Source organism: Ranitomeya variabilis, chromosome 6 (assembly GCF_051348905.1).
Source record: "Ranitomeya variabilis isolate aRanVar5 chromosome 6, aRanVar5.hap1, whole genome shotgun sequence".
Taxonomy (NCBI): Eukaryota; Metazoa; Chordata; class Amphibia; order Anura; family Dendrobatidae; genus Ranitomeya; species Ranitomeya variabilis.
The window spans coordinates 513,322,186-513,394,274 of record NC_135237.1 but is presented as its reverse complement, the minus strand read 5'-3'; positions in this window follow the sequence as shown (position 1 = coordinate 513,394,274).

The window sequence follows — 72,089 nt, the reverse complement described above, 5'->3', positions numbered from 1 at the left end:
GCCTATAGGGGTGCTGCCTTATTACAGGGTCTGACTATGGGGGACACATACAGCAGCAGCGGCTCAGTATTGGGGTATCAGGTGCAGTAATAGAGTCACATATGGCAGCAGAGGCTCAGTATTGGGGTATCAGGTGTAGTAATAGGGACACATACAGCAGCAGCGGCTCAGTATTGGGGTATCAGGTGCAGTGATAGGGACACATACGGCAGCAGCGGCTCAGTATTGGGGTATCAGGTGTAGTAATAGGGACACATACAGCAGCAGCGGTTCAGTATTGGGGTATCAGGTGCAGTGATAGGGACACATACGGCAGCAGCGGTTCAGTATTGGGGTATCAGGTGTAGTAATAAGGACACATACAGCAGCAGCGGTTCAGTATTGGGGTATCAGGTGCAGTAATAGGGTCACATATGACAGCAGCGGCTCAGCATTGGGGTATCAGTAGGATGAGGAGTTTGTGCAGGTTGGGAATAGATGGTGATGGAAAAGACGGGAAAAGTGACGATTCCATCAGAAAGAACGTCAGCGGTAAGACACTATCTGTAACTGTGCTGCGATCTCTCATATGTTCTGTAGGGCTGGTATCTATCACTGACCATATGGCCGTAATATCCATATTGGTCTTTATATAGAGATTATCTTCAGTAACAGCACGGTCATCTGCTGAGGCTCTCCTCCAGTAAAAGGCTGTGTGCACACGTAGCAGATTTTTCGTGTTTTTTTAGCGGTTTTTCGCTATAAAAACGCTATAAAACCGCAAAAAAAAGCTCACATTAAGCATCCTATTTAATAGAATGCAATCCGCATTTTTTGTGCACATGCTGCATTTTTTTCCTGAGCGGAATCGCATTCCAGAAAAAAACGCAGCATGTTCATTAAATTTGCGGAATCGTGGGGATTCCGCACACCTAGGAATGCTGTGATCTGCTTACTTCCCGCATGGGGCTATGCCCATCATGGGGGAAGTAAGCAGATCATGTGCGGTTGGTACCCAGGGTGGAGGAGAGGAGACTCTCCTCCACGGACTGGGCACCATATAATTGTTAAAAAAAAAAGAATTAAAATAAAAAATCGTGATATACTCACCTTCGATGGCCCCCCGGAGTCCTCCCGCCTCTCAGCGGTGCACGCGGCTGCTTCCGTTCCTATAGATGCTTTGTGTGAAGGACCTGCGATGACGTCGCGGTCACATGACCGCGATGACATCGCGGTCACGTGACCGCGACTTCATCGAAGATCCTACACACAGCATCTATAGGAACGGAAGCCGCTGAGAAGATCGGCTGTCTGCGGAAGGTGAGAATAACCATTTTTTTTATTTTTTTTTATTATTTTTAACATTCTATCTTTTACTATTGATGCTGCATAGGCTGCATCAATAGTAAAAAGTTGGTCACACTTGTCAAACACTATGTTTTGACAAGTGTGACCAACCTGTCAATCAGTTTTCCAAGCGATGCTACAGATCGCTTGGAAAACGCTAGCATTCTGCAAGCTAATTATGCTTGCAAAAGGCTAGTTTTTAGCGGGAATATACATGCCAATTCCGCATGCGATATACCCGCGGCAGGAGTTGCAGAATTGCTGCGGAAATTTCCGCGGAAATTCTGCAACGTGTGCACTTAGCGTTAGGGTGCGTCACCGAGTTGTAATCAAGGTTACCTGGCTAGGGGTCCACTCAGAAGTTTCGCCCCCCCCCCGAACCAAAACCCTAGCTACGCCTCTGCACAGAGGTTAGACCATGAGAATGTGCCTCAACTTATTTTTCCAACAAGCCTCTTCATAGCAGCTCCCACAAACTCTTTTGGAAAGACACCTTGCCCAAGACAATGGCCATTGCTGGTAGGCTGCAGAGGTGGCTGGTTACTAGGCATTGTGTAATAAACAATAATATTAAAAATCCCTCCAGTGTTGAGCATGGAAAGTATTTCTAATGCTAAGTTGCAAAGTTTATTAAAAAAGGGGCCTGCAGAGACACCCATGCACCAAGCCAAAATTATTGAGACGTTTTCCTGGTGCCTAACCTTATAACACCACTGCAATGAGAGAATTAGTTGTAGCTGCCTGAACATCCATGGCGTCAAGGAAAAAATTAATTATGACATCTTGTCCAGGTACTCAGTCCTAGTGGCACCACTGCTAGCTGGGAATCAAACATTAATTCCTCCTCTACTTAAAACTACTAAAAAAGTGGTTATTAACTTTTTCATTACTCTATACCATCGGGATGTCAAATAGTAACCCTCCATTTTCCTGGATCACCATGACTGTTAGCATTAAATCCCAAGTACCCTACATCCACAGGGCTCATTACATAGACAACTTCATTACGGAGATCTGATTTAGTCTGACGTATTTTATCCTTGTTTGGGTTGTTTAACATATCAGCCCTGTCCAAGTGAGCTTACCTGGCTGGTGTCAGCACCAGGGAAATCTGATGCAAAATTCTACCGGGAATGTGGGGAGCTATAAGAATCTGGACACTTGTAAAACAGAGGCTGCAGTGGGCAGGGATTCCACTGCAAGTCCACATACCACTAACTAAGGTTATAGGTATGTTTCAGACTAGGCCAGGTGTTGTGAATTTGGATTCTGGGCTCCCCCGGTGGCTACTGGTGGAATTGAACTTGTGACATCATCTTCCCTGTTCACCTGTTCTGATTAGATCTGGGTGTCGCTATATAACCTGGCTTCTCTGTTAAGATGCTTGCCGGTCAACAATGTTATCAGAAGCCTCTCTGTGCTTGTTCCTGCTCCCAGACATCTACTAGATAAGTTGGACATTCGTCCATGTTTTGTTTTTGTATTTTGGTTCCAGTTCACAGCTGCAGTTTCGTTACTGTGTCTGGAAAGCTCTTGTTGATCAGGAATTGCCACTCTGGTATTATGAGTTAATGCCAGAGTCCTAAAGTAATTTCTGGATGTGTTTTGTTAGGGTTTTCTACTGACCATGAAAGTATGCTTTCTGTCTTCTGCTATCTAGAAAGCGGACCTCAAATTTGCTAAAACTATTTTCCTGCTGCGTTTGTTGTTTCATCTCATATCACCGCCAATATATGTGGGGGGCCTCTGTCTCCTTTTTGGGCATTTCTCTAGAGGTGAGTCAGGTCTTATATTTCCCTCTGCTAGCATTATTTAGTTCTCCGGCCGGCGCTGGGCATATAGGGATAAAAAGTAGGACATGCTACCTGGCTACTTCTAGATGATGCGGTAGGTTTAGTTCATGGTCAGTATAGTTACATCTTCCAAGAGCTTGTTCCTATTGAGGCTTATGCTAGTTCTCTGGCCATGGAGATCATGACAGTTTGACCGGCCCACTAAAGGGTTAAAATCCTTGGCTGAGAAAGGAGAGAAATAAGAAGTCTGCTGAAAATTTTTTTTTTTTTTTTTTTTCTCTAGTAGTTAGTGTGCTCTTAATTGGATCACTTGCCAGTCTGTCTATGCTGCAGTCTTTCTTTTTTTTCTCTCTCCTTCTAATCTTTGAATGGCTCTATGTTCACCTGTCTATAATGGATCTACAGAGTGTAACTGCAGGTTTGAATAATCTCGCCACGAAAGTACAAAGTTTGCAAGATTTTGTTGTTCATGCTCCGGTATCAGAGCCGAGAATTCCTTTGCCGGAATTCTTCTCAGGGAATAGATCTAGCTTTCAGAATTTTAGAAATAATTGTAAGTTATTTTTGTCCCTGAAATCTCGTTCTGCTGGAGACCCTGCACAGCAGGTTGGGATTGTGATTTCCTTGCTCCGCGGCGACCCTCAGGATTGGGCTTTTGCATTGGCACCAGGGGATCCTGCGTTGCGCAATGTGGATGCGTTTTTTCTGGCCTTGGGCTTGCTGTATGAGGAACCTCATTTGGAACTTCAGGCAGAAAAAACTTTGATGTCCCTATCGCAGGGGCAAGATGAAGCTGAAATTTACTGCCAAAAATTCCGTAAATGGTCTGTGCTTACTCAGTGGAATGAGTGTGCCTTGGCGGCTACTTTCAGAGAGGGTCTTTCTGATGCCATTAAGGATGTTATGGTGGGGTTCCCTGTGCCTGCAAGTCTGAATGAGTCCATGACAATGGCCATTCAGATCGATAGGCGTCTGCGGGAGCGCAAACCAGTGCACCATCTGGCGGTGTCCACTGAGAAGACGCCAGAAAACATGCAGTGTGATAGAATTCTGTCCAGAAGCGAGCGGCAGAATTTTAGACGGAAAAATGGGTTGTGTTTCTATTGTGGGGATTCTACTCATGTTATATCAGCATGCTTTAAGCGTACTAAAAAGCTTGATAAATCCGTTCCCATTGGCACTTTACAGTCTAAATTTATTTTGTCTGTGACCCTGATTTGCTCTTTGTCATCTATTACTACGGACGCCTATATCGACTCTGGCGCCGCTTTGAGTCTTATGGATTGGTCCTTTGCCAATCGTTGTGGGTATGATTTAGAGCCTTTGGAGACTCTTATTCCTCTGAAGGGGATTGACTCCACCCCATTGGCTAATAATAAACCACAATACTGGACACAAGTGACTATGTGTATTAATCCGGATCACCAGGAGACTATTCGTTTTCTGGTGCTGTATAATCTACATGATGATTTGGTGCTGGGATTGCCATGGCTGCAGTCTCACAACCCAGTCCTTGACTGGAGAGCTATGTCTGTGTTGAGCTGGGGATGTAAGGGGGTTCATGGGGATGTACCTTTGGTGTCCATTTCATCATCTATTCCCTCTGAAATCCCTGAGTTCCTGTCTGATTATCGTGACGTCTTTGAAGAACCCAAGCTGGGTTCACTACCTCCGCACCGTGAGTGCGATTGTGCTATAGATTTAATTCCGGGTAGTAAATACCCAAAGGGTCGTTTATTTAATCTGTCTGTGCCTGAACATACTGCTATGCGAGAATATATAAAGGAGTCCTTGGAAAAGGGACATATTCGTCCATCGTCATCTCCCTTAGGAGCCGGTTTTTTCTTTGTGTCAAAAAAAGACGGCTCTTTGAGACCATGTATTGATTATCGGCTTTTGAATAAAATCACTGTTAAATATCAATACCCATTGCCGTTGCTGACTGATTTGTTTGCTCGCATAAAGGGGGCCAAGTGGTTCTCTAAGATTGATCTCCGTGGGGCGTATAATTTGGTGCGGATCAGGCAGGGGGATGAGTGGAAAACCGCATTTAATACGCCCGAGGGCCACTTTGAGTATTTGGTGATGCCTTTTGGTCTTTCTAATGCCCCTTCAGTCTTCCAGTCCTTTATGCATGATATTTTCCGCGATTTTTTGGATAAATTTATGATAGTGTATCTGGATGATATTCTGATTTTTTCGGATGATTGGGACTCTCATGTCCGGCAAGTTAAGAGGGTTTTTCAGGTTTTGCGGTCTAATTCTCTGTGTGTCAAGGGTTCTAAGTGCGTTTTTGGGGTTCAGAGAATTTCCTTTTTGGGATATATTTTTTCTCCCTCTTCCATTGAGATGGATCCTGTCAAGGTTCAAGCTATTTGTGATTGGACGCAGCCCTCTTCTCTTAAAAGTCTTCAGAAATTTTTGGGCTTTGCCAACTTTTATCGTCGATTTATTTCTGGTTTTTCGGATGTCGTTAAGCCATTGACCGATTTGACTAGACAGGGTGCTGATGTTGCTAATTGGTCCCCTGATGCTGTGGAGGCCTTTCAGGAGCTTAAGCGCCGTTTTTCTTCTGCCCCTGTGTTGCGTCAGCCTGATGTGACTCTTCCTTTTCAGGTTGAGGTCGACGCTTCTGAGATCGGGGCTGGGGCAGTGTTGTCGCAGAAAAGTTCTGACTGCGCCGTGATGAGGCCTTGTGCCTTCTTTTCCCGTAAATTTTCGCCCGCTGAGCGGAATTATGATGTTGGGAATCGGGAGCTTTTGGCCATGAAGTGGGCGTTTGAGGAGTGGCGCCATTGGCTCGAGGGGGCCAGACATCAGGTGGTGGTATTGACTGACCACAAAAATTTGATCTATCTTGAGACCGCCAGGCGCCTGAATCCTAGACAGGCGCGCTGGTCATTATTTTTCTCTCGGTTTAATTTTGTGGTATCGTACCTACCGGGTTCTAAGAATGTTAAGGCGGATGCCCTTTCTAGGAGTTTTGAGCCTGATTCACCCGGCAACTCTGACCCCACAGGTATTCTTAAGGAGGGAGTTATCTTGTCAGCCGTTTCTCCAGACCTGCGGCGGGCCTTGCAGGAGTTTCAGGCGGATAGACCGGATCGTTGTCCGCCTGATAGGTTGTTTGTTCCTGATGATTGGACCAGTAGAGTCATCTCTGAGGTACATTCTTCTGCATTGGCAGGTCATCCTGGAATTTTTGGTACCAGGGATTTGGTGGCAAGATCCTTCTGGTGGCCTTCCCTGTCACGAGATGTGCGAGGCTTTGTGCAGTCTTGTGACGTTTGTGCTCGGGCCAAGCCTTGTTGTTCTCGGGCTAGTGGATTATTGTTGCCCTTGCCTATTCCTAAGAGGCCTTGGACACACATCTCGATGGATTTTATTTCAGATCTGCCTGTTTCTCAGAAGATGTCTGTCATCTGGGTGGTGTGTGACCGTTTTTCTAAGATGGTCCATTTGGTTCCCCTGCCCAAATTGCCTTCTTCTTCCGAGTTGGTGCCCCTGTTTTTTCAAAATGTTGTTCGTTTGCATGGTATTCCTGAGAATATCGTTTCTGACAGAGGAACCCAATTTGTGTCTAGATTTTGGCGGGCATTCTGTGCTAGGATGGGCATAGATTTGTCTTTTTCGTCTGCTTTTCACCCTCAGACTAATGGCCAGACCGAGCGGACTAATCAGACCCTGGAGACATATCTGAGGTGTTTTGTGTCTGCTGACCAGGATGATTGGGTTGCTTTTTTGCCATTGGCGGAGTTCGCCCTCAATAATCGGGCCAGCTCTGCCACTTTGGTGTCCCCGTTTTTCTGTAATTCGGGGTTCCACCCTCGATTTTCCTCCGGTCAGATGGAATCCTCGGATTGTCCTGGAGTGGATGCGGTGGTGGAGAGATTGCATCATATCTGGGGGCAGGTGATGGACAATTTAAAGTTGTCCCAGGAGAAGACTCAGCTTTTTGCCAACCGTCACCGTCGTGTTGGTCCTCGGCTTTGTGTTGGAGATTTGGTGTGGTTGTCTTCTCGTTTTGTCCCTATGAGGGTCTCATCTCCTAAGTTTAAGCCTCGGTTCATCGGTCCGTATAAAATATTGGAGATTCTTAACCCTGTTTCCTTCCGTTTGGACCTCCCTGCATCCTTTTCTATTCATAACGTTTTTCATCGGTCGTTATTGCGCAGGTATGAGGCACCGGTTGTGCCTTCCGTTGAGCCTCCTGCTCCGGTGTTGGTTGAGGGTGAGTTGGAGTACGTTGTGGAAAAAATCCTAGACTCCCGTGTTTCCAGACGGAGACTCCAGTATCTGGTCAAGTGGAAGGGATACGGCCAGGAGGATAATTCTTGGGTCACTGCATCTGATGTTCATGCCTCTGATCTGGTTCGTGCCTTTCATAGGGCCCATCCTGATCGCCCTGGTGGTTCTGGTGAGGGTTCGGTGCCCCCTCCTTGAGGGGGGGGTACTGTTGTGAATTTGGATTCTGGGCTCCCCCGGTGGCTACTGGTGGAATTGAACTTGTGACATCATCTTCCCTGTTCACCTGTTCTGATTAGATCTGGGTGTCGCTATATAACCTGGCTTCTCTGTTAAGATGCTTGCCGGTCAACAATGTTATCAGAAGCCTCTCTGTGCTTGTTCCTGCTCCCAGACATCTACTAGATAAGTTGGACATTCGTCCATGTTTTGTTTTTGTATTTTGGTTCCAGTTCACAGCTGCAGTTTCGTTACTGTGTCTGGAAAGCTCTTGTTGATCAGGAATTGCCACTCTGGTATTATGAGTTAATGCCAGAGTCCTAAAGTAATTTCTGGATGTGTTTTGTTAGGGTTTTCTACTGACCATGAAAGTATGCTTTCTGTCTTCTGCTATCTAGAAAGCGGACCTCAAATTTGCTAAAACTATTTTCCTGCTGCGTTTGTTGTTTCATCTCATATCACCGCCAATATATGTGGGGGGCCTCTGTCTCCTTTTTGGGCATTTCTCTAGAGGTGAGTCAGGTCTTATATTTCCCTCTGCTAGCATTATTTAGTTCTCCGGCCGGCGCTGGGCATATAGGGATAAAAAGTAGGACATGCTACCTGGCTACTTCTAGATGATGCGGTAGGTTTAGTTCATGGTCAGTATAGTTACATCTTCCAAGAGCTTGTTCCTATTGAGGCTTATGCTAGTTCTCTGGCCATGGAGATCATGACAGCCAGGTTAACGTTGTGGATATTTTCTATCTGTATTTTTCAAAAGCGCTTGATACTGTGCAACATGAAAGGCTAGCAGCATACATAAAATGAACACAATAGGACTAGGGAAAATATGTGTAATTGTTTTAAGAGCTGGCTCTGTGATAGGAAACCGAAGGTGGTTATTACTGGAACACACTGATTTGGTAACAGTTAACAGTGAGGTTCCCCAGGGGTCAGTATTGGGCCCTCTTCTATTTAACATATTTACTAATGACTTTGTACACGGAAAAAAAAAGTACAATATTAATATTTGCAGAGAATACTAAACTCTGCAAGGTAATCAACACAGAGGAGGATAATTTAATATTGCAGAGGGGTTATTCAGATTAGAAAAACTAATGCTAAGGAGTGATCTTATTACATTTTCTAAATATTTAAAGTACACAGATTTTTCATCTAGGCTGGCAATGGAAACAATGGGGCATCCTCTACATCTAGAGGAAAGAAGGTTTAATTATCATCACTGATGGTGATTCCTTAAAGGGAACCTGTCAAAACCCCCCCCGGTGTTTTTAACTAAAAGAGCCACCTTGTGCAGCACTAATGCTGCATTCTGTGAAGGTGGCTCTTTTTTGGTGGGTCCCTTCCAACGCTGCAATATTACATTTTATAATTTGCCCGCCATATCTTTAGTCTGTCCGGGGGGCACATCTTTTCCCCCCGGACACAAACGCCTCCCAGCCATCACTCAGCCTCTCCGTGCGCCTCCTCTGACTTCATTAACGTCCCCGGCACCTGCGCTGTGCTTTCCTTTTTTGGAAAAAGAGCCACCTTCACTGAATGCAGCATTAGTGCTGCACAAGATGGCTCTTAGTTAAAAATGCTGGTGGAGGGGGGGTTAAGGTTCCCTTTAATGAAAGAGAAGTGAGACTGGAGCTCTCTGCCACTTGACTGGTTGATTCACTTAAAAAGTACAGGATGGTCTAGATACTTTTCTTGAGAAATTATGTGATGTGACGTCGATTCAGTGAACTAGTGTAATTGTTGTATGAGAACTCAGGAAGTAATTTTTCACCTAATTTAGGGCAATTTGCATCTGTCTCTTGTGGATTTTGCATTCTTCCACCGTCATCAACGTGTCGGGCTATAGGTTGAATTCAATGGACTTGTGTCTTCTTTTAACTTTAAAGCTATTAAACTTTAAAAATATAAGCTAGAAACAAAATAGATTTATGCAACTTTTCAAAATCTCCTCGTTATTCTGCATATCCATTATTATTGTATGCACAATGCACATGTCGTAAAATAAATATAATAAAATATTAAAATGCGTTAAAATAAACACTTTTAGAAGCTTGCATTAGCCATTCGGCTTACCATTTGGAAGTGCAGATATCATATCATGTGCATGCAGATTTGCAGAGAACATTATTATATTACAGTCTTTGGAACTTATGTTTTATATGCACATTTCAGTTAGATTGATGAAATCCACAATTTTGTACACTAAATTTTAGAAATGGAAGATAAAATGTGGTGAGATACATGTGATTGTACTTGATTAAAGTGAATGTAATTATGGATTTTATAATACAAGCTTTCTACCAGCTCGTTCCTATAAAGATTACCATGGTAAAGCAGCAGAAAGGCCACGCACGAACAACAATTGTCATTTTAATGTGCTGCAGAGCCTGACATGAGACGACACGGATACAGTGATAATTAAATCCTCTGTCTGAACAAAGATAGAATATAAAGAGATCTGTGCAGGCTGCTGTCTGGGGTTCAGGTATCGTACTTTAATCTTTTTCTCTTTCTGAAGTGTCCATTGGAGCTTCGGTCTTCAAAGTATAGTTCTTCTTTACAGCTTCCAGGACTTGTTGGGAGGTGTTGATTCATGAAAGCTGGAGAGTCACAGTGGAAACTACTATACATTAAGTAACACAAGTTTTAAAGTTTTCCCAATATGCTGTACGGCCACCAACTTTAATACCTCCTTTGCAGCCTTCCATTATACTGTATGTGCATAAGTCCCAAATCTCCTCTGCATAGCACATAAAATACCTTTTATTATACCCCCATAGGGTGCGGTGTGGTGAAGTCCAACCCGATGGGCGTCTCTCTCATCTTGCTTTGGCTCCTCCTCTCTTCTCGCGATCACCGTCCTCCTGTCCTAGTTTATACCGATGAGGCGTTGTACGTCATCCTCACGGTGTTACGGATCTGCAACACAGGACTAAGGTAGAAGGGGGAGAACTGACTCTGCACTATGACTAGGCTGAAACCCTACGATGGAGTGGGCGACCCATTTCTTGCGAATAGACCCACCGACGATCCTAGGTAAATCTCAAGCGAAGGCCCATAGATAAGGGGAAGGGGTTCCCTAAAAGAACTAAGGACTGGGTACAAAAACGGGTCACCTCCTAATAGAAAACACAGAGAAGGCTACAGGTACCAATAGATAACAGAAACTAAGGCTAGCAGAACCAGAGGTACCGGCACCGCACAAATAACACACACAGAACACAAAGCAAAGCACCAAGCTAGAGCTCAAGCTGGTTAACACTGTTGTCCAGCAAGGACTGGGAGGCAGATGTTGGTTAATAATGAATGATACAATCACCTGACCCAAGACAAACCCAGCACCAAAGGGAAAACAGCCAGAACTCCACAAGAAAATGGCGGATAGTCACAAACTAAACAGATTCTAACGCACGGTCTCTTCAAATCGCTCTCCTGCGTAGGCGCACTTCTCTCTGGCCTGCTGAGAGCAGAGCAAAGTACTGTAATGCGCATGATCCAATAGAGGTTAAAGAGCGCCAATGACCCAAAAGTACAGTCAGCACATACTCATTATAGTACTTTGCTCTGACCTCAGCAGGCCAGAGAGAGATATGCCTGCACAGGAGCGTGATGGGGGACACTGTGTGGACGACGTAGGACACGTCATCTGCATAAAACATGACAGGAAGATGGATCATGTGACAAGAGAGGAGGCCCTGAAGTAAGACCAGCTCCACCCATGAGACTGTGCCATATGGTTGTATAATAATATGTTCTATGTAGTGGGGGTTGGGGGCCTACATACAGCATATTTGATTACTGCAAACAAGCACAAAACTGGGAAAAAGGTAGATAGTAAAGGTCCAAGAATCATACAAAACTGTGAAGAAAAAAACTCTTAAAAGTGGAGCGCCCCCACTGCCGCAGGGCCGAGGGGTACCCGGTACCGGACCTCAGAGTCTCTGTTCTGGGGGGTTGTCACGGTGGCTAGGCCCAGTCCGTGGCCCTGCCTGTCAGGGAGACGGCCGGTGAACGAGTGGTGAATGGTGGTGTGGTTGTGAAGGGCCGGTCACAGTAAATAACGAGGACACCAGGTTGCAGTCTCTTTACCTCTTTACTGAAGATCTCTGGGTCCTCAGTCCGGAATCCGGATAACCAGGCTGCGCAAGTCCGGCCGGTCCAATGGCACCTCCAGAGTTCTCTTTGCAGGTGGAAATCTGTGCCTTCCTACTAGCGCTATGTGTTGTGGTCCTTCCCTGCTGTGCTTACGGAAAGTCCCCACAACTGTTGTGTCTGTTTCTCATGTTCCCTCACAACTCGATTAGATGATGTTCTGCTAATCCTCCGTCCCTCCCGGTGTTATGGTTGGGACGCACCCGTATGCTCGGAGCTCTTCCGGGACCCTAGAGTCGCCCCTCTCCACAAGTTGCCCCCTATGTCTTCTTAGGTGATTTAAGTGAGACAGCCTGCCTATGACTGACTGTCCTGCCGTTGGTTTGAAGTATTGCTTGGAGCTAGATATATAAATACTTCCTCGGCGTTCCGGCCGCCGGTTGTGCGCCTCAGTAGGATGTTGCCTCGGTCTTACAGCACTACTCCTACTGGTATTCTCCTTGTTGCTTTGATCTCGTTTCTCACTCAGCACAATCTATCTCGCTTCTGATCCTTTCTTAGGGCACCGCCGCTATGCTGAGCAGGCACGGTCCCGTGACGTTCTTCCTTGTTGCCAGGCCTCTGTCAGGGTCCCAAACCTGACAGAGACCCTACCGAATCTTCCCCCACAACACCCGCTGCCACAAGGTGTTGTCTGGTTCCAACCCGGTCAGCTTTCTGAACTAACTTCCTGCCTGACCCCCAGTTTACCCGCAATGGTGAGGAGTGGCCTAATAAATAGCACCCTTAGCTCCCCCTGGAGGCCCGACTGTGAAATGTATTGGTGTATGTGATACCTGGTCAGATGAACTCCTTCAGTGCCATCAGACGTACCATAGCTCCCCTTAGCGGCAGAGCTTCAGTACTGCAACGACCAGGACTCTGGGGCGCTGCAAAAGCAATACATTTTATTAAATGTTTTTAAAAACCAAACACTCAAATACATAAAAACAGTGCCAAAGGCAGGGCCACAGGAAGGGAAGAAGGTATAGAGAATGATCTCTTTCCCTTGCTGTATCCTATATAAAGTGGCTTACGAAAGTATTCACCTCCCTTGGCTTTTTACCTATTTTGTTACATTACAACATGTGTTTAAATATTTTTGTAATCCGATTTGAGTGTAATGAATCAGCATTAAATAGTCTAAGTTGGTGAAGTGAAGTGAGAAAAATAAAAGCATAAATTAAATTTATGGGATCAAATAACTAAAAATTGGCAAGCGTATATGTATTCAGCCCATTTTCTATGAAGCCCCTAAAAATTACCTTGATAAGTCACATGCTTAGTGAAAGGGAGTCCACCTGTGTGCAATCTAAGCGTCTCATGGTTGGTCAGTATATACACGGTACCTTTTCTGAAAGGCCACAGTGGCTGCACCATTAAGCAAGAGACACCACCACTATCCAAACACCATGAAGACCAAGGAGATCTCCAAAGAAGTCAGGGACAAAGTTGTCGAGAACTATAAATCAGCGTTGGGTTATAAAAAAATATCCCAATCTCTTATAATCTTCATCAAATCCATTATCATTACGGATGAGAGAACCTGAACCGGAAAGTTCGGGGTTCATACCGGACGCCAAGTGTCCGGTACCGAACATCGAACATGGATATTTTACTGTATGTCTGGTTTCCTGTTCAGGTTCGCCAGTCTAATAAAGCTTGTTGAAAGGCTGCAGCACAGCAAATCAACAAGCATTTGATTGGCATGGTTGTGATTGGTCGGTGCAGCACATGACCTGGCCTGTATAAAGGCTGGATCATGAGTGCTGCCGCCATTATGCTTTTGTTAGCGTAAGGATAGGATTTATCTGGAGTGAGGGACAAATTTGGACTGCACACTCTGCAAACACAATGATGTGTGTACTCTTCAATCCCTATATGTGCTATTTCTGTGGTATCAGCCGCTGCGTGTACTCTGCAAACCCGTCTGTGAGATTACTGTGAGTACTCTGCATCCCCCACCTTTGGGAGTACTGTCCTTTAAGCTGCTGTGTGTACTCCACCCCCCAGCTGTGGGAGTACTGTCCTGAAGTCACTGTGTATACTCTGCAAACCCGTCTCTGAGAGTACTGTCCTGAAGTCACTGTGTGTACTCTGCAAACCCGTCTGTGAGAGTACTGTGCTAGAAACCGGTGTGTACTCTGCACCACCTGCCTGTGGGAGTACTGTCCTTTAAGGTGCTCTGTGTACTCTCCACCTCTGCCTGTGGAAATACCATCCTTTAAGCCGCTGTGTGTCCTCTGCAAAGTTGTCTGTGAGAGTACTGTGCTAAAAAGCCTCTGTGTGTACTCTGTACCCTCCACCTATGGGAGTACTGTGCTTTTAAGCTACCATGTGTACTCTGCCTCCTCCGCCTGTGGGAATACTGCTAATTTAAGCCCTGTGTGTTTTCTAGTAGTCTGAGAAATAAATAATTGGCATCAGTCGTCTCATTGCTATTAGTAGGCTCCACAATATAATTTTTCAGGCCTGGTTTGTTTTTTTGTACTACTTTTGCAAATTAATATATCGCATCAGCCTTCTCGTTGCCATTACTAGGCTCCATAAGTAATTTTTCAGGCCTGATATATTTTTTATACTACTTTTGCAAATCAATATATCGCATCAGCCTTCTCGTTGCCATTTCTAGGCCCCAAAAATAATTTTTCAGGATCGGAGTGTGTTTTCTATTAGTCTGTGAAAAAAAACAATTGTTAGTAGTCTGAAAAATAAATAATTTGCATTAGCCTACTCACTGCCATTAATCGTCCAAATAAATCATTTTTCGAGACAGCTGTGTGTTTTCTACTAGTCTGTGAAATAAATAATTGCCATCTCGTGGCCATTTCTAGGCCAAGTAAATACATTTTCTTGCCCAGTGTGTGTTTTTTAATAGTCTGCAAAATAAACAATTTTCAGCTGGCTTGTTGACATTTCTAGGCCAAACCAATAATTTTAATGAACTGCTGTGTCTTTATGAGTAGTGTGTATAAAAAATAAGTGTACTCTGCTGCAGTTTTTGTCGAGTAGTGTGTCTAAAAAATCTGTGTACTCTGCATTGGTTTTTTTTGCAAATAGTGTGTCTAAAAAAATCTACTCAGCAGCCATCTTTCTTTCCCATTTGTGGGCCTAAAAAATAATTTTATTCTATCGCTGTGTCTATACGAATAGTGTTTCAAAAGAGTGACTCTGCATTGCAGCAGTGTTTTTGTGACTAGTGTGTCTAAAAAAATGTTTCTACTTTACCACTGTATCTGTACAAGTTGTACTCTGGGGGTACTGTGTCAAAAAGACTCTGTGCACTCTGCAGCTGTGTGTGTGAGAGTTGTGTGCCTAAAAAATAATTATACTCTGCCGCTGTGTCTGTACAAGTTGGGTACCTAAAAAATAGTTATACTCTGCACCAGTCTCTGTGGGAGTACTGTGTGCAAAAACATATTTTTCTATTGTACAACCATGTCTGTGGGAATACTGTGCCAGAAAAACCTGTGCGTGTACTCTGCACGTGTCTCTGTGTGAGTACTCTGAAAAAATCCTCTGTGTGGGTACTCTGCAAAACACCCTCTTTTTTATATTTGGGTAGGCCACAAAACATTGTGACTGGAAAATAGAACAAACAAACTGCAGTGCAGTCTAACAATGGCATGGTGCGGCTGGTATACTTCTATATTCACCCAAAAGTATGGACTATGGGATGCACACCTGGTTTATTTTAGAGTGAGCTTGCCCACATTGGCTGTGGACATGCCACTGTCTGTGATCACACCTCCTGCTGTTTCGACAGTACACTTTCCATAGGGCAGGCCGTGCTGGGTAAAGGCGTAAATGGCAAGCTCAGACCATGTGTCCAATTTGGAGACCCAGAAGTTACAATATTTTTTTGACTATAAGATGCAAAATTTTGGGGGAAAGTGTGGGATGCGTCTTATAGTCCAGATGTACCTTAAATATATGTCCCCTGTGGTTGTGGATGGGAGAGGAGAGGCAGCGGAGGAGGAGGCGCAGGTCACAGGAGGCCGGAGCCACTGCTACAGCTAACACTGTGCCTGCTGTTAAAGAAAATGAATATTCACTGCTCCCCATGCCCTTCCACCTTTATGCACTAAACCCACCACCGAGACGTGGAAAGGACTATGGGTGTGGTGAGCAGTGAATATTAATTTTCATTAATAGTGGGCACAGTGTTAGCCGCAGCTACCAGCAGTGTGCCAGCTATTAAAAAGAATGAATATGCACTGCTCACCAAGCCCATGGGAGAATAAAAACTGATGCATGAAACCTTCCTTAAGGTATGTGCAGATGGCAACTTTTCAGGTGGATTCTGCCCAAACTTCACATAAAAATGCGCCGTAAAAGTGCCCCTTGAACTGAACATAACAGACAGCAATGTCAAAACAATATTGCGCACATGTTCTGTCTTATGTCACTTCTTCAGGTAGCTTCTACTGGGAAATTGCCCGCACTCTATACTTCAAAGTATAGAGTAAAGTTGGCCATACACATTAGATGACCGTCGGCTGAAATATGCTTCGGCCATTTGTTTATCCAACAGCCATCTCAGATGACTCTCCCATACACATGAGCGTTAGTTTGTCTGACAGACATCCCATCCACATGAGCACTAGTTCAGCCGACAGACATCTCATACCCAGGAGTGCACAGTCGGCCAAGAGATTCGCCAACTGAAACTTTAGCTGGCAGCTTATCTCCAAGAGAATGTGATCGGCAGTCCACAAACATGTCCGATAAACATCCTTCCCGATGATCAGTCAGCTGCCACCCCCATACAGTCTCCAGAACCCAGGATCAGTTGACATTAGTCTAATATGTATGGGGTCCTTAAAAGACGATACAATACAGATATCTCAAATGATAGAGAAACCTCTTACACATCAAGATGTGAGAAATGACTTATACCAATAACACTAAAAGAAACACAATGCTGAAAATTCTGCCTTCGCTTCTCTTCCTGATTCACTTTCGTACGTCTGGGTTTAACTTTTAGTTTAGATCCATATGCTTTTTAGGTTATAGTTACAAAAATATTTCCAACCGTTCTGTTCATCTGATTGCAGATATCTCCACACTTAATTCTAAAACAAGTTATCCGATGAATACAGCCATCCGCTTGTAAATATATTCCCATCTTAGACATTTAGGGCACATACAAAGAATTACTTCTATTGGAGGCTAGCTCCTTACAGAGGGCACCGGAAGGAGACTATATGGCAGCACACAAAGGCCATGTGGCTCTTCACTGTATGATGTTTTTCAATCAATTTCCAGACTTTGATGATTAAACACAGGAAGTGTCATCAGGAAAAAAATACATTATATGCTGCCAACTGTCTGCTTCCTAATAAAATGACAACCAAACTGACATGTTAGCCAATGTGGCTCCAGTCCAACAAATCTTTAGTTAGATATTAATTTGTCAACTCTAAATCCAGGACACACAGTAACAAAGACTATCTCAATGGATGTTGGTCATTAATTCAGCTTTAATTTCTGCAGAACATTCAAGAGAAAGGAACAAAAACCCTTCAATCTTTAAAAAAAAACAGTTTTATTATGACAAGACTAAACTGACAGAAAATAGGAGCAAGGAGTGTTTCATGGGAACACTGGACTGTATCTCTATTAGGAGGCATATGGATAATTGTTTTTCTACATCTTGAAAAAAAACACTTATAAGACCCAATTCATAATTTCCATTTGTTTAAGTCACTTTTCTTTTTTGTATCTAGTAGTATTAGGGTAATAGAGCCATTGATCCTTTGGCTTGGAAAGTGCTTTGATCACACCTAGAGCACTTAAACCACATTTGTATGCAAATTAAAAGTCATTTTTAAAGCAGTGAGTAACAGATTACATAAATATACAGCTCATATTGACATTATCTGTCGAATAGTTATACTACCATATGGTCTGGGAGGGTGGATTTTGCTGATTCCTTGTAAATATATATTATTAAGGTACAGTGGTGTAATAAGGGGGTCTCCTATATCTCGGAGGCCTGGTTTATATCACATTCTCCTCCCTGCTCCGCCTCTGTTGGATACTGTTGAATAACACCCCTCCCTTTACCCCCCACCCCCCGCATAAAACAAAAAAAAAATGGTACTCATCGACTTGAATGAGGCAAACCAAGTCTAAAATATGACATTTTGCACTCTGTTTGACCCTTTTCCCAGTAGTGTCTGCCTTTTAAGCTGGACAGAAAAGCGTAGTCTACAAATTATTGTGTCCAACTAAAAAGAAGGACACGGCTGGAAAGAAGGCTAAACAAAATCAAAAGTTTTTTTTTCAAGTTTTTATTTATTACAATATAAATATAGGAAAAAGGAGAAAAAAAAAAAGGGAAAACAACGTGAAAAAGGTGTATAAGTCATTTTAACAGTATGGTAAAGGGAATCCAACCTTCTTAATAAGATGTAGACAAATGAAGTACGCAGGCCACCCTCTGGAGGAGGATCTAAAGATGTTCAGATTTTAACCTCTAATTTCCTCATTCAAATCAAAGACTATTTGGGGGGAAATGTCAAAATACCTTTTTTTTTGGCCATCTGTATAGAAACCCTGTGCGGTGAGAGTACAGCATGATTTCCCTAATAAAGAGCTGCAGGAAACCCAAGATCAGCGTATTATTGTTGAAGTTGCGATAGGAGACCAAGAAAGTATAGATGCGGCTTTTGTCAACGCATTTCGAAGTATTCATACTTCTTCCACAATGATCATTGTGGGTTGTTCTGATAAAGACGCATGAATAATTTGAAATGCGTTGACAAATAAAAACCGCATCTATACTTTCTTGGCCTATCGCATGTTGAACCATATGCAGGTCAAATTTACATCCACTTTCCCTCTAAGTTTGCATTTTTATCACTTCTGGAGGATTTGCAGCATTCTATTTCAGCAAGTTAACACAGGGGTTGTGACTCTCACAAGCCCACCAGGTGAGCACATCCCATTCTTACTTATTCTTTTTAAACTGGTTAAGAGCCTATTGTGCTCACTGTTATTCCAGCCTTTACTTCACTTATTGTTGAAGTTACAATAGAAGTAGGGGTTGTCCAAACCTATTTAATGATCCAGCAAGAATATGTATGATTGCCCATTTATATAATACTCTCCCCCTAGCAGTGGCTGTAAGCGGGCAAGCTAATGTATGTTGTCTATGAAGAGGATTTGGAATTCTGTAAAAGAAAAATAAAACTATAATATTAAACCCAAGCTAAGGGATCTAAGTAAAATATTACAAGTAGCTGGAGACCATAAAGAGTGCATTAATACACAACCTACTTGATTTGTGTGTTCACGGATGTCCTTGTCTTGGGCTGTCTGATGAGCCTAATTGAGAATCAGCATGAAGAGCACTGTAACCGTAGGGCGTGAACATTTCATATCTTACTCTGAGTTTGAGAAACATTGGCATCACCATCTGTTTGGACTTATATACTGGTATGGACTGTTCTATTTGTTCTGCGCTGTTGGGCATTAACACTTTCATCCTGGCGACTAGGGAAAGCTAATGTCACGACACAGCTGTTGGGTGACCTGGGACCAGGGACTCCTTCCCTGTCCCTAACACTAGTGGGTGCCCTTGCTTGCCCTATTCCCTGGGATACTTCTGAAGGTGAAGATGCCAGGGCCTCCACCTTAGCCTAATCTCCTGAGTTAGCCCTCCGTCTGTTCTCTTCCCCCATCCAGGGAAGACGGACGCTATTGTGCACCGTAGTACATCAACCCGACAAACAAGGCAACACAAACAAGGGTTAACAGAAAACTCCAGGCATAGAATATATTCACTCACATATAGCAGAGGAAAGTACCAGATCATGGAGGTAGAGAAATAAACTAAACTAGAGAAAGATAGGGAATTACCACACATACAAACCAAGCAACAGTCACTAATAACTCCTCCAACTCTACTTCTCATATGAACACCTCTCCCTCCATTAGCCATGCAGAAAATGCTAGCTCTGACAAGGATTTGTATCAGAACCCAGATTATAAAGGGGACAGGAGTGGCTAACCGAGAACAGCTGTGAGTAGTGTTGAGCATTCCGATACCGCAAGTATCGGGTATCGGCTGATACTTGCGGGTATCGGAATTCCGATACCGAGATCCGATACTTTTGTGATATCGGGAATCGGTATCGGGATTAATATCAATGTGTAAAAGAAAGAATTAAAATAAAAAATAGGGATATACTCACCTCTCCGACGCAGCCTGCACCTTACCGAGGGAACCGGCAGCCTTCTTTGCTTAAAATGCGCGTGTTTACTGCCTTCCGTGATGTCACGGCTTCTGATTGGTCGCGTGCCGCCCATGTGACCGCGACGCGACCAATCACAACAAGCCGTGACGTAATTTTCAGGTCCTGAATGCCTAATTCTAGGCATTCAGGATTTGAAAATTACATCACGGCTTGTGATTGGTCGCGTGCCGCCCATGTGACCGCGACGCGACCAATCACAAGCCATGACGTAATTTTCAGGTCCTGAATGCCTAATTCTAGGCATTCAGGACCTGAAAATTACATCACGGCTTGTTGTGATGGTCGCGTCGCGGTCACATGGGCAGCACGCGACCAATCAGAAGCCGTGATGTCACGGAAGGCAGTAAACGCGCGCATTTTAAGCAAAGAAGGCTGCCGGTTCCCTCGGTAAGGTGCAGGCTGCGTCGGAGAGGTGAGTATATCCCTATTTTTTATTTTAATTCTTTATTTTACACATTAATATGGATCCCAGGGCCTGAAGGAGAGTTTCCTCTCCTTCAGACCCTGGGAACCATCAGGGATACCGTCCGATACTTGAGTCCCATTGACTTGTATTGGTATCGGTATCGGATTAGATCCGATACTTTGCCGGTATCGGCCGATACTTTCCGATACCGATACTTTCAAGTATCGGACGGTATCGCTCAACACTAGCTGTGAGCACAGAGATTTCCAACATGGCCGATTAACCCCATTCTGCCAGAAGGAAAAAACACCATTAAAATGAGGGAAAAGTGCTTCTTTACAGTGCCGGAGTAGGAGCAATCAGATGCTGCTGTCTTCTGGCTCTACACAGTCGAGGTAATGTAAGGTACTAGCAGGATCGCGGGATGCAGTGACAAGCAGGAGGCAGAGCAAGAGTTATGGTTTAATTTGTTTTGTTGATCCACATCTTTGGAGTCATAGTTCATCGAGTGTCAACCATCTAACCCAAAAGATGGTGTCTTTCAAACATGGCATACACAAAATTTGCCAAAAATAATTTACTCCATTATCAGTAACCTAACCTGCCATAATGTTACTAAGATCATTACTTCTATGGAGCATACAGTTGTGGTCAAAAGTATTGACACCCCTGCAATTCTGTCAGATAATACTCTTTCTTCCTGAAAATGATTGCAAAAGCAAATTCTTTGGTATTATTATTTTCATTTAATTTGTCCTAAATGAAAAAACACAAAAAGAATTGTCCTAAAGCGAAATTGGATATAATTCCACACCAAACATAAAAAAGGGGGTGGACGAAAGTATTGGCACTTTTTGAAAAATTATGTGATGCTTCTCTAATTTGTGTAATTAAGGCTACGTTCACATTTGCGTTGTGCGCCGCAGCGTCGGCGCCGCAGCGCACAACGCAAACAAAAACGCGGCAAAACGCACGCTAAAACGCTGCGTTTTGCGCCGCATGCGTCCTTTTTGGCCGAAAGTTGGACGCAAAAAAAATGCAACTTGAAGCGTTTCTTGCGTCCAACGCTTGCGGCCATGCGGCGGCCATGCGGCGCAAAACGCAGCACAACGCATGTCCATGCGCCCCCATGTTAAATATAGGGGCGCATGACGCATGCGGCGACGCTGTGGCGCCCGACGCTGCGGCGCTGACCGCGAATGTGAACTTAGCCTAACAGCACCTGTAACTTAACTGTGGCACCTAACAGGTGTTGGCAATAACTAAATCACACTTGCAGCCAGTTGACATGGATTAAAGTTGCCTCAACCTCTGTCCTGTGTCCTTGTGTGTACTACATTGAGTGTAATAATGATAGGTGATAACTCAGGAGACTCTTTGCGTGGAACAAGACAACTACAGTTTTATAAGTGGTAAAGTCTATATTATCACACGGTGATTCAAACAGGTGCAGAGAGAATCAATCTCAGAACATCAGAACCTCCCATTCCCGTCTCCAAGACTTTACACGTGCTGCGCCGATTCTTTGGAATGCACTACCCAGGTTAATGCGATTAATCCCCAATCTCCACAGTTTTAAGCGTGCCCTAAAAACGCATTTGTTCAGAGTGACCTACCGCCTCAACGCATTAACCTAACTATCCCTGTGTGGCCTAATAAAAAAATAGATAAATAAATAAATAAAAATAAACATAATCAGGTTCCTCGCATCATGTTCTCATACACTTTATGTAGTTAATAGCCCTCTGTGTCTGTACTGCTACACACTTAGGCAGTTATCTGGTTCATGCAGCTTTACATGAACACCCGAGCCTTACACTATGGCTGGTCCGAACAACTAAAGCAATTGTTCCATCCACCTCTCGTGTCTCCCCTTTTCCTCATAGTTTGTAAGCTTGCGAGCAGGGCCCTTATTCCTACTGGTATCTGTTTTGATCTGTGTTTATTGTTATGCTGTAATGTCTATTGTCTGTACACGTCCCCTCTATAAGTTGTAAAGCGCTGCGGAATATGTTGGCGCTATATAAATAAAAATTATTATTATTATTATTATTATAGAGAGAAACTCAAGTCCACAACACTTGGAGTAAATATTAAATGCAGCTTAGCGCAGTCTATAGGAAACTTCAGAGGAAAACGCAATCACGCAGAAACTCTATGAAGCACAATTATTCTTGAGGATACTTGACACGAATAAGTCCTTGCTTAGTCCAAAACACAGATAGATATGCTTATACGGCAGTTCAAATAATATCTTAGCTCAACCAGGGAGGCCTGGGTAATAGTCTCAGGTTATTGCAGAGCAGCAACAGCTTACATGTCCAGCAAATGCAGATGGAAGTAAACACGAGCAGCAGATGAAGGAGGATTACTGGAACTGGTGTATGCAGCAGGAACTCAGAGCAGAGTAGCAGGATAACCCACAGGTTCACAGGAGCAGGTATATAGCCAGGGAGTCACCAGAGGTCAGGAGCTGGATGCAAGGCAGAGTACTCTAGCACAGACCGAAGGCTGGGGTGGAGTTTTATAGCAGGAAGACACAGTGCACATGAGACCAAAGACGCCATCTTGGAAAAGGGCAGTAGTGCACAAAAGGTAATAAAAAATGTTCAAAGTCCTGACATTGAGCATGGAGAAAAGAAAGAAGACCAAAGAACTGTCTGAGGACTTTAGAAACCAAATTGTGAGGAAGCATTAGCAATCTCAAGGCAACAAGTCCATCTCCAAAGACCTGAATGTTCCTGTGTCTACCGTGCGCAGTGTCATCAAGAAGTTTAAAGCCCATGGCACTGTGGCTAACCTCCCTAGATGTGGAAGGAAAAGAAAAATTGACAAGAGATTTCAACGGAAGATTGTGCGGATGTTGGATAAAGAACCTCGACTAACATCCAAACAAGTTCAAGCTGCCCTGCAGTCCAAGGGTACAATAGTGTCAACCCGTACTATCTGTCGGCGTCTGAATGAAAAGGGACTGTATGGTTGGAGACCCAGGAAGACCCCACTTCTTACCCCGAGACATAAAAAAAGCCAGACTGGAGTTTTCCAAAACTTACCTGAAAAAGCCTAAAACATTTTGGAAGACTGTTCTCTGGTCAGATGAGACAAAAGTAGAGCTTTTTGGGCAAAGGCATCAACATAGAGTTTACAGGAGAAAAAAGAGGCATTCAAAGAAAAGAACATGGTCCTACAGTCAAACATGGCGGAGGTTCACTGATGTTTTGGGATTGCTTTGCTGCCTCTGGCACTGGACTGCTTGATCGTGTGCATGGCATTATGAAGTCTGAAGACTACCAACAAATTTTGCAGCATAATGTAGGGCCCAGTGTGAGAAAGCTGGGTCTCCCTCAGAGGTCATGGGTCTTCCAGCAGGACAATGACCCAAAACACACTTCAAAAAGCACTAGAAAATGGTTTGAGAGAAAGCAGTGGAGACTTCTAAGGTGGCCAGCAATGAGTCCAGACCTGAATCCAATATAACACCTGTGGAGAGATCTAAAAATGGCAGTTTGGAGAAGGCACCCTTCAAATATCAGGGACCTGGAGCAGTTTGCCAAAGAAGAATGGTCTAAAATTCCAGCAGAGCATTGTAAGAAACTCATTGATGGTTACCGGAAGCGGTTGGTCGCAGTTATTTTGGCTAAAGGTTGTGCAACCAAGTATTAGGCTGAGGGTGCCAATACTTTTGTCTGGCCCATTTTTGGAGTTTTGTGTGAAATGATCAATGTTTTGCTTTTTGCTTCATTCTCTTTTGTGTTTTTTCATTTTAGACAAATTAAATGAAGATAATAATACCAAAGAATTTGTGTTTGCAATCATTTTCAGGAAGAAACAAAGTATTATCTGACAGAATTGCAGGGGAGGTCAATACTTTTGGCCACAACTGTATGTCCATCTGCAAGCTGTCTTCTCTGCTCAGGTAATACCAGCTGTTGACTAAATGATAAAGAACAAGGGAGAAAAACTTGGCACATTAGGTCCGCGAGGATTGAGCAGATCTGGCTTACAGGACAGGGAACAAGAATAGCTGCAAGCAATGGATGTTTGCGATCACAAAGACAACATTATGTATCATACAAGAGTAATGCTTAATAATTCATCTCTACAGGCATAAAAGAAATAAAGACGTTCAATCATATGACTGTTAGTGGTTACCCCCGTAGGGTACCTGAGCTAATGCATTCATTTTTCATTGTGGTCAATATGCAGATGGAGTATTTTAATTTTAGAACAATGATAATTATCAGCCTCACACTATTATACACACCTTTGGCTGCAAACGTCTCTGTATACAGTGCATTGTGCACAATATTGTATTTAATGATTAACGAATGAAACGATATGTCCAGTAAATCACAAGGAAAATAAAAATGTTGTGATACAGGTGATACACTCCGCTGAGCCCTGTATCTAATCCCATCATATGTGACACACAACTCTGAGTCCTGTATCTAATCCCATTTTATGTGATAAACTCAGTGAATCTAAGCCCAGCATGTGATACAGTCCGCGCATCTAATCCCAACATGTGATACAGTCTGAGTACATTTATGGTGAGCAGCACCAACTAACTGAATCGGAGCTGCATAAAAATATGGCTCCGCACTGTGACCCACTCTCTTTTCCATCATTGCTTCCAACTATATCGGCATGCAGAATCCTGATACAACGTAAAGTGTGATGCTGGATAGGGGCCCCAAACGGCATCAGGGGCCAAATATACTCACCCCGTGGGCCAGATATTTGACATGTGAGCTCTATGCTCAAAACTTCAGTAAGTAAATTATTTCATTACTATTGAGTTGTTTCCAAGGGTTCAAGTTGAAGTGAATAGACTGAGATCAGGACTACCAGGACAGTCGGCAGAGTTGCCAAATTGACTTTTTATTTTTTTTCTCAGTTTATCAAAAAATCACAGACCGACAACATTTTTAACGGACACATTGAAAAACCAGAATAAATCATCATGGTTATTAGTGATATTAGTCTACAGCCCATAATTGTGATATGAGACATCAGTTGCAGTCACTGTAAATGATAGCATGATAATAATAATAATAGTCAAAATAATCTGTATAAGTTTCTTCAGCCGCAAAAAAAAACCAAGGACTCCTAGTCCTTACATATTTTTATAGACAGGGCAAAAAAGTGCTGTATTCTGTATTTTCTATGGACTGTCCTGGAATTTCTGGACTGTTGGCAACATTGACAGTCAGGTATTTTACAAACCAAACTGATAAGGGAAATATGGAGGTTTGAAAAAAAGAATCACAAAAATCTTTGCAAAGTGAATTTGTTTCAACTTTTTCTTATTCTTAATATGTACAACTATGTATAGTATTTACTTAAAGAAACACTCCTCCTCCTCCTCCCATCAAAGTTTCTATCCTCTTAAAATATTGCAGTCATCTTATTATATAGCACTGTGTACTTACAATTTCTTATTTTCCCTTTCTACCCAGCTAATTCTTCTCTTTTATCTACTGTATGTGGAAACAGGAAGTCTCTGTTTCCTGCATAAATCATCCCCCTCCACATAGAGCTTAGAAGGATTCATAGTCAGTTTTTAATCACATGATGTCACATACTTAATGGAAATGAGAATAATTCACTTGGTAGAAAGACAAAATGAGCAATTGTAAGTACACAGCGCTATATAATATGATGACTGCAATATATTAAAAGGATAAAATCTTTAATGGGAGGAGGAGGAGGAGTGCTTCTTTAAACTGGTTTTCCAAGACTAAAATATTGAAGACCTTTGTTTAACTAGGTACCGTGACCACGTAAAGAACACTGTATAGGGCTGGAAAACTACGACTTTGTATATTATGTGGTGTCCGGTCTTGGCTCCTGTAACTATTGAAGTGAAAGATGTGACCTGCGGTACCCAAGAACATCTACTGCACAGTCCACAAAGATGTCGTGTTCCCGCTCCATGCGCTGTGTACTTCTGATGGTCGTAGTACCTGGTACCAGTGGATAGATTGGGATGCTGGGAACTGTTGGCAGCTCCTATGGATGGATCATCACTATTTTAGCTGTGGACAAACCGTTTAACTAACTACTTTAATATATTATTTTTCCTATTTTTATACTTTAATATATTATTTTTCCTTTATCAGGGGTCTTCTGGATGATGGCTTAATGATGGGTTCCATTTGGCCAAAATCCATTTTGCCAAAATAACAATCACTGATCCGGTTGTAACAATTTGTATACAGTAGTAGAAAAGCTAAGTCCAGTCAATAGACATCTAAAGAAACAAGGGTAAGAGAAGATACATATGTCACAACACTCAATATAACTGTTGATATGGATGGACTTTGACATGATAGAGCTCCAGATCTGTCAAGAAGACCAGTCCAAGACTCTGGAGGATTCGTAGAGTGCTGTCTTATCTGAAACCTACTGGCTTACGGTGACAGGTAGACAATGACTTGAACGGTGAGGTCACTGTGGCAATGCAAAACGTAAAAGCTAACAAGGTCCTTGGATAATATGGTGCACTAGGGAAGGTAGAACTTTTTAAAGGGATTGTACAGATTAGTAATAAGATAGCTGTTTTCTTAAAAAATTAGTGTACACAAGCTTGTGTGGTCCTGAAATTAAGCCTCATTAATTTCAAAAGAGTTGAGAATCAGTACACAACTTTCACATTAGCGTCATTCGACGCACGTCGCAATGCATTGTTATGTAGAAAAAATGCATCCGGCAAAGTTGCTCGCAGGATGCGTTTTTTCTCCATAGACTTTCATTAGCGACGCATTGCGACGGAGTGCCACACGTCGCAACCCTCGTGCGACGGTTGCGTCGTGTTTTGGCGGACCGTCGTCACGAAAAAACGTTACATGTAAAGTTTTTTGTGTGTCGTGTCCGCCATTTTCGACCACGCATGCTCGGCCGAAACTCTGCCCCCTCCTCCCCGGACATTACAATGGTGCAGTGGAAGCGTCGTAAGACTGCATCCGCTGCTCACGTTGGGCATTACTTTCACAACACGCGTCGGCACATCGGGCTGACGAATAGCGACGGCCCCGTGCCGACGCTAGTGTGAAAGAAGCCTTACACAACTTCTCCTGAACGTGGCTATACTCCATAGAAGGCTACGGTCACACTATCAGTATGTGTTCAGTATTTTACATCAGTATTTGTAAGCCAAAACCAGGAGTGGAACAAACGGGGGAAAGCTATAATAGAAACACGTCACCAAGTCTGTATTTTTGACCCACTCCTGGTTTTGGCTAACAAATACTGATGTGAAATACTGACCAAATACTGATAGTGTGACCGTAGCCTAAGGCTGCGCAGTACTCTTTGGCCACATAAATATAGAAATGTTGGCCTGCACTCTGTATTAGGTCGGGGTGCTGGTGTGATGGACCATAAGGTCTAAAGTCAGTATTATATTAGATCCACCGCACTCCCTAAGTGGAATATCTTAAGCAGAAATATAAATTTTGAAAATTGCAAATTTATTCAAGTGAAAGTCAATCAATTACATCGGATCAAACACAAGGCAATTATTACAAAGTGTGCATGCGACTCAGAATGGTGACGTTTCGACCCTCCCGGGTCTTAATCTAGGGTCGCACTTAATCCAGGTTTTTTAGTAAATAATAAGGAGGACGTTGTCCCTGTAGAATCCAGGGGCAGGTATTGCTCTTTAATAATAAATGTAGCCTAGCGGGTGATCCGTCTCTGGGTGCAACCTTATAGGGGAACAGCAGCGCATCAGCGTTTTGCCCACATGGCAGGGCTTGGGAGCGAAGGAGCGCTATTTGACTTTTGCTGCTCAGATTTTTCTAGAATAATATTTAATAATTCTAATAGCCCCTGATGTACCTAAACAGTGGAAACCCCTCTAAAGTGACCTTTTACTGGAATTTACACTCCTCTAGGAATTCATCTCTGGGTGTAGTGATGATTTTTACGCTGTCAGCATTTTCCAGAAACAAACACGCAGTTGCAGAGTGAAAATTGAAGTATACCATTGTAGTGCCCAGTACATATTATAGTGCCCAATAAATTGTGCACAGCTTGCGCTTCTGGAGCCACGCACCCGTAAATTAAGTGGCCTCTCCTTACTGTGTTAATGTCAAACATGTGGACACTAACTGCAGTTCAGGCACGTTGAGGGGCTCAAAAGGGAGAGGGGCATTTGGATTTAGGAGTGCAGATTTTGCTAGATTTCTTATGGTGGGAGCGATGTTGCTTTTCCAGAGTCTTGGAGCTACCAGTAACTTGGACACTTCCTGTATTTTTGTTAACAGTTGACAGACCTGAGTGGGGACTTGATTTTTGGGTTGAGTTGAAGCTTTTATTGCTGGCATTTTGGGGAAGAGAACATTTTTGATTAGTTCACATTTTTCTTCTTCTCTATGCTCAGCGCTTACATCAGGGCTTCCATCTAAATATCTGAAACACATGATTCAGATGAAACCCCAAACTGATCCATTCACTAATAAGGCAGGTAGAGTTACTCTAGGCTCCGTTTGGTCTCCGGTAGAATATCTTCTTCTTGGCAGCACGCGCCCGGCTTAGAATATTCTTCTTCTTGGCAGCATGTGCCCAGCTTAGAATATTCTTCTTCTTGGCAGCATGTGCCTGGCTTAGAATATTCTTCTTCTTGGCAGCATGCGCCCGGCTTAGAATATTCTTCTTCTTGGCAGCATGTGCCCAGCTTAGAATATTCTTCTTCTTGGCAGCATGCGCCCGGCTTAGAATATTCTTCTTCTTGGCAGCACGCGCCAGCTTACAATATTCTTCTTCTTTTCAGCATGCCCCCTGCTCAGAATATTCTTTTTCTTGGCTGCACACACCCGGCTTAGAATATCTTCTTCTTGGCAGCACGCACCCGGCTTAGAATATTCTTCTTCTTGGCAGCACGCGCCTGGCTTACAATATTCTTCTTCTTTTCAGCACGCACTTGGCTTAGAATATTCTTCATCTTGGCAGCACGCATCCAGCTTAGAATATTCTTCTTCTTGGCAGCACGCGCCCTGCTTAGAATATTCTTCTTCTTGGCAGCACGCGCCCGGCTTAGAATATCTTCTTGGCAGCACGCGTCCAGCTTAGAATATCTTCTACTTGGCAGCATGCACCTGGCTTAGAATATCTTCTTCTTGACAGCACACGCCTGGCTTATAGTATTCTTCTTCTTGGCAGGACACGCTCTTTTTACACTGCACAACGTTCTACAGTTAAATTATGATTTTTAATCAGGCTTAAAAATAATTTCACCTAACGAACAAGCATTTTGCTCATTTATTGGTTGATTGTTAGCCTGTTTAGGATGATAATTGTGAAATGAGCATTACTACGATTAGTGTCCCAATGTTCATCTAGTGTAAATGCACACTAAGTTGTCTGCTTCACATAACATTATATCTTTAACTGCTGATTTCTGACTTTCTGAAAAAAGTAATAATATTAGAATCTAAATCTATTTTGTGACCAGTTTTCACTCCATTTTCAAATCCATAGGTTTTGTCAGAATTATATAACCTGTCCTGAACGCTGAATATACATTTTTTATGAGAATATCCTGCCTTAGTAATCATGTCACCTTTAAATAACACTACACTCAAAAGCGGAGTCATTCTACAGCCCGCAAGGTTCCCGGCATAATATACAATGGGCTAAAAGCAGGACGAGGAAAAGCCAAAACACTGTCACATTATATAATCTTCCCTCAACTAATATTTCCTGACATGTAAGGTGACTTACAAGGCAATGTGCCATGTGACAATTCAAGAATTAAACATAGAACTGAGATGTGCCAGTCACAATCGTGGTAACTATCATAATACTGGAGGAAACCTTGTGGCAATTTATGGAGCCTCGGATGAAATCGAGATAAAAAGAAAAAAAGACAACATTGTGAAATAATGTGTGCAGTTAAATGAAAAATGTGCAGTAAATTATCATGTCACGTAGAGATGAACAGATAGATCCTCGAAAGATCGATTTCGAGATAAATTTCCTGAAATCTGCGGTTTCATTCGAATTTAAAAAAAACGTGCCTAGCACCATTTCCAGCACTGCTGAAGAATCACAGAGTGGGCTAATGTCCTTTTGCATGGCCACGTGGCCTCCTCATAATGCCCAGCAGGTATGACATCAAGCGGATTATCATACCTTGTACAGTGATGGTCAGTACCGGGGCCCTCACAGTTCAGCGATTTAAAGCAGAACACAGTTTGTAGAGTCATTTTCCATCTCCATAATCACTGGGTAACTTTCTCTCTTGAACACTGTAAGCCTCTATGGTAAGTGGGGTCCTCTCTCACCTGTAAAGTGTAAGCTGTTATGGTCAGAGTGATCCTCTCTCTCCTGTAGACTGTAAGCGCTTATGGTCAGCAGGGTTCTCTTTCCTATAGACAGTAAGCTCTTATGGTCAGCGCAGTCCTCTCTCTCTACTTTAGAGTGTTAGTGTAAGGTTCGGCCAGGACCATTGCCATGGCCGAGGACATCGTGGTCTCTGTGTCCTGGCCTCCCCTCACAGAAGAGTAACATTCTTCGGTCAGCATACCTGTGTCTTCTCTTACCACATCGCCAGGGACTCCTCTGCAGTGCTGGGGACTTTCTGTAATCGACTGCACAAGAATTGAGACACAGTCCAGTTCAAATGCTAAATGAAGAACGTTACTTGATGCACTTTGCAGCATATTCTTGTCAGAATCAGCATAAACATCATGTTCCATACAGTATACATCCTGCATCTTCCCTGTACTCAGTTCCACACCCTTCAGTGCATTACAGGGTAATAACGCCTTAGGGCGGTACCGCAACGTTCTCCTTGTCCAGACTCACTACTTCTGGTGTTTCCCTTATCTGTTTTGTCCCGGATCTGAGAGTATCTGCCCATACCATGATCTGCCACATCTTGAATCATCTGTGCTTTGTACTTTCCCAGACCGCTTCCTTTCTTCCACTCCAAGTTGCTGTAGCTCTGCTGCTGTACACTTCTGTCCCTGTAGGACTCTGAATGGCTGTGTTCCCCACTTGAAATGTTATGTGGCTGCTGCAGTGTCCTGGGCCTAGAACCCGTGTGGATGCTTCGGGCACTTAGGCCCTTCTGACTACCTAAGAGAACGTTCCTAGCCTACCACACAGCAGCACCTCCTACAGTTAACCATTTATTTACACTATGTTACTAATTATACTACACATAATATAGTGGCCAAAATAGTAACTACACTTTCCCTATTATATATAGTGAATACAACAGTAAATCAATTACATCCTATATACAGGCTACAAAGTGGTAATACACTGATTTTTGTAGCAGTACCAATGAGGAATAGTGGTAATACACATGTTCGTGTAGCAGTACCAATCTCTAGCATTATTAAGTGATATATCAAAGAACAATCATTAACTATTTCTTATACAGTATCTTGTACACAAGTGTATATGACCATAACATAATGGTACCGGGACAGCAGGTACGTCATGCATAGCTCATCCCCCTACATAAGCTCATAAGGTCAGCTAGTTACTCTCCCTCCTGTATAGTGTAAGCTCTTATGGTCAGCTGGTTCCTTTCTCCTGTAAAGTGTAAGCTCTTATGGTCAGTGAAGTCCTCTCTCTCTGTTAGAGTGTAATTACAGCACCCCCAGGTAACCGGTTGCTGCAGTGATGTTGGCTTCCCTTCGGGGAGGGTGATATCACGCTTGGAGGCAAGGGAGATCCTATCAGGTAAGGCACTTGCATTCAACACATTCTGAATCTAGGCCAGGAGGGGGAGCTCAGGACCCAGATTCAGGTGAGCTCCCTTACACTTTATGTATCCTGGTCTGGAGGAGGAGCCAGTTAGTCTCAGGGAGTCTGAGGGAGATAGTGGAGGGAGACAGTTGGTCTCCAGGAGTGAGAAGGGCGTCTGGAGCAGACGTGAGGGCCAAGCAGCCACAAGGGAGCTGCTACCCCTGGAAAGAGAAACAGAAGGAAAGTTGAATTGTGGAGGAGCTTAGAGGAAAGAAGCACAGAGGAGGAAAGGGCTCAGGAGGGGAACAGCAGAAGGACACCCTCGGAGTCGGAGCGCAGGGGCTGGGTACTGGGAGCCCGAGGTTGTGTTGTTTTCCAGGACGCGTAACAGAACCGGAGGGCAAAGTACTGTATGTCAATTGCCTGTAACAAGTCTGAGGTGAAGCAGTGACCGTGAGAGCCAGGTCATCTAAGAGATCCTATAAACAGGCTCAAACTGCCTATCGTACAGACATTTGTGTTAGGACAGGAGAGAGGGGACTTGCACTGAGCTTCAAGCAGCAGGGACCTAATTAATTAAATGGCGCTAGCAGGAAAGGCTTACGGACCTCACCTGGTAAAGGGATCTCTTATTGCCTTCAAGCCAGCCGGACCACAGCTACCCTGCACTTGGTACCCTGGACTGAGGACTGCTACTACTACTACCATCAGTAAACCAGGTAAAGACTTGCAAACCTGTGTCCTCTTTGTGCATTTATCGGCTTACACCATCTTGCCATACATCTGGGAAGCCCTGGGGACCCCGCTTCACCTGTAGGAAGCGTCACCATCTTGCTGCATACTATCACCCCAGAGGACCCCTTTTAGCAGTGTCGGTCCCTACTGACCGAATACCACAGGTGGCATCACGAACATAGACATTACAAAATCCCCTTAAAGACCTTTCCCTTTAATTGGACCCCCAGGGCCACGGACCGGGTCGCAGCCACCGTGACATCCCCTTTAAGACCCGACCCAGTACCGAGTACCTCGCTGCCCTGGTGGGGCGCTCCATAATCTGTTATGGTCAGCGGGGTCCTCTCTCTCCTGTACAGTGTAAGCTCTTATGGTCAGCAGGGTCCTCTCTCTCCTGTACAGTGTAAGCTCTTATGGTCAGCAGGGTCCTCTCTTGTAGAGGGTAAACTCTTATGGTCAGAGGGGTCCTCTCTCTCCTGTAGCTCGTAAGCTTTTATGGTCAGAGGGGGTTCTCTCTCTCCTGTAGAGTGTAAACTCTTATGGTCATCTGGGTCCTCTCTCTCCTGTTGTCACGATCCATTTTTGGATTTGTGGCAGCTCTGGTTCCACACGAAAACTTTTTCCCTTTCAGGTCATTGGGGGTTAAATGCAGTTTTCCCCCGCTGGCAACCTGGTGTTAATACAGTGTTGCTGGGTCAGCTGATGTTGCTGGTGACCACTTCCATATCATTTAAAAGGTCACCTGGTGCATCAGTTGACTGTTGGTGATACAGGTCCTTTCTGGAGACCAACCTCGCAGGAGCAGTCTGGTGTCAGCCAAGTCTGGTGTTTGGAGTCCTGTTGCTCTGCTATCTGTCCTGTGGAGTTTAGCAGCAGTGTGCACAAGCTAAGTGCTGAGTTTTTGCTACCTTGTCCCATTGTTGTTTTGTGCATTCCCCTTTTGGTATTGTGTTCCCCTCACTCTCATATTGTGTCATCCTGTTTATTTGCTTTGTGGTGCTGTTTACATTGTTCACTTCCTGGGATGGGGGTTTAGCTCGGGGTTTAACAGGAGACAAGGACAGGTCAGTGATTGGGCCTCCCTACCTTCAAGGGTACCCCCAAGTTAAGGAAAGACAGGGCTCCCCCTAGCCTGAGAGGCAGTTCAGGGGCCAAGATTCCTCATCTCCTGTTTTCCCATTATTGTCCCGTGACACCTGTAGCGTGTAAGCTCTTATGGTTAGCTCGGTGCTCTCTCTCCTGTAGAGTGTAAGCTCTTAGGCTACTTTTACACTAGCGTTTTTCGGCAGATGTCGCAATGCGTCGTTTAGGAGAAAAACGCATCCTACAAAGTTGTCTGCAGGATGCGTTTTTTCCCCATAGACTTACATTACCGACGCATTGTGACGTATCGCCACACGTTGCACCGCCACCACAAAAAAAGTGACATGTAACTTTTCTTGTGCGTCGAGACCGTCATTTTCGACCGCGCATGCGCGGTTGAAACTCCACCCCCTCCTCCCCAGACCGTACAATGAAGCAGCGGAAGCGTCTTAAGACTGCTTCCGCTGCCAACGTCGGACATTTTCTGCACAGTATGCGTCGGTACGTCGGGCCGACGCAGCGCGATGGCCCCATACCGACGCTAGTGTGAAAGCAGCCTTATGGTCAGCGGGGTCCTCTCTCTCACTCTCCTCTCCCCCACATGTAATTTTCAAGCAACTACCAGCTTTCCAGTTGTGAGAGTCACAAATTTGTTCACTGCTAATCAAATTTTTGGAGAAATTGTGGTAAAAATTGAATTTTAAAAGATCCCCTCATCTGTAGTGTTAAGTCATATTTACATGTCAGAAGTTTTGATCAGTGAGGGCTTGGATGCTGAGGCCGCGGCGCCACCAACTGCTGAACTGAAGATGAAGAAGTGTGCCGGTGAATATTGTGCCTTTTTGGCACTTAACAACTCTTCTTGGGACTTTTTTAATGAGATTGACTCATCTTAAATATGTAAATGTGTAAAATGCTCGAAATGCACTAGTAACTTTGTAATTTACCTTTTATTAATAATCCCCTCTGTTCTCAAGAACGGAGGAATCATTAATTTTATATTTTATTGCTCTTTGTGTAGATTACAGGGTCACCTCTATTAGCGGTGGTCGGTCTCCTGGACAAGGACAGCAGGTCTTATGGCTTGCTAGTTCTTTCCTTTAGAACTTGCATGTGCTGTTCTAGGGCTGATTGGATTACTCCTCCAGCAATGCAGAGGCAAAGCTGTTTCTACTACCAGCATCATATATCACACAGTTTGGGCCAATAATGCAACCATGCCACTGGTCAGAACTGTCAATCATCAGTAGTGCACCGCCCCCCAGTAAGCAGGAAACTGGGAGACTGTGGAGTCATGCGCAACTGAAGATTAGACATAAGAGAACCCATTTAAGATGCAAGCAGAGATTGTACAGATTCATGTACTTTTGATAAGCCAATATGATCCACACTTACAGTAGGACTCCAATTTTAAGCCATGACACAGTGCCACTCTGTAAGAGCAGCTCCAGCTCTGGAGAAACATAAATGTCAGGTGATTTTTATGGTGTAAATTGTGCTTTTCAGAGAATTTCCATATTAATATTTTTAATCCCATAGGAAAAAAATAACACCAAAGCTAGGGCTCTGAACATTTTTTTAAACGTCATTTTTTTTTGGTATGTAATAAAAATGTTAAAGTTCTGATGCTTCTCCTACTTACTAGACAATGAAAAATGGTGCAGTGCAGATTGCGTTGTTTTCATGGACCAATTAACATGGGTGAGCAAGCCACAACCCTAACAGACTAATTAAAATCTGAAACCTTGGTCAAGTAACCTCCAAGGGTGCACAAACATTTTTTTTTTTTTTGCATAGGACCATTTTCCTTTTTTGTAATTTTTAAAATGTAAAAAATTACAATATATATATAAAAATACAAAGGAAATGTGTCCTCTTTAACTTTAGGACTTTTAGAGATCACTTTATCTTCTACTTCCAGTAATTTTGACTAGGGGTTCCCAAAATTTTACATGTCACTGTATGAGTATGCACATATAGACTGTAATGGGTATATGTTCTAGCCATGAAACACATGGATGTGAAACACGGACGCTTGAATGAAGCCTAACCTTCGGCATGTCCAGTGATGTCTCTCCACCGCTGCATCTGGTCTTTGTTTATAGGCTGCAACAGCGATGTTACTACTACGAACAAGGAGAGACAAAAAGTACTAAACACAGCTGAAGGGGTGTAATAGAGTGCAGGCTTGAGTATGTCACCACGGAACAGACAGACCAACTGTTGAGGGGAATTTATTAACAGCAGTAATATTTTCCTCGCAGGGAGTAAACGGGGTTAATAAAGATAAATCAAACAGTAAACAGTTAAGCGGAATCAAAAGGGTTAATGAGTGTTCTTGTAACTTATCAGTCCAGGGAGGTCCTGACTGGAGGGTCCTAATTCCAATGTGGGTACAGTCACCAGCAGCGCTTGAGATCCTGAAGTCTCTCCTCTGTCTCCTGGGTACTGGAGACTCCGGGGTTAAGTCTTTTCTTCCAGTGAAGCTGAAAGCAGGAAGTAACCCAGCCACTCTGCTGCCAGTCTCTGTATATCAGGCTGGCAGGCTTTCTGCAGTAGCAATGCTACACACACTGAGCAGTTTACTTGTCACACTCAGGGGTCCTGGCTTGTCACTGTGGTCACCGGGGCAACGCGCTCAGGTCACTGTCAGGGGATACGACTTCTCTGATTATCGAGGCTTCCAAGTCCACACTCTCACATCCAGCCTCCACTACGGCTGGTATCTCAGCCTCAGTGCCCTCACGGGGAGCACTCTCTTTTGGGGAGTGCGGCGCCGGCGCTGCAGCCTGCTCTCTGTCTGGCGTGCTGTCCCCTCTGTCCCGCGCGCTCTGCTCTCCCGCTCTTTTCTGACCACACGTCACACATGGTCTCCTCTGTCCAGGGCAGAAAGTCTTCCCCCCGACAACCCAGCTGTCTGACTAAGTGGTTCCAGGTAAGGAGCAGGGAAAGCAACCTCCTTACAGGGGCACAGAGATCTGCTGATCTTTTCCTTTATTTTAGTGATCGGTAGGTGTTTCAGCACAGTTAATTCTTCTCTTTTCCATTAACCCTATGACATGACGTGATTAAAAACTGACTTGCTGGATCCTAATAAGCTCTTTGAAGAAATAGGAAGTCTATTTTCCCTGTATGAGTCATCATTAGAGCTACAATTCTAAATCACTGAAAAATCCTTCCAAGCCAGCCCAGCTCCACACCTTTTTCAACTTCTGACCCAGCTGCTCTGCTCTTATTCCCTGCCAGGACCTTTTCTGTTATGTAGAATGGTGGTTCTAATGGTGCCTCATGCAGGGAAAAAGACTTCATGTTTCTACACAGAACTTAGAAGGATATAGCTAGTGTAATTTTAATCACTTGATGTCATAGATTTATTGGAAAAGAGAAGAATTGGCTGGGTAAAATGGCAAAATGTAAGTACCCAGTGCCATATAATATGGTGACTGCAATATATTAAGAGTAGAGATGTGCGAACCCGAACAGTAAAGTTTGGCGTCTTTACCAAACACCTACCACCTTCACCAGGAAGTCCATGCTACTGTTTGGGTTCAGCCTCCCGAACACCGGGTGTTTGTCGAGCTGTCATGTGCATCAAAGCGCGATAAATATCGCTTCTGATCTGAGTTGAAATCATCCCCGCCAGTCAGACAGCCGTGGCTCCCACTCTGTCAAAAGACAGTGTGAGCGTTCAGCCGTGATCGAAGGTTTAAAGTTCACCTCTGGTCACTGGCATCAGGTGATGGGACAACTGTTGTGAATTCTGCTCTTGGGCTCCCTCCGGTGGTTGTTGGTGGTAGTGCAGTTGTCTTGGGGTTGTAATCCGGGCAGGTGTTTCTGCTGATTGCAGCTCTATTAGGTATTTAGGTGTGCAGGATCCATGAGTCTGTGCCAGTTGTCCATTGTACTTGGAGGGATTGCATCTCTCTCTGGCTCCTCATGCCCTGCTGCAAATTCAGCTAAGATAAGTGTCTGTTTTTTTGTCTCTGTGCACACATGCAGTGTGCTTTGCAATTCAGTGCAATTTATTGTGTTTTTGTCCAGCTTAGACTTTGTTTGGATTTTTCAGTCATGCTGGATTCTCAGGAGATGCAGATATACTTTCTATGTCTTTAGTTAGATGTGGAATATTTGTATTATCTGCTGTGGATGTTTTTAGGATTTTAATACTGACCGCTTAGAATTCTGTCCTATCCTTTTCTATTTAGCTAGAAGTGCCTCTTTTGCTAAATCCTGTTTTTCTGCCTGTGTGTGTCTTTCCTCTTATACTCACAGTCAATATTTGTGGGGGGGCTGCCTATCCTTTGGGGTTCTGCTCTGAGGCAAGATAGAATTCCCGTTTCCATCTATAGGGGTATTTAGTCCTCCGGCTGTGTCGAGATTTCTAGGACGTGCTAGGTACATCCCACGGCTACTTCTAGTTGCGGTGTTAGATTAGGGTTTGCGGTCAGTACAGGTACCACCTACTCCTGACAAAGTCTCCCATGCGGCTCCAAGGTCACCAGATCATAACAGTACAACTGGCCAACAATGAGTTAAATGCATCTCAGAAGAAGGGAAGAAAGAGCCATTTTTTTTCTGTAGCCTGTTTTGTCTTTTCTTCCCTCTTTTCCTCTGGGTGACTGAGGAGTCTTGTGCTAGCATGGATGTTCAGGGATTACTTTCTCGTGTAGACCAGCTTGCTGCTAGGGTACAGGGTATTTCTGATTATATTGCTCAGACTCTGCTTTTAGAGCCTAGGATTCCTACTCCTGATTTGTTTTTTGGGGACAGGTCCAAATTTTTGAGTTTTAAAAACAACTGTAAACTGTTTTTTGCTCTGAAGCCTCGTTCCTCTGGTGATCCCATTCAGCAGATTAAAATTGTCATCTCCCTGCTGCGTGGCGACCCTCAGGATTGGGCATTTTCCCTGGAATCTGGCAATCCGGCCTTGCTTAATGTAGATGCCTTTTTTCAGGCTCTAGGATTATTATATGATGAACGGGAAAGAAATATATCTTGGTACCGTGTTAGCCAGTAGATAGAAAAATATTTAGAATTGAGAGTCCTCAGTGGTTGATACCTTTTAATGGCTAACTGAAAAGATTTCAGTTAGCCATTAAAAGGTATCAACCACTGAGGACTCTCAATTCTAAATATTTTTCTATATGATGAACCAAATTCTGTGGATCAAGCGGAGAAGACCTTGTTGGCCCTGTCTCAGGGTCAAGAAGCGGCAGAATTGTATTGTCAGAAATTTAGAAAATGGTCTGTGCTGACTAAATGGAATGAGGATGCTTTGGCGGCAATTTTCAGAAAGGGTCTTTCTGAATCTGTTAAAGATGTTATGGTGGGGTTTCCCACGCCTGTTGGTCTGAGTGATTCTATGTCTCTGGCCATTCAGGTCGATCGGCGCTTGCGGGAGCGCAGAACTGTGCGCTCTGTGGCGTTGTCCTCAGAGCAGATGCCTGAGCCTATGCAGTGTGATAGGATTCTGTCTAGAACAGAACAACAAGGATTCAGACGTCAGAATAGGTTGTGGTTTTATTGTGGCGATGCTTCTCATGTCATTTCAGTCTGCCCAAAGCGTACAAAGAGAATCGCTAGTTCAGTTACCATCGGAACTGTACAACCTAAATTTCTGTTATCTGTGACCTTGATCTGCTCATTGTCGTCATTTTCTGTCATGGCGTTTGTGGATTCAGGCGCCGCTTTGAACTTAATGGACTTTGAATTTGCCAGGCGTTGTGGTTTCCCCTTGCAGTCTTTGCAGAACCCTATTCCTTTAAGGGGCATTGATGCTACACCTTTGGCTAAAAATAAACCCCAGTTTTGGACACAGGTGACCATGTGCATGGCACCAGCCCATCAGGAAGATTGTCGTTTTCTGGTGTTGCATAATTTGCATGATGCTATTGTGCTGGGGTTTCCATGGTTGCAGATACATAATCCTGTGTTGGATTGGAAGTCTATGTCTGTGACTAGTTGGGGTTGTCAGGGGGTTCATAATGACGTTCCTGTGATGTCAATCTCCTCTTCCTCCTTCTGAAGTTCCAGAGTTTTTGTCTGATTTTCAGGATGTATTCGATGAGCCCAAGTCCAGTTCCCTTCCACCGCATAGGGACTGTGATTGTGCTATTGACTTGATTCCAGGCTGTAAGTTCCCTAAGGGCCGACTTTTCAACCTGTCTGTGCCGGAACATACCGCCATGCGGAGTTATGTTAAGGAGTCTTTGGAGAAAGGGCATATTCGGCCATCTTCTTCACCGTTGGGAGCGGGATTTTTTTTTGTTGCTAAGAAGGATGGCTCCTTGAGACCCTGTATTGATTATCGCCTCTTGAACAAGATCACGGTCAAGTTTCAATACCCTTTACCTTTGCTTTCCGATTTGTTTTCCAGGATTAAGGGGGCTAGTTGGTTTACTAAAATTGACCTTCGGGGGGCATATAATCTTGTTCGTATTAAACAGGGTGACGAATGGAAAACTGCGTTTAATACGCCCGAAGGCCATTTTGAATACCTTGTGATGCCATTCGGGCTCTCTAATGCTCCATCCGTTTTTCAGTCCTTCATGCATGATATCTTCCGGAATTATCTTGATAAATTCATGATTGTATATTTGGATGACATCTTAATTTTTTCCGATGATTGGGAGTCTCATGTGAAACAGGTCAGGATGGTATTTCAGATCCTTCGTGACAATGCTTTGTTTGTGAAGGGGTCTAAATGTCTCTTTGGAGTGCAGAAGGTTTCTTTTTTGGGCTTCATTTTTTCTCCCTCATCTATAGAGATGGATCCGGTTAAGGTTCGGGCCATTCATGATTGGATTCAGCCCACATCCGTGAAGAGCCTTCAGAAATTTTTGGGCTTTGCTAATTTTTATCACCGTTTCATTGCTAACTTCTCCAGTGTGGTTAAACCCCTGACCGATTTGACGAAGAAAGGCGCTGATGTAACGAATTGGTCCTCTGTGGCTGTCTCTGCCTTTCAGGAGCTTAAACGCCGATTTACTTCTGCCCCGGTGTTGCGTCAGCCAGATGTTTCTCTTCCGTTTCAGGTTGAGGTTGACGCTTCTGAGATTGGGGCAGGGGCCGTTTTGTCTCAGAGGAATTCTGATGGTTCCTTGATGAAACCGTGTGCCTTCTTTTCCCGTAAGTTTTCGCCTGCTGAACGCAATTATGATGTCGGCAATCGGGAGTTGTTGGCTATGAAGTGGGCGTTTGAGGAATGGCGACATTGGCTTGAGGGAGCCAAGCACCGTATTGTGGTCTTGACCGATCATAAAAATCTGATTTACCTCGAATCTGCCAAACGGCTGAATCCTAGACAGGCTCGATGGTCCCTGTTTTTCTCCCGTTTTGATTTCGTGGTTTCGTATCTTCCGGGTTTTAAGAATATTAAGGCTGATGCCCTCTCTAGGAGTTTTTTGCCTGATTCTCCTGAGGTACTTGAGCCGGTTGGCATTCTGAAGGAAGGGGTGGTCCTTTCTGCCATTTCCCCTGATTTGCGACGGGTTCTGCAGGAATTTCAAGCTGACAAACCTGACCGCTGTCCAGTGGGGAAACTGTTTATTCCTGATAGATGGACTAGTAGAGTGATTTCTGAGGTTCATTGTTCTGTGTTGGCTGGCCATCCTGGTATTTTTGGTACCAGAGATTTGGTTGGTAGGTCCTTTTGGTGGCCTTCTTTGTCGCGTGATGTGCGTTCTTTTGTGCAGTCCTGTGGGACTTGTGCGCGGGCCAAGCCTTGTTGTTCCCGTGCTAGTGGGTTGCTTTTGCCTTTGCCGGTCCCTGAGAGGCCCTGGACGCATATTTCTATGGATTTTATTTCAGATTTTCCGGTTTCCCAGAGGATGTCGGTTATCTGGGTGGTTTGTGACCAGTTTTCTAAGATGGTTCATTTGGTGACTTTGCCTAAATTGCCTTCCTCTTCTGATTTGGTTCCGTTGTTTTTTCAGCATGTGGTTCGTTTGCATGGTATTCCGGAGAATATTGTGTCTGACAGAGGTTCCCAGTTTGTTTCTAGGTTTTGGCGGGCCTTTTGTGCTAGGCTGGGCATTGATTTGTCTTTTTCTTCCGCATTTCATCCTCAGACAAATGGCCAGACCGAGTGAACTAATCAGACTTTGGAAACTTATTTGAGATGCTTTGTGTCTGCTGATCAGGATGATTGGGTGGCTTTCTTGCCATTGGCCGAGTTTGCCCTTAATAATCGGGCTAGTTCGGCTACCTTGGTTTCGCCCTTCTTTTGTAATTTTGGTTTTCATCCTCGTTTTTCTTCGGGGCATTTTGAGCCTTCTGATTGTCCTGGTGTGGATTCTGTGGTTGACAGGTTGCAGCAGATTTGGGCTCATGTGGTGGACAATTTGGTGTTGTCTCAGGAGGAGGCTCAGCGTTTTGCTAACCGTCGTCGGTGTGTTGGTTCCCGGCTTCAGGTTGGGGATTTGGTCTGGTTGTCTTCCCGTCATGTTCCTATGAAGGTTTCTTCCCCTAAGTTTAAGCCTCGGTTTATTGGTCCTTATAGGATTTCTGAGATTATCAATCCGGTGTCTTTTCGTTTGACCCTTCCGGCCTCTTTTGCCATCCATAATGTTTTCCATAGATCTTTATTGCGGAAATATGTGGTGCCCGTTGTTCCCTCTGTTGATCCTCCTGCTCCTGTGTTGGTTGATGGGGAGTTGGAGTATGTGGTTGAGAAGATTTTGGATTCTCGCTTTTCGAGGCGGAGGCTTCAGTACCTTGTCAAATGGAAGGGTTATGGCCAGGAGGATAATTCTTGGGTTTTTGCCTCTGATGTCCTTGCTGCTGATTTGGTCCGTGCCTTTCATCTGGCTCGTCCTGATCAGCCTGGGGGCTCTGGTGAGGGTTCGGTGACCCCTCTTCAAGGGGGGGGTACTGTTGTGAATTCTGCTCTTGGGCTCCCTCCGGTGGTTGTTGGTGGTAGTGCAGTTGTCTTGGGGTTGTAATCCGGGCAGGTGTTTCTGCTAATTGCAGCTCTATTAGGTATTTAGGTGTGCAGGATCCATGAGTCTGTGCCAGTTGTCCATTGTACTTGGAGGGATTGCATCTCTCTCTGGCTCCTCATGCCCTGCTGCAAATTCAGCTAAGATAAGTGTCTGTTTTTTTGTCTCTGTGCACACATGCAGTGTGCTTTGCAATTCAGTAGGATATCGAAAGGAGATATAAAAGGAGAGACAAGGGGCGCAGAGTCTAAGTGTAGATGTATATTCACAGCAAGAAATATATATTGTTGCACTCACCCTTTGGATGTCTTGTATGTACATTCAATTGATCCGTATGATGGATCCACGCCTTATAATATTCCGGTATGCTGCACTATTGCAGGAACTATGCCAGCCTTGATCCAAGGATTGCATGTGAATACAATGGTTAGAAAAAAAAAAAAATTTCCTTTCTTGGCGCTTCCGGAAGACAAGGGTAATTTGAAGGTTGAGATAATTTGCTCAATACCAAATTTATTAGGACACTTCAATAAGAACAAAACAACGCGTTTCAGCCCACAACGGCCTTCATCAGGTATTATATGTGCTTTTAAAAATGTTTTAAAAAAATGTTATCTTTATAGACTGGTGACTCCCAATACATAGCAGGGGTGTGCCTGAATTAATTGGAATTAACACTCCACGCCAAGTGAGTCAGTGTGATCTTCAACCAATCCTGGTGTATCGAATGTTATAATGGTATAATAAAAAATATAATAACTATACATACACATATATATACATACATACATACATATATATATACATATATATATATATATATATATATATATATATACATACATACACACACTGATAGACAAGACATACTATAAATTGTAAGGTTACACAGTAAGTCCTTTTGAAAAGTATTTAAAAGACTATTAAATTACATGTCCTCTTAACAAAATTTAAAAATTTTTAAAATTCAAAAGTTGGATAAGTAGAAAAAAAAAAAAAAATTAAAAAAAATGAAAAAAAATAAATAAAAAAAAATGAAAACAAAAAAAAATGAAAAAAAAAAAATGAAAAAAATAAATAAAAATAAATAAAAAAAAAATGAAAAAAAAAATTAATAAAAAAATAAAAATAAAAAAATAAATAAATAAATAAAAAAAAATTAAAAAAAAAAAAAAAATTAATAAAATAAATGAATGGATTGATTAATAAATATGCAAAACATATTATAAACTGCAAAATTACACAGTGGATCCTGTGATCCTTTCCACACATTTGTAAAACAATTAAATAGCATTTTGGCAGAATTCAGAAGGGAAAAAATATGCACAATACTTATACGCACATACATACATACATATATATATATTTATTTATTTATTTATTTATTTATTTATTTTTATTTTTTTTTCCCCTTCCTCTCTCCCTTTTCCCCTTCATTTATCTCTTCTCCCTCTCCATTGTGAATCTCTATACATTTTCCACTGTTTCATTGAGGCCATCGGGATATAAGGTTTTCAATCGGAAAATCCAATAGGACTCCTTTCTATTTAATTTCTGGATTCTGCTGATTTCATTCTGTGGTATTTGCTCCACAGGGGTTACCTTTATGTCAAATTTTTGGTGATGTTTGACCAGAAGGTGTCTGGACAGACTATGTTTTAAAAAACCTTTTTTGGTGTTGTGCCTGTGGCCATTCATATGCAATCGCACTGTCTGTGTGGTGCGACCCACGTATTGAAGGCCACAAGCACAAGTGATCACATAGGTGACATAGTCACTATCACAAGTAAGATGTTGATTTATATTTATGGTTTCTCCTGTACTGCTAGATATAATATAGTTTTGTTTATGACTGATGATGTTGCAGCAGTGACACTTTTTAGATCCACATTTGAAAACTCCAAAAGCATTTTGTATAGGAGTCCCTTTAGTATTTAAAGAGGAAAGGGGTTTCCCCAAATTACTAGGAGCAATGATGTTTTTAATTGTAACTCCCCTCCGAAATGTAATACCGGGATACTTAGGTAACCATTGTTTTAAAAAAGAATCCTTTCTTAGGATGTACCAATACTTATTTAAAATCTGTCTTACTTGCACGCTCCCCTGATTAAAAGCTGTGATGAAATTATATTCCCATCTAGTATTTTTTTCTGTAGTGTTTTCATTTTTGTTTTTGCACGTCTTCATTTGTTCGATGTTTGAACTAGAAGGTTGTTTATTGTTTATGAGTTTCTTGTACAGACACTCATTTTGAGTTTTTTTCAAGTTTGTTTCATAAGCTTCTGCTATGAGTTTTTTCGGGTATTTTTTATCCAAAAACTTTTTTGTCAAAATTTTGGATTGTTCTACATAGTCTGTGTCTACCGTATTATTTTTACGGATGCGCCGATATTGACTAAACGGTATATTCTTTTTCCATTTAGAATAGTGTGCACTCCGAAAATCCAAAAAACCATTAGAATCTGTTTTTTTAAAGTGAGTTTTGGTTATAATTTTTTCGCCTGAATGACTGATTTCTAGATCTAAATAATGGATTTTCTCTTTATTTATATTGTATGTGAAGGAAATGCCCCAATTATTCTTGTTGAGTTCCTCTACAAGTGAGATTGCTAATTCTTCAGTGCCCTTCCAAAAGATGATAAGATCATCTATATAACGCCTATATAGCAATATGTTTTCTTTATAAGGTGTTTGGCTGAGAGGCGATGAGGACTCTAATCGCCCCATAAAAAGATTTGCGAAACTGGGCGCGACCCGAGTCCCCATCGCGGTGCCAAATTGCTGCAGGAACCGCTCACCCTGAAATTCAAAAACATTATGCTCCAATATAAATCTTAAACCTGTTGTGAGAAAATCTCTCTGGACTGGTGGCATATCTGGAATCCCAGATAGATAGTGGGCTACTGCTTCGATTCCCATATTGTGTTCTATGTTTGAATATAGAGCGTTCACATCTAGTGTAATAAAGAAATAATCTTTTTCCCAATTTAGGGAACTACATTCCTTTATAAGTTGGTTAGAATCCAGTAGAAAAGATGGTAGTTTTTTTACAAGATCCTGAAGATGTAAGTCTATATAATGGGATAACTGGCTGGTCAAAGATCCGATACCCGAAATAATGGGTCTACCTGGAGGTGCTATGGGATTTTTGTGGATCTTTGGTAAGTGGTAAAAAATTGCTGTGCTTGGATTTTTGTTTGTCAGAAAACGTTTTTCTTTTTTATTGATAATATGTTGAGAATAGGCTTTATTTATAAATAGATGGTATTCTGAATTGTATGTTTTGGCTGGATCCATATTTACTTTTTTATAATATTTTTCATTTGAAAGAATATTGTAGGCTTCCTGCAAATATATTTCTCTGTCTTGAATCACCACTCCACCTCCTTTGTCTGCTTGTCTTATGACTATTTTTTTGTTATTTTTTAATTGCTTGAGAGCTTGCTGCTCTGATCTAGAAATATTGTTTTTCATATCAAAAAATCTAGTTGCAGTGTTTTTCTCTTTGTTTATAGATTTTTTTCTCTGTTTGACTCGGTTCGCTTTGTATTTGGGGTCAATGGAATTTTTTACACTTTTTGATGAATTTAAATTGCGAAATTCATCAGCTACTAATGTATAAAAAGTGTCCAAACTACTCCCCCTGTGATATACAGGGTTAAAGTTGGACCTCTGTTGGACTTCTTTGTGAATGCAATGGTCATTCAAATCAACAGATTCTTTATCCGTGAGTTTATTTGTATCTACTGTTCGGTCCTGAATTGCAAAGTGACGTTTTAAAGTGAGTTTTCGAACAAATTCATTGAGATCCAAGAATAGGTCAAACTCGCTTGCTTTTTGTGTGGGGCAGTAATTTAGACCCTTTGATAAGATTTTTAGTTCTGTTGTGGTCAAATTGTGTGCTGACAGATTGAATATTTTTATCGTGTTATTTTTGTCTGAGTTTTCGTTTTCAAGAATGTTTTTGAAGCAATCTGAATGAATCATTTTGGTTTTGGTTTTTATAGATTTATTGGTTCTGTATCTGTCAATGTTTTTTTTGGTGGTTCCTTTTCCCCTAGTGCCTCGGGACCTCCTTTTCTTTTTGCTGACTGGGAGGGGGTCCGTAAAAAATAATTTGTTATGGGATTGTTTGCCCGAGTATGTAGCGGTGTTGCTGAAAGAAAGCGACTCTCTAGTCTGGGTAAAAGCACCTCCGATAATGGAGGTGGGAAAGTGGGGCATATCTCTAAAAAAGATACATGAGAACTGCCAGGTAAAGGGGATGGAGTGGTTGCTAGTAACACTGTGGTGAATATGGATGATGATTCAGTAGTTTCATGTACAGTAAGATCAGTGATGTTGAGAGATATATTGGAAGCTTCGTGAATGGAGGGGAGATTTGTGATAATGTTTGAAGATGATATTTCAGGATTTTTTACCAAAATCGCAATGGGTGTTGAATTATTTAATATGGGTGAGATATCCTTATCTAGCAGAGAAAGTGGAGAAGGGTTAATCTCCACAATTATGTTGTCCTTGATAACCTTGGATGCTCTCATAAATGTATTTGGTGTGGAAAGATTCTGTCTAGTGTGAATTGTGTCTTCATTTTTTTGGTGATATTGTTAATTTCCACATGGCTTTTTTTCATATTTTTGACTAGATTTTTAGTTTTGTTTTTTTTATTATACCATTATAACATTCGATACACCAGGATTGGTTGAAGATCACACTGACTCACTTGGCGTGGAGTGTTAATTCCAATTAATTCAGGCACACCCCTGCTATGTATTGGGAGTCACCAGTCTATAAAGATAACATTTTTTTAAAACATTTTTAAAAGCACATATAATACCTGATGAAGGCCGTTGTGGGCTGAAACGCGTTGTTTTGTTCTTATTGAAGTGTCCTAATAAATTTGGTATTGAGCAAATTATCTCAACCTTCAAATTACCCTTGTCTTCCGGAAGCGCCAAGAAAGGAAATTTTTTTTTTTTTTTTTTTCTAACCTTTGCAATTCAGTGCAATTTATTGTGTTTTTGTCCAGCTTAGACTTTGTTTGGATTTTTCAGTCATGCTGGATTCTCAGGAGATGCAGATATACTTTCTATGTCTTTAGTTAGATGTGGAATATTTGTATTATCTGCTGTGGATGTTTTTAGGATTTTAATACTGACCGCTTAGAATTCTGTCCTATCCTTTTCTATTTAGCTAGAAGTGCCTCTTTTGCTAAATCCTGTTTTTCTGCCTGTGTGTGTCTTTCCTCTTATACTCACAGTCAATATTTGTGGGGGGGGGCTGCCTATCCTTTGGGGTTCTGCTCTGAGGCAAGATAGAATTCCCATTTCCATCTATAGGGGTATTTAGTCCTCCGGCTGTGTCGAGATTTCTAGGACGTGCTAGGTACATCCCACGGCTACTTCTAGTTGCGGTGTTAGATTAGGGTTTGCGGTCAGTACAGGAACCACCTACTCCTGAGAAAGTCTCCCATGCGGCTCCAAGGTCACCAGGTCGTAACAGACAACTGCAGCCATCAGCCAACACCTGCTGTGGCTAATTACAGTGAGAGTGGGAGCAGCTGCTTGGAGTATTCATCAGCCGGTTCCTACTCAGTTAGGACCCCCATTTTCCTGTAGCGTGGTGGGGCACAGTTGATGCTTACCGCACTCACAATTACCGCCCCTGCCCCGTTGCACCTTGATCATTAACACTACACTTCTTTATGGTTATCTGTTTACTATCTCCAAGGCTTTGTGTACATTGACTTCGTCTAAACATGCATATGATGCCACCAGCACTGGGACACAGCTCGTAATGGTAAAAATGGAGGGGAATAAACCATATCGAGAGGTCTAGTGTCATTATGTAACTTAATGTTTCCCCACACATTAGCAATCATACATAGTGTTTCTGAGAGGTGGCATTCGGAGTTTCCACAGAGCTCAATACCAGGAGGTCATGTCATATTATTACAGTAGTCACATGGCCAGGCCCGGGGATGAGCTACTTATAAAACAAGCTCAATTATTTCCTCTACTGCCAATTCCCAAATAGACCCGGTCATCTTGCTTTAAAGGGAAAGCAGTCGCCTTTTACATAAAAATGGACTTCACAATGGTAACAAGCTGTTTGCAGATTGTGAAATGTATTACCAGGCACGGCATATTCATGGTAATAAGTGAATCTGTGATATTTAAAATGATCTGTCACTGAAAAGCTAAACTAATCAGATTTCATAAGAATTTTAAAGTTTAATTAACTGGTCATTTGTATAATGATACTCTCAGGGGAATTTTATTTTAATTAGCTGATGAAGTGTTACAGGCTCATGAAGAGAACGGCGCTCCTAATAATGACTTCTTTTAGAATTAGATAGAACAAGAAAGGACTAATAAATGGAGAAAAATTATGCAAAAAGCCTGGATGTAATTACATCCAACGTAAAAACGAAACAAAAGAGGAGACAGGACGCATGGAGAGATGCTCCTCACATGGCCTAAATGAGCTGAAGTCCTATTGGCAGCTTTAAAGGGAATATTTCACTAGCTTTTTGTTGCCTCATCTGAGAGCAGCATAATTTAAGGGCAGAGAACCTGACTCCAGCGACATATCACTAAGTTTACCGGGTGCAGCAGTTGTGATAGAATCAAGAGTCTTCTCAGCTGTCAGTAAGCTCCTGATCAGTGCTTGGGGCGTGGTTCGACCAGGAGGCACATGGGCAGCTAGACTTGGTAGCACCAGATGAGGCAGAGATTAGCGATGAGCGACTGTGCTCTTTACTCGAGTTTTCCGAGCATGCTCGGGTGTTCTCCGAGTGTCTTGAAGGTGCTCGTAGATTATGTTGGTGTCCCCGCAGCTGCATGATTTGCGGCTGTTAGACAACCTGAACACATGCAGAGATTGCCTGTTTGTCAGAGAATCCCCACATGTATTCAGGCTGTCTAGCAGCTGCAAATCATGCAGCTGTGGGGACTCTAACATAATCTGCGAGCACGCCCAGGATACTCGGAGAACATCCCAGCATGGTCTGAAAACTCGAGTAAGGGCTCATACTCACACGCGAGAAACAGGGATGAGTCTCGCACGTCAATACCCAGCACTCAGGAGCGGAGCGTGCGGCTGCAGGTATTGCTATGCGGCCGCGCGCTCCACTCCTGAGTGCTGGGTGTACTGCCGGGTATTGACGTGCGAGACTCATCCGAGTTTCTTGCATGTGAGTATGAGCCCTAATGAGCACACGCGATCATCACTAGTAGAGATGAATGAGGGAGATCAAAGTCCAAAAATAAACTTTTTACTACTTAACAACCTGATAAGAAGATTATACATCAGGTAGCAGACACAAAACTTTATAAATACTTCTTCCGCACAAACCAGAAACAGGAACTTTACAGTCACATGTCATGGTACGTCACTTTTGTTACATGTGACATAAGTCCAGCAAAACATTATGTGTCTTGAATACTGCAGACAGGATCATATTCCTCACCAACCATTACACCGATGCTTCTACCTTGTGCCAGTCATTACACTGGTTACCCACCCGCTCCAGAATTCAGTATAAACTTATTACCCTCACCCAAAAAGCACTGCATGGTTCAGCACCACCCTACTTCTCCTTTCTGGTCTCAGACTACCACCCTACCCGTGCACTCCATTCTGCTAATGACCTGAGGTTAACATCCTCAATAATCAGTACCTCCCACTCCCGTCTCCAAGACTTTTCACGTGCTGCACCAATTTTTTTGAATGCACTACCCCAAGTTAATTTGATTAATCCCCAATACCCACAGTTTTAAGTTTGCCCTAAAAACGCATTTCTTCAGACTGGCCTACCACAATAACACATTAATCTAACTATCCCTGTGTGGCCCATTCAAAATTTTTACGATAACCAGGTTCCTCGTATAATGTTCTCATACGCTTTATGCATTTAACCCCTTTACCCCCAAGGGTGGTTTGCACGTTAATGACCGGGCCAATTTTTACAATTCTGACCACTGTCTCTTTATGAGGTTATAACTGTGGAACGCTTCAACAGATCCCAGTGATTCTGACTTGGTTTTCTCGTGACATATTGTACTTCATGATAGTGGTAAAATTTCTTTGATATTACGTGCGTTTATTTGTGAAAAAAAACGGAAATTTGGCAAAAATTTTGAAAATTTCGCAATTTTCCAACTTTGAATTTTTATGCAATTAAATCACAGAGATATGTCACACAAAATACTTAATAAGTAACATTTCCCGCATTTCTACTTTACATCAGCACAACTTTGGAACCAAAATTTTTTTTTGTTAGGGAGTTATAAGGGTTAAAAGTTGACCAGCAATTTCTCATTTTTACAACACCATTTTTTTTAGGGACCGTATCTCATTTGAAGTCATTTTGAGGGGTCTATATGAGAGAAAATAACCAAGTGTGGCACCATTCTAAAAACTGCACCCCTCAAGGTGCTCAAAACCACATTCAAGAAGTTTATTAACCCTTCAGGTGTCTCACAGGAATTTTTGGAATGTTTAAATAAAAATGAACATTTAACTTTTTTTCACAAAAAAATTTACTTCAGCTCCAATTTGTTTTATTTTACCACGGGTAACAGAAGAAAATGGACCACAAAAGATGTTGTACAATTTGTCCTGAGTACGCCGATACCCCATATGTGGGGGTAAACCACTGTTTGGGCGCATGGCAGAGCTCGGAAGCGAAGGAGCGCCATTTGACTTTTCAATGCAAAATTGACAGGAATTGAGATGGCACGCCATCTTGCGTTTGGAGAGCCACTGATGTGCCTAAACATTGAACCCCCCCACAAGTGACACCATTTTGGAAAGTAGACCCCCTAAGGAACTTATCTAGATGTGTGGTGAGCACTTTGACCCATTAAGTGATTCACAGAAGTTTATAATGCAGAGCCGTAAAAATAAAAAATAATATTTTTTCACAAAAATGATCTTTTCGCCCCCAATTTTTTATTTTCCCAAGGGTAAGAGAAGAAATTGGACCTCAAAAGTTGTTGAACAATTTGTCCTGAGTACGCTGATACCCCATATGTAGGGGTAAACCACTGTTTGGGCGCATGGGAGAGCTCGGAAGAGAAGGAGTGCCATTTGACTTTTCAATGCAAAATTGACAGGAATTGAGATGGGACGCCATGTTGCATTTGGAGAGCCACTAATGTGCCTAAACATTGAACCCCCCCACAAGTGACACCATTTTGGAAAGTAGACCCCCTAAGGAACTTATCTAGATGTGTGGTGAGCACTTTGACCCATTAAGTGATTCACAGAAGTTTATAATGTAGAGCCGTAAAAATAAAAAATAATATTTTTTCACAAAAATGATCTTTTCGCCCCCAAATTTTTATTTTCAAAAGGGCAAGAAGAAATTGGACCCCAAAAGTTGTTGTACAATTTGTCCTGAGTACGCTGATGCCCCATATGTGGGGGTAAACCACTGTTTGGGCGCATGGGAGAGCTCGGAAGGGAAGGAGCGCCGTTTGACTTTTCAATGCAAAATTGACAGGAATTGAGATGGGACGCCATGTTGCGTTTGGAGAGCCCCTGATGTGCCTAAACATTGAAACTCCCCACAAGTGACATCATTTTAGAAAGTAGACCCCCTAAGGAACTCATCTAGATGTGTTGTGAGAGCTTTGAACCCCCAAGTGTTTCACTACAGTTTATAACGCAGAGCCGTGAAAATAAAAATTATTTTTTTTTCCACAAAAATTATTTTTTAGCCCCCAGTTTTGTATTTTTCCAAGGGTAACAGTTGAAATTGGACCCCAAAAGTTGTTGTCCAATTTGTCCTGAGTACGCTGATACCCCATATGTGGGGGGCAACCACCGTTTGAGCGCATGGCAGAGCTCGGAAGGGAAGGAGCGTCATTTGGAATGCAGACTTAGATGGATTGGTCTGCAGGCGTCACATTGCGTTTGCAGACCCCCTAATGTACCTAAACAGTAGAACCCCCCCCACAAGTGAGCCCATATTGGAAACTAGACCCCCAAGGAACTTATCTAGATGTGCTGTGAGAACTTTGAACCCCCAAGTGTTTCACTACAGTTTATAACGCAGAGCCGTGAAAATAAAAAATCTTTTTCCACAAAAATCATATTTTAGCCCCCAGTTTTGTATTTTCCCAAGGGTAACAGGAGAAATTGGACCACAAAAGTTGTTGTCCAATGTGTCCTGAGTACGCTGATACCCCATATGTTGGGGTAAACCCCTGTTTGGGCGCATGGGAGAGCTCGGAAGGGAAAGAGCACTGTTTTACTTTTTCAACGCAGAATTGGCTGGAATTGAGATCGGACGCCATGTCACGTTTGGAGAGCCCCTGATGTGCCTAAACAGTGGAAACCCCCCAATTAAAACTGAAACCCTAATCCAAACACATCCCTAACCCTAATCCCAACGGTAACCCTAACTACACCCCTAACCCTGACACACCCCTAACCCTAAGCCCAACCCTATTCCCACCATAAATGTAATCCAAACCCTAACCCTAACTTTAGCCCCAAACCTAACCCTATCTTTAGCCCCAACCCTAACTGTAGCCTTAACCCTAGCCCCAACCCTAACCCTAACCCTTGCCCTAACCCTAGCCCTAACCCTAGCCCTAACCCTAACCCTAGCCCTACCTCTAAACCTAACCCTAGCCCTAACCCTAATGGGAAAATGAAAATAAATACATTTTTTAAATTTTTTAATTTTTCGCTAACTAAGGGGGTGATGAAGGGGGGTTTGATTTACTTTTATAGTGGGTTTTTTAGCGGATTTTTATGATTGGCAGCCGTCACACACTGAAAGACGCTTTTTATTGCAAACATTTTTTTTTGCATTACCACATTTTGAGAGCTATAATTTTTCCATATTTTGGTCCACAGAGTCATGTGAGGTCTTGCTTTTTGCGGGACGAGTTGACGTTTTTATTGGTGACCTGTTCAGGCACGTGACATTTTTTGATCGCTTTTTATTCTGATTTTTGTGAGGCAGAATGACCAAAAACCAGCTATTTATGAATTTCTTTTGGGGGAGGTGTTTATACCGTTCCGCGTTTGGTAAAATGGATAAAGCAGTTTTATTCTTTGGGTCAGTATGATTACAGAGATACCTCATTTATCATTATATATATATTTATCATTTTTTTATGTTTTGCCTCTTTTATACGATAAAAACTATTTTATAGAAAAAATAATTATTTTTGCATCGCTGTATTCTGAGGACTATAACTTTTTTATTTTTTCTTTGATGATGCTGTATCATGGCTCGTTTGTTGCGGGACAAGATGATGTTTTCATCGGTACCATGGTTATTTATATCCGTCTTTTTGATCGCGTGTTATTCCACTTTTTGTTTGGCGGTATGGTAATAAAACGTTTTTTGCCTGTTTTTTTTTTTTTTTTATTTCAGTGTTCACTGAAGGGGTTAACTAGTGGGACAGTTTTCTAGGTCGGGTCGTTACGGACACGGCGATACTAAATATGTGTACTTTTATTGTTTTTTTATTTAGATAAAGAAATGTATTTTTTTTTTTGAATTTTTTTGGGGATTTTTTTTTTTTTTTTTACACTATAACATTGCCCCAGGGGGGGCATCATGTTATAGTGTAAGATCGCCAATCTGACACTTTGCTGTGCACTGTGTCAGATCGGTGATCTGACGTACACAGCTCCTCCAGGCTTCCCGGCGCCTGCTCTGAGCCCACCCCACCTCGACGGGATAGTACGTCTAATGTCAGAAAGGGGTTAATAGCCCTCTGTGTCTGTACTGTTACATACTGTTAGTGTTACATATTCAGGTTCATGCAGCATTATATGAACACCCGATTTTCTTACATTATGGCTGGTCTGAACAGTGAAAGCAATTGTTACCATCCACCTTTCGTGTCTCCCCTCTTTCCTCATAGATTGTAAGCTTGCGAGCAGGGCCCTCATTCCACTTGTATCTGTTGATTTATGTGATAATTGTTATGATGTAATGTCTATTGTAGTTCAAGTCCCCTCTAAAATGTAAATTGCTTGAAATATGTTGACGATATAGAAATAAAATTATTATTATTATTATTATTATTATTATTATTATGTGAAGACTGCATGGGTTGAGGTGTTTCGCTGCAGCCACTTACAGCTAGTTTCAAACCACGCCCCCCGCTCACCACGCTACTATACAGCGGCGCTTTCGGCCGAGGCTGACCGCCGAAGTTTGTAGACCTGGGCACAGGAGCTATTTCTGAGTAACGGGAGGACGCTCCCCAACCTTGGACTCAATTCAGGTAACTGCACTCCAGGAACCTTGGGCACAAACAAGTAACTTTGGAACTTTCAGTGACTACAGGTACACAGTCACAGAGTGATTTGTTCATTGGCGCACTGGTGCCCCTTTTCTATTATCTTTGGTATACAGCTTTTTTAGGCAGATTTGCACATCCCATCTGCCAGGGTGCCAGTGACTTCTACATATAGTGAATTAGTAGCCAGAAAAACCTCTTTAACATTCTAATTTTCCACATAATAGGCTGTCCTTAGCCCATATGTGGGAGCAATCTACCCACTCACAGCAACATAATCAAAAGGAGGAACAAGAGTTCTTTTGGATATGGAACAATAAAAGACAAAAGTTTATTGAAAATTCATATTACATATAGCCATAACAGTATAAAAAAAGGGGAAAACCTAATAAAGTGACACATGTGCAGACAGGATAACAGGGCAACCAGAGACCCTCAACAACAAACGCCCCTTAGTGCCTACTAATATATAATATAAAGTGCACGTGCAACACAGTATAGCACAGGCAGGCTGGCACAGCTCCAAAAAGGAGTAGGTAATAATGTGAAATCAGCTTTAGACATACATGGAGAGGCGGCAGAAGTCTCCCCGCACCCCTCACATCCACCTGCCGCCTCTCCATGTATGTCTAAAGCTGAACACAGCGAATAAAGGACATTGACCTCAGCATTTTTTGGGTGAGTGCCGCATCTGTTACATTTTGGTTACGTTTTAATATAAATAGTTTCAAATCACAGTTGAATTGTTAGGACCTCACTGGCTAAGGTACGTCGGTACAACATCTCACTGGTACTCACAAAGTTCATTCAATGAGGGCCACATGCTCCTTGCTGTGCCACTGCATTTTCAGCTCCCTGTCTTGTGTCCCGGAATGGTGACACTCTAGCTTCTTCTCTAGTGTAGATAATTATTTGCTTCATACCCACTTGTCTGAGATAAGGAATTCAGCCCACAGATTAGTCCTATCTTTAGGCTTCATGACCTAAGGAACCCGTCTCCTCTTAAGGCCATGTGCACACGTTCAGGATTGTTAGCGTTTTTTTCGCGTTTTTTCGCTATAAAAACGTGATAAAAACGCGAAAAAAAACGCTTACATAAGCCTCCTATTATTTACAGGGTATTCCGCATTTTTGGTGCAAATGTTGCGATTTTTTCCGCGAAAAAATCGCATAGCGGAAAAAAAAGCAACATGTTCATTAAAAATGCGGAATTGCAGGGATTCCGCACACCTAGGGGTCCATTGATCTGCTTACTTCCCGCACGGGGCTGTGCACACCATGCGGGAAGTAAGCAGATTATATGCGGTTGGTACCCAGGGTGGAGGAGAGGAGACTCTCCTCCACGCACTGGGCACCATATAAGTGGTCAAAAAATAAGAAATAAAATAATAAACAGTCCTATACTCACCCTCGATGTCTTGCCGCCTCCTCGCACGCTGCCGTTCGGTTTCTGTACCTGGTGTGCGCTGAAGGACCTCGCCGAATGACGTCACTGTCCTGTGATTGGTCGTGAGCGGTCATGTGACCGCTCACGTGACCGTGACGTCACGGGAGGTCCTGTGCGCACAGACCAGCTATACGCAACGGACGCCGGTGAGATGTCTGGGTGAGTATAAGCATTTTTTTATTTTTTTTATTATTTTTAAACATTCTATCTTTTACTATAGATGCTGCATAAGCTGCATCTATAGTAAAAAGTTGGTCACACTTGTCAAACGCTATGTTTGACAAGTGTGACCAACCTGTCAGTCAGTTTTCCAAGCGATGCTACAGATCGCAGGGAAAACTTTAGCATTCTGCAAGCTAATTACGCTTGCAGAATGCTAAAAAAACGCGAAAAAAACGGAAAAAAAACGCAAAAAAAAAAATGCGGATTTCTTGCAGAAAATTTCCGGTTTTCTTCAGGAAAACCTTACCCTTCTTCAGGGTTCTTCATACCCTTAGGGTATGTGCACACGTTGCGGATTTCTTGCAGAAAATTCCTTGCTAGAGGTCCGGAATCCTTCTATCACTTAATCCTTCTTTCCTTCAGAATGTACTATCTGATGTATAGTGGTCTTCCTTCTTCGCACACAAACACCCATTACAATGCAGGTCTGTGAACAAGGCTATAGGTCTATTCACTTCTCAATACTTTCCCTGTCTGCCTGATAATAGGAAGCTGAGTTCCCTTGTGCCCAGTAACTCCTTTAATCCTGGGCTGGTCCATAGCATTTAATCCTGTTTACTGGCTTTCTACAGATAAAAAGCGGGAGGTCTAAATACAAGTCAAGGTCAGAAAACAGAATATACAAAGTAAAGCAACAGTAGTAATCTTCAGAGTGACCAGGTCGAGCGGAACTAAATACCTGGCAGCCAGAGGCTCTTGACTGAGGTTTACATGGAAGTGAGCCCCATCCATGGCTCCTAGCAGAGAGCTAGTTACATTACCAGCCTACTGCAGCAAAACACAGGTGAAAGAAGAGAGACTACTAGTCTCAGCAATCTTAAAGCTAAACTGTCACATGCTGTCATTGTCCAGCAGTATCTGTTTTCTTAGTGCAGCGCCATCTAGCGACCAGGCTAGAGGTTGCAGCAGTATGTCCAGACACGGATGTCACAGATACTTACAAGTTTACTATTATGTTTGCTAACTGACCTACGGAATGTCGAGTTGATGTTTTCCCTTTTTCTTTCCTTTCTCTTCCTATATTCTGTATGCTCATTTTATTACAAACTTAAAGGGAACCTGAAAGAGGAACCTGAACGTCCCATCAACTAGTCAAAGCCCTTAGTAGCATAGGAAAAGGGAACAGTATAAATGCATTTTTTATACCTTGTTTTCACTAAATAATGTTATACAGGGATGGTTAAGTAAGGAATGTACTCATATATAGGTGAATGATGCTGGTTTGGTGGTCAGGGTTGACCTGACAGGTTCCCTTTAATAAAACATTTCATGCAAAAAAAAGATGTTCCTACAGTATGGTAGGAACAGCCACATGGCAACCCACATATTTTTTTTAGAGAAAATGTCATAAAGTAAGACATATTTATATCTTTGGTAGCAGAAGACATTGGTGCTGGCAACGGAGGAGAGTGGGCGGACCAGGAAGCTACAGGCATCAGACTATTCTAAGAACTTATATTTCCTTTGTAAATTGTGTTTGCCATGATACTAAACGATCTAACAGTCTGACAAATAAAATAAAACATAACAAATGCAAGACAGATATTATTTAGTGGTCATAATTGGTTTATAATTGCAGGACTAAGTAATTAGAGCAGACTTGACTCAATGCTAATTCTGTCCCCCAGCAATTATAGTCATTTGCATCAAGCCTTAGAAGACGACAAGAGCACAAGGAGCTGCGGGCTTTCAGTCATCTTATCATTGCGGAGTGCCATTTCATCACCAGCCATCGCTTGCTCCTATGTTCTAATAAGTAACATATTTTAATGGTTCATTAAAGACTGGGAATCGAGTTGTCCTCACATTACACCATCATTCGAGCTGCCGTTGCTGCTGGTGATAGTAAAATACTGGAAAGGGAGTTTTTGCTAAAAAATTAAGTGCTCACAGCAAAGTCCATCATTTATTCAACATCAGTCATCACAAAGACTGAATAACACTTCCACTACCACATTCAGAGGCAAAATATACAGTGTCTTGCGAAAGTATTTGGCCCCCTGGAACTTTTCAACCTTTTCCCACATATCATGCTTCAAACATAAAGATACCAAATGTACAACAAGTGGAACACAATTATGAAGTTGAATGAAGTTTATTGGTTATTTTAAATTTTTGTGGAAATTCAAAAACTGAAAAGTGGGGCGTGCAATATTATTCGGCCCCTTTACTTTCAGTGCAGCAAACTCACTCCAGAAGTTCATTGTGGAACTCTGAATGATCCAATGTTGTCCTAAATGCCTAATGATGATAAATATAATCCACCTGTGTGTAATCAAGTCTCCGTATAAATGCCCCTGCTCTGTGATAGTCTCAGGGTTCTGTTTGAAGCACAGAGAGCATCATGAAGACCAAGGAACGTAACTGGCAGGTCCGTGATACTGTTGTGGAGAAGACTAAAGCCGGATTTGGATACAAAATGATTTCCAAAACCTTAAACATCCCAAGGAGCACTGTGCAAACGATCATATTGAATTGGAAGGAGTATCATACCACTGCAAATCTACCAAGACCTGGCCATCCCTCTAAACTTTCATCTCAAACAAGAAGACTGGTCAGAAATGCAGCCAAGAGGCCCATGATCACTCTGGGTGAACTGCAGAGATCTACAGCTGAGGTGGGACAGTCTGTCCATAGGACATCAATCAGTCGTACACTGCACACATCTGGCCTTTATGGAAGCGTGGCAAGAAGAAAGCCATTTCTCAAAGATATCCATAAAAAGTGTTGTTTAAAGTTTGCAACAAGTCACCTGGGAAACACACCAAACATGTGGAAGTAGGTGCTCTGGTCAGGTGAAACCAAAATCGAACTTTTTGGCAACAATGCCAAACGATATGTTTGGCGTAAAGGCAACACAGCTCATCACCCTGAACACACCATCCCCACTGTTAAACAGGGTGGTGGCAGCATCATGGTTTGGGCCTGCTTTTCTTCAGCAGGCCCAAACATAAAGCAAAATCTACAATTGAATGGTTCACAAATAAACGTATCCAGGTGTTAGAATGGCCAAGTCAAAGTCCAGACCTCAATCCAATCGAGAATCTGTGGAAAGAGCTGAAAACTGCTGTTCACAAACAATCTCCATCAAACCTCACTGAGCTCGAGCTGTTTGCAAAGGAAGAATGGGCAAAAATTTCAGTCTCTCGATGTACAAAACTGATAGAGACATACCCCAAGCGACTTGCAGCTGTAATCACAGCAAAAGGTGGCGCAACAAAGTATTAAGATAAAGGGACTGAATAATATTGCACACCCCACTTTTCAGTTTTTGAATTTCCACAAAAATTTAAAATAACCAATAAATTTCGTTCAACTTCACAATTGTGTTCCACTTGTTGTTGATTCTTCACCAAAAATTTACATTTGGTATCTTTGTTTGAAGCATGATATGTGGGAAAAGGTTGAAAAGTTCCAGGGGGCCGAATACTTTCGCAAGGCACTGTACATGTAAGTCCCAATACCACATTTGTAACAAGGCTCCTCACCTGCTATAGGCTGGCCACAATACTTGTGGATGGGGGAAAAAATTCAGGAGTACACATGAGACAGTTCAAATACAGCTTTAAGCACGAAGGGGTATTACAGGGTTTGTCCAAAACCTAATAGCCAACCTAACACTTAATGTGTAACGATCTAATTCTCAATTCTAATTTGCCCACAGAGTTGCCCGAGGAGTTTTTTCAGCAGAAACTTAGCAGAAATTCTCCAAATCCTCCTCAAAAACTTTGAGGTTCTGCTAAGTTTCTGCCCCAAAATAGCAACAAAAAGACGTGCACAATGTTTTTACGAGGTTTTTTAGAGTATTATTTCCTCATGTATTCTTTGATGCCTCCTGATTTGACAGTGCCTAGTCTGAAGAAGTTGACATGCACTTTCTTTATTCCACCAAGTGAAAGAAAAACTACCCCCCCAACTAAACGATGGACATCAATTTGTATTCCCCATATAAATTGGAAGAGATTTTCAAGAGGTTTTTAAACACTTTTCAAGGAGGATTTTTGGAGAGGATCCCAGTCATGTCAATGAAACAATAGACATTGTCGAACCATTTCTAAAGAATAGAAACACGACCATTACACTAAAGCCTCTGCACTCTATCTATTACATGGTCACCTGATTCTTGAAGAATTAAATTAAAAAATATTCTACTACTTCTCCTCCATGATACTGTGCCGGCAAATACCTCCTTTACCATCTCCTTATAACAGCCCACTCATTCTGTTTACTCAGCTAATGATTGTCCTCCCTAATTACATCTTTTCACGCATGTCTTCAGGATTTCTCCCATGCTGCACCTATTCTACTTAACTGACCTTAAAAAGCTTAAAACTAATTTCTTCAAGAAAGCTCATGATAGCACTTCTATTTCAGCTACAACCACAATTCCTTTGGTCATAGATATCTTTCCACTCCAACCTACTAGGTCTCAGCTTGCTACTTTTATTCCATCTGCACTTTATATCAGTGTTCTCTCAGATCCTACTTGGGTGACAGGTTCCTTTACTTATATTTTTACCTGCTAATATAGCACCATTAATTCCACAGTGCATTACAGACATCAGCACCATCCCTATACCCATTGGGGCTCACAATCTAAATCCCCTATCAGTATGTCTTTGGAGTGAAGGAAGAAACCAGAGAACCAGGAGTAAATCCACGCAAACACGGGGAGAACATACAAACTCCTTGCAGATGTTGTGCTGTGTGGGATTTGAAGTCAGGACCACAACGCTGCAAAGCAACAGTACTAACCACTGAGCGAGTGAGTTAATTAGTTACTGAGCCACCGTTTAAATATTTTTACTTATGTTCTCATTGTCAATACAAGAGACTAGTCCATGTTACACTTTTCGTGTCATTGCTTTATCTGAATCCTACTATTTGTACTGTTTCCTTACCTATTTGGAGAGAGCTATGGACTATGTAGGCACTTTAGAAATAATAATAACATGATATACTATCATTCATTCATACAAACTGACCTACTAAGCTTGCATGTTAACTAGAAATGAGAGAGCACTAAAATGCTGAGGTGCTAGTAGCTCAAACCGAGCAATTCCTAATACTCACGTGCTCCTTTTGGAGTAACGAGTATAATGGGAGTGAATGGTAAAGCCAAGCTTTGTTCCAGAAGACCATTCAAAGACGGCTGGAGGGCAGTGAAAATGTTGCAATGGATGGAAAAATTGCTGAATCGAAGGAGAACAGCATGCGGAAGACTAGGGTTGAGCGAAACGGGTCGATCATTTTCAAAAGTCGCCGACTTTTGGCTAAGTCGGCGTCTCATGAAACCCGATCCGACCCCTGTGCTTGTCGGCCATGCGGTACGCGACTTTCGCGCCAAAGTCGCGTTTCAATGACGCGAAAAGCGCCATTTCTCAGCCAATGAAGGTGAACGCAGAGTGTGGGCAGCGTGATGACATAGATCCTGGTCCCCACCATCTTAGAGAAGGGCATTGCAGTGATTGGCTTGCTGTCTGCGGCGTCACAGGGGCTATAAAGGGGCGTTCCCGCCGACCGCCATCTTACTGCTGCTGATCTGAGCTTAGGGACAGGTTGCTGCCGCTTCGTCAGAAGCAGGGAGAGCGTTAGGCAGGGTCCACTAACCACCAAACCGCTTGTGCTGCAGCGATTTCCACTGTCCAACACCACCTTCGGTGTGCAGGGACTGTGGAAGCTATTTTTTTTTTTTTTTCCCCTCAGCGCTGTAGCTCATTGGGCTGCCCTAGAAGGCTCCGTGATAGCTGTATTGCTGTGTGTACGCCACTGTGGAAACCAACTGCTTTTTTCAAAGCACATATCCTCTTGTTCCTTCCTTTCTGCACAGCTATCTTTTTTGTTTGTCCACACTTTTTATTTAATTTGTGCATCAGTCCACTCCTATTGCTGCCTGCCATACCTGGCTTACATTACTGCAGGGAGATAGTAATTGTAGGACAGTTTTTTTTTTTGTTTTGTTTTTTTTTGTGGGAGATTAAGATTGGCATTTCTGCTACAGTGCCATCCCTGTGTGTGCCATCTCTCACTGAGTGGGCCATAGAAAGCCTATTTATTTTTTCCGTGATTTGTGTTCTAAAATCTACCTCAACACAAAAACACTACATCAATCAGTGGGAGAAAAATATTGGCCTCAGTCAGGGCTTCTGTGCCACTGCTGTGTGTGCTATCTCTCATTCAGTGGGCTATAGCAAGCCTATTTTTATTTTTATTTTTTTAATATTATTTGGTTTCTAAAGTCTCCCTGAAAAAAAAAAAAAAACCTAAAAAAACAGTGGGAGAGTAATATTGCCCTTTCAGCTTGTGTGCCAGTCTTTGACTCCTGGGTGTGCCACCTCTCTCCCTCTCATTCAGTGGGCCATAGAAAGCCTATTTATTTATTTTTTTTAAATATTATTGGGTTTCTAAAGTCTCCCTTAACCCCTTAGTGACGGAGCCAAATTTTTGAAATCTGACCACTGTAACTTTATGTGGCAATAACTCTGGAACGCTTCAACAAATCCCAGTGATTTTGAGATTGTTTTTTCATGATACATTATACTTTATGATAATGGTAAATTTAGATCAATATGTTTTGTGTTTATTTATGAAAAATATTAAACATTTGAGAAAAATGTTAAAAAATTAGCAATTTTTAAAATTTTAATGATTATCCCTTTAATCCAGATGGTCATACCACAGCAAACCATTAATAAATAACATTTCCCACATGTCGGCTTTACATCAGCACCATTTGTAAAATGTTATTTTATTTTGTTAGCATTTTAGGAGGTTTAAAAATGTAGCACCAATTTTTCATTTTTTCAAGGAAATTTGCAAAAAAAAATTTTTTAGGGACTTATCCATGTTTGAAGTGACTTTAGTGGTCTCATATATTAGGAAACCCCAAACATGATACCATTTTAAAAACAACACCCCCTGACATATTGAAAACTGCTGTCAGGTAGTTTATTAACCCTTCAGGTGCTTTACAGGAATTAATGCAAAGTGGTATGACAGAAATGAAAATGTGTATTTTTACCACCTAAATGTCTCTAACCTCTGAACAGATTACTACAGCCGTCAGACTTTAAGGCCGCTATTTGGTCGTGAATTGCCATGGCAAACATCAGGACCACAAAATCATGATCTGAGTGCACCATTTCGGATAAAGAGGAAGCACTCACGCTCTGTTAACCATTTTTAATGATGTAGTCACTATTGACAGCAGCATCTAAGGGGTTAAACAGATTTGGATGGAGCAAACACTGATCGTGGCTGATACAGCAAGTTGTCAGCTATAGTGTACAGCCGACAGCTGCTGGATTGTCACCTGTATGGGGATGCTATTCTCTTATATCTCAGGTCAGTTAAAATACGTATTGGCTGTCATTAAGGGGTTAAAAAACAAAAAATACATAAAAAAACAGTGGGAGAGTAATATTGCCCTTTCAGCTTGTGTGCCAGTCTTGACTCCTGGGTGTGCCACCTCTCTCCCTTTCATTCAGTGGGCCATAGAAAGCCTATTTATTTTTTCCGTGATTTGTGTTCTAAATTCTACCTCAACACAAAAACACTACATCAATCAGTGGGAGAAAAATATTGGCCTCAGTCAGGGCTTGTGTGCCACTGCTGTGTGTGCTATCTCTCATTCAGTGGGCTATAGAAAGCTTATTTATTTATTTATTTTTTTTCTTATTATTTGGTTTCTAAAGTCTCCCTGAAAAAAAAAAATACATAAATTAGGTGGGAGATTAATATTGACATTAGTGCTTGAGTGACAGTCCTGCGTGTGTGTCATCTCTGTGATTTTGTGCCACAGAAAACAGAGTGTGTAACATTGTGCCTGATTTTCCTTGTGGTCTCACCAACCTGTTAAGGGATATTGAAATCATACTGAAGTTATAGCTCACCGTGTAAGTTGTTTGACAGCAACAAATAAAGTTACTTTGGTTAAGATTTTAAAACAATGAGGAAGTCTGGTGCAAGAGGTCGTCGTGGGCGTTCATTGTCAGCTGGTAATGATGGTAGTGGTAGTGGAGCATCAGGTGGTCGTGGGGATAAAAATATTCCACCTAAGTCTGGAGCTGTGGAGCCAGTTTCGTCGTCAGGCTACACAAGGCCTCGAACGCTCTCTTTTCTGGGAGTAGGAAAACCGCTTTTAAAGGCGGAGCAGCAACAGCAAGTTTTGGCTTACATTGCAGACTCAGCCTCTAGCTCTTTTGCCTCCTCTTCCGAAACTGGTAAATGTAAAAGCAGCGCGTCGCTTGTGGATGTTCACGGTCAGGGACAAGTCGCTTCCTTGTCCTCCTCAGCAAAAACTACAACAAGAGAGAAGGATGCAGCAGGCGACACAACGGGTCACTCCATGGAGCTCTTTACACATACCGTCCCTGGCTTAGAAAGTGAAACATTTAACAGGCCATGCCCATTACAAGTATATTCTGACATGGAGTGCACTGATGCACAGCCACAGCCAGAGTACTATGCTGCTCCTTTGACTCAGACCACCACATTGCCCTCTCAGGGTACAGATCCACAATCAGACCCTGATGAGACTATGTTGCCCCGCCACGAACGCTATACCACCGACCGACACAGTGACACAGACGAAGTTGCACACGAGCTCGAAGAGGAGGTAATAGATGACCCAGTTATTGACCCCGATTGGCAGCCATTGGGGGAACAGGGTGCAGGCGGCAGTAGTTCAGAAGCGGAGGTGGAGGAGGGGCCGCAGCAGGCATCAACATCGCAACAGGTTCCATCTGCCGGGCCCGTATCTGGCCCAAAACGCGTGTCAAAGCCAAAACCTGTTGGAGCACAGCGTTGCCATCCGGTTAAAGCTCAGTCTGCAATCCCTGAAAAGGGATCCGAGTCTAGGAAGAGTGCAGTCTGGCATTTTTTTAAACAACATCCAACTGATCAGCGCAAAGTCATCTGTCAAAAATGTTCAACTAGCTTAAGCAGAGGTCAGAATCTGAAAAGTCTAAATACTAGTTGCATGCATAGACACTTAACCACCATGCATTTTCAAGCCTGGACTAACTACCAAACGTCCCTCAAGGTTGTAGCACCCTCGGCCAATGAAGCTAGTCAGCAACGCAACATCCCTTCCGTCACTGTAAGGCCACCATTTTCCGCACCACCGGCAGTATCTGTGCAGGTTTCTTTGCCAGCCAAAAGCAGTCAGGGTCAGGGAATCACCAGTTTTGTAGGAGGAAATATTGCATCTAGGGCACCGGCGGAAACAATACCGTCTCCAACCGTCTCTCAGTCTGCCATGTACACCGGCACACCCGAAAGTTCCACGATCTCCAGCTCTCCAGTCCAGCTCACCCTACATGAGACTCTGGTTAGAAAAAGGAAGTACTTATCCTCGCATCCGCGTACACAGGGTTTTAACGCCCACATAGCTAGACTAATCTCGTTAGAGATGATGCCCTACTGGTTAGTTGAAAGCGAAGCTTTCAAAGCCCTGATGGAGTACGCTGAACCACGATACGAGCTACCCAGTCGACACTTTTTTTCCAGAAAAGCCATCCCAGCCCTGCACCAGCATGTTAAACAGCGCATCGTCCATGCACTCAGGCAATCTGTGAGTACAAAGGTGCACCTGACTACAGATGCATGGACCAGTAGGCATGGCCAGGGACGTTATGTGTCCATCACGGCACACTGGGTGAATGTGGTGGATGCAGGGTCCACAGGCGACATCAATTTAGGGACAGTTGTGCCTAGCCCACGGTCTAGGAAACAGTTGGCTGTAGGCGTTCGCACCCCCTCCTCCTCCTCCTCCTCGTCCTCCTGCAGAAGCTACAGCTCTTCCACAGAACGCAGTCTGCCAACCACTCCATCGGCAGATGACACTGTTGCACACCAGTTGTCCCATTATGGGCCAGCTACTGCCAAGCGTCAGCAGGCTGTATTGGCTATGAAGTGCTTGGGCGACAACAGACACACCGCGGAAGTTCTGTCCGAGTTCTTGCAACAAGAAACACAGTCGTGGCTGGGCACAGTAGATCTTGAGGCAGGCAAGGTAGTGAGTGATAACGGAAGGAATTTCATGGCTGCCATCTCCCTTTCCCAACTGAAACACATTCCTTGCCTGGCTCACACCTTAAACCTGGTGGTGCAGTGCTTATTGAAAACTTATCCTGGGTTCTCCGACCTGCTCCTCAAAGTGCGTGCACTTTGCTCACATATCCGACGTTCGCCTGTACACGCCAGCCGTATGCAGACCTATCAGCGGTCTTTGAACCTTCCCCAGCATCGCCTAATCATAGACGTTGCAACAAGGTGGAACTCAACACTGCACATGCTTCAGAGACTGTGCGAACAGAGGCGTGCTGTTATTTATTTGTGGGAGGATACACGGGCAGGCAGTAGGATGGCAGACATGGAGTTGTCAGGTGTGCAGTGGTCTAAGATACAAGACATGTGTCAAGTCCTTCAGTGTTTTGAGGAATGCACACGGCTGGTTAGTGCAGACAACGCCGTAATAAGCATGAGCATCCCCCTAATGCGTCTGCTGATGCAAAGTTTGACGCACATAAAGGAGCAGGCGTCTGCACCAGAGGAAGAGGAAAGCCTTGATGACAGTCAGCCATTGTCTGGTCAGGGCAGTGTACAGGACGAGGTAGCGGGCGAAGAGGAGGTGGAGGACGAGGAGGATGATGGGGATGAGTATATTTTTAATGCCGAACCTTTCCCGGGGGCACAGGAAATTGGTTGCGTGTCACGGCCGGGTTCTGGTTTTTTGAGGGACACAAGTGACGTAGATTTGCCTGCAACTGCCCCTCAACCAATCACAACCGGAGATTTGACAACTGGAACTTTGGCCCACATGGCGGATTATGCCTTACGTATCCTAAAAAGGGACACATGCATTACGAAAATGATGAACGATGACGATTACTGGTTGGCCTGCCTCCTTGATCCACGCTATAAAGGCAAATTGCAAAATATTATGCCACATGAGAACTTGGAACTAATATTAGCAACCAAACAATCAACTCTTGTTGACCGTTTGCTTCAGGCATTCCCAGCACACAGCGCACGTGATCGTTCTCACACGAGCTCCAGGGGGCAGCAGACTAGGAGTGTTAGGGGTGCACACATCAGAAGTGGCGTTGGACAGAGGGGTTTTCTGACCAGGTTGTGGAGTGATTTTGCTATGACCGCAGACAGGACAGGTACTGCTGCATCAATTGAAAGTGACAGGAGACAACATTTGTCCAGTATGGTTACTAACTATTTTTCATCCCTTATCGATGTTCTCCCTCAACCGTCATTCCCATTTGATTACTGGGCCTCCAAATTAGACACCTGGCCAGAATTGGCAGAATATGCATTGCAGGAGCTTGCTTGCCCGGCAGCAAGTGTCCTATCAGAAAGAGTATTCAGTGCTGCAGGTTCAATATTAACCGAAAAAAGGACTCGTCTGGCTACCCAAAATGTTGACGATCTAACATTCATTAAAATGAACCACAACTGGATTTCGAAATCTTTTGCCCCACCTTGCCCGGCCGACACCTAGCTTTCCTATGAAAAGCTCTTGCCTGTGAATTACTTTTCTAATGTCTAATTTGCTGCAGCTGATTGTACAGCATACGACATGTTTACACCTCACTAAATGGCAAAACTCCCCACACGGGGCCGTGGTATCGCGACTTGGCGCAAGCACCCGTGAGACTGCTGTTTGTCTGAAGAGGTGGGTGTGCTCGCTTTTGGTTGACGGCATTGCTACTGGGTCCCTCATAGTACAATGTAGTGTCTCTGGCGGTGGTGGTGCGCACCCAACGTCAGACACACCGTTGTAACATGAGGGGCCCTGGGGCGGTCCCGCCGGCCTCAAGAGAGTTCCCCCCTACCCCAGCTCAAAATGTGCTCTACCACGTCCAAAATTATGTCGCACAGCTCCACCAATCTTTAGTCTATTCGCTGACATCATTCAATGTCTGGCACTGACAATACAAATTTGTAGACATCTATGATGCAACTTAAAGTAGTCTGTGTCTGTGTCCTATATTGGCACCATTAAATAGTTACTGCCAAATTACTATGTCAGAAACTCAGTAGATGAGCCCACCCCTGTACCTAAGTATGCCACCTTTTTTTTTGTTGTGGTTGTTTTGCGAGACATTAACATCTATTTATATTTTGGGAGTACTGGGACAGACACTCCTTGCACTACTCCTCCACTCACCACCAAGCTGCCTGTGTATCCATGTAACCGCTGTAAAGCTGCCATGAGCCTATTGTTTGTTATTTTAGGCCTTTGATAGCCTGTCTGCGGTCCCTACTTTAAATACTCCTCCACTGACCACCAAGCTGCCTGCCCGTGTATCCATGTAACCGCTGTAAAACTGCCATGAGCCTATTGTTTGTTATTTTAGGCCTTTGATAGCCTGTCTGCGGTCCCTACTTTAAATACTCCTCCACTCACCACCACCAAGCTGCCTGCCCGTGTATCCATGTAACCGCTGTAAAACTGCCATGAGCCTATTGTTTGTTATTTTAGGCCTTTGAAGCCTGTCTGCGGTCCCTCCTTCCACTAGTCCTCCACTGACCAGACCACTGCTGCCCGTGTACCCCTGGAACCAATTACGGCGCAATGGGTTAATGTGGTGGATGCATGGTCCACAGGGGACAGCCTACTAAGTCTGTCTGCAGTCCCTAATTCAAATTGTCCTCCACTGTCTAAATCGGAGCTTCCACCTTCTGGCTTTCGGCCTATAGTATCAGAAATTAAACTGCATTTGGCCTTCAACTTTGGTTAGGGCCTACTAACGGCTTCTGCCCCTCCCTGGTGTTGCCCTCAACTAAATAAAGCTGAGCTTCAACCTTCTGCTCCAAATTACCATTTTGAAAAATGCAATAGGCTTTTCCGGCCTACTAAAGGTGTCTGTCTGTGTGCCCCTGCCTGGTGTTGTCCTCAACTAAATAAAGCTGAGCTTCAACCTTCTGCTCCAAATTACCATTTTAAAAAATGCAATAGGCTTTTCCGGCCTACTAAAGGTGTCTGTCTGTGTGCCCCTGCCTGGTGTTGTCCTCAACTAAATAAAGCTGAGCTTCAACCTTCCGGCTCTCATTAAGTGGTTTTAAAAAAAAAAATGGTGGTTAGGGCCTACTAACGGCTTCTGCCCCTCCCTGGTGTTGCCCTCAACTAAATAAAGCTGAGCTTCAACCTTCTGCTCCAAATTACCATTTTAAAAAATGCAATAGGCTTTTCCGGCCTACTAAAGGTGTCTGCCCCTCCCTGGTGTTGTCCTCAACTGAACACAGCTGAGCTTCCACATTCTGGCTTTCGCCCTATACTATCAGATATTAAACTGCATTTGGCCTACTAGTGTGGTTAGGCCCTTGAAACAGTGTCTGCTGCTCTTGGGTTTGCTACTCCACTGAACAAAGCAATGCCGCCTGTTTAGTCCTGTTACCAATTTTGAACTGCATGTAGCCTACTTTATTCTTTGGCCCTATATCTGTTTCCTCCTCATCCTGCCCATTGCCCAGCCACTGCTAAATGAGTCTGCTGGTACATTGACCTAGACCACTACATTCCCCTTGTACTCTACACAGCCAGAATCTGTCCCTGCTGAAAGTAAGGTTCCCCTTCCCGCATGTTATACCACCTTACACAGGGACAAAGAGGAAGGTGCAGATGAAAGTGCAGGTTCCTTCATCAGGTGGGGGGGCATACTCGTTGGCGACGTCACTGGCACAGGGCCCCTCAGAGTACGCAAAAGTGTCGCTGCTGGTGGGAGGCGCCCCCGCCATGCAAACACACCGCCGTACTTTGAGGGGCCCTGTGCCAGTGGCAATGCGAACGAGTGGGCCCCCCCCTGCTTGCTCAGGATCACAGCACTTGCAACTTTTAAATACTTACCTTTCCCTGCAACACCGCCGTGACGTAGTCCGCATTTCCTGGGCCCACGAAAAACTTGAGCCAGCCCTACTCCCCCCACAACTTTCCCCCAATTCCCTATGCCCAACTATTATTATACAGTTAATTAAGATTGGCAAGCTTCAGAAACAAGAATGGATGTTTTTGGCATTAAAATGGGCACTGTAGGTGTTTTCCTGGCCTCCACTCACTGCCGACTATGCTTCCCCATTGACTTGCATTGGGTTTCGTGTTTCGGTCGATCCCCGACTTTTAGCGATAATCGGCCGACTGCACTCGACTCGACTCTGGACAAAATCGGGTTTCCCAAAACCCTACTCGATCTTAAAAAAATGAAAGTCGCTCAACCCTACGGAAGACCCCTGGAAGCATCTCCGACTCCCAAATTGCTGCTGAGAACAATGGTGTCACACTTTTATTCCACTCTCACTCATACTGATATTTTCGATCCTGAAAAACAGTACCGGAGATATTAGTGTACGTGTGTGTAATACTTGTGGCATATGTGTGGCAACTGTGTTCTGCCTGTGTGTCGCATTAGTATCACACGTACATGGCGCCTTGGGAATCAGCGGTACAGTCCGCGCTATTCCCTGGCGCCAGGTGCTGATGATCGCTCTCGTCATTCTTCTCTGCTAGCTCTGCAATCAGGGCTAGCAGGGGAGAATGTTGAGAGTTGTATTCAGCTGATAACAGTGAGAGCAGGTGGCAGCTGGTGAGAAAATTCATCAGCCGCCACCTGAGCTATAAATACTTTTTTTTTTTTTTTAAATAACGTGGGTTCCTCTGTATTTTTGATAACCAGCCAGACAAAACTAACAGCTGTGGCCTGCAACCCTCAGCTGTAAGCGTTAACAAGGCTGGTTATCAAGAATTTAAATAAATAATTTAAAAAACAATATGGGGTCCCTCCCATTTTTGACAACCAGCCAAGCTAAAGCAGACAGCTGGGAACTGGTATTCTCAGGCTGACATGGGGTCATGGATATTGGCCCCACCCCCTGCCTAAAAATAGCAGCCCATAGCTGCCCAGAAAAGGCACATCTATTAGATGCGCCAATTCTAGTGCTTTGCCCGGATATTCCCACTTGACCTGTAGAGGTGGTAAGTGGTGACATCGCAAACCAAATGGTGAACTCCCACTTGCATGCATTGCTGCAGCTGTAGCTGACTTACGGAAATGGGCGCTGACGCGGCATACTTTGACAGAAGCTCTGGCAAATCTGGGTATATTTTTAAAAACCGCTGAACTACCAAGATGAGCACATGTGCCAAACATGGTAAGTGTGTGTGAGCTTGCCAACCTTCAAGCTTCCACCAAGTTATGTCCATTATCACACACGACCATGCCTGGTTACAGGTTCAGCGGCAAAAATATAGATGCCTGGTCTGTTATGCCTTTAAGTAACT